Genomic DNA, 72,089 nt, shown 5'->3' with positions numbered 1-72,089 from the left:
ATTGGGGTTATATTCAGAAAGTCATTACCTATGCCAGGACTTCCAGCCAAGATGGTGACCGCCTAGCTGCCCTGCAAAATACCTGGGAAAGAAAGACAAGACATTAAGGGTTTTCTGGGTCTTCTTGACAGTGGGAGGACACAGAGGGCAGAAAAACAGGGAATCACAGATCCCCTCTGGGGCGGGTGCAACCCCCCCCCCCCAAACAGCCACCGCAGTGCTCTGTTCACGCGCCTCCGGGCCCACAATGTTGTGCTCTGATAACGCACCTGCTTGGCCCACCGTGGCTGTGCTTGGATAGTGCACCCGCCTCCGCAGGTGCCTCTGTGCTCCAATTGCACATTCAGTGGGCCCAGTCCCACAGCAAGGGCCACACAAGCCCAGACTGAGTCCCTCACTAGGGGGAGCTCAGGGGCCATCCCCTACCTGTCTGTCCCCAGCCATCCCCCACTCCTCTGTGGCGGGGGAGCAAAGACTATTTCTGGGTCCCAGTGTTCCCAGCCAGTTTGGGCAGCTTCAGGGCTTGGTACCTCAGTCCCCCTCCAAGCTCTAAGGCAGGTAGCTTTAGCAGCATTACCACTTGAGAATTCAGGCAACTTTGGCACCCCTGTCAGGCAGTAGAGAGGCGGCTTTGGCAAGTGAGAGCCAGAGCCCATGCTGCTTGGCAACTGCCCCAGGCTCCCTCAGATTCCCATTGCGCTAGAGCCCAGGCTGATCCACCCACCTACCTGCCCATACACTGTCATGGGTAGACCACAGTGCAAAAGAAATACCATGAAAAATCAAATGCAAGAAAATCCAGGTAGATCACCCAGTCCTACAAGGAATACATCTAACCAAAACATAGAAGAGTCATTAGGATCAGAACATAAAAGGGAAGCTATGAGCAATACAACCCTGACCAACCTACTGCTAGAACTTGCAGGAAAGCAACAAAGGTCTGATAATCATGTGGATGCTACCATCACTAAGCTAGAAAAAATTGATAAGACATTGGAAAGAGTACAAAGAGAATTAACAGATTTAAGGGAGAATGAAAAAAAAAAAGAGGACCTTAAAAATCAGCTGGCCACACTAAATGAAGATAATTCCAAGAATCATCAAGAAAATCAGAAAATGATGTGAAAAGGGAGCTTGACAGAGCGATGGAAATGATACATAGAAAAGTAGTAGAAAATGCAAACTTAATTGAACAAGTCCAAAACTCTCTAGAGGCTCTCAAGAATATAGTCAGCAAAGTGGAGGATAGAAACTCTGATCCGGAAGACAAGATGGAAGAAACAGTTTGAGAGTTCAAAATTTCAATAAGTTCAAAATTTCCTGTGAACAGAATATGAGGGAATTGTGGGATACACTTAAACATCCTAATATCAGAATCGTTGGAATACCAGAAGGAGAAGAATTTCAGACCAAAGGCTTGAGAACTTATTTAACAAAACAATTGAAGAAAACTTCCCCAGTCTCTTAAAAAAAAGGCCCATCAAGATACAAGAAGCAAACAGAACTCCAAACAGACTGGACCAGAAAGTCATTACCTATGCCAATATGTTGAAGTGTTCCCCCCACCTTTTCTTCTAGCAATTTCAGATTTTCAGGTCTGATATTGAGGTCCCTGGTCCACTTGGATTTGATTCTTGTGCATGGAGAAAGACAAGGATATATTTTCATTGTTCGACATATAGATATAGATATAGATATAGATATAGATATAGATATAGATATAGATATAGATATAGATGATATAGATATAGATATAGATATAGATATAGATATAGATATAGATATATAGTTTTCCCAGCACCACTTGTTGAACAGGATGTCTTTTCTCCAGTGAATGGTTTTGGCATTTCTATCAAAAATCAGATGGCTGTAGCTGCCTGGATTAACATCTGGGTCCTCTATTCTGTTTCATTGACCTACATGTCTGTCTTTGTGCCAATACCATGATATTTTTGTTACTATGGCTTTGTAATATAGCTTAAAATTATTTTTGTTGCTAAAATACATTTTGGCTATTTGAGGTTTTTTCTGCTTCCAAATGAAATTTAGAATTTATTTTTCTATTCCTGTGCAGAATGCCATTAGAAGTTTAAAGGGGATTGCCTTAAATGTGTAGATTGCTTTTGGTAAGATTGACATTTTCACAATATTGAGTTTTCCAATCCAAGAACATGGGATATCTTTCTATTTCCTTGTGTCTTCTGCAATTTCTTGCTTGAGTGTTTTAAAGTTCTCAATGTAGAGATCCTTTACTTCCTTAGTTAATTTTATTCCAAGGTACCATATTTATATATATATATATATATATATATATATATATATATATATGTATGTATGTATGTATATTTGAGGCAATTGTGAATGGGAGAGATTACCTGATTTCATTGTCTGCACATTTGCTGCATATATATAGGAAAGCTACTGATTTCTGTATATTTATTTTGTATCCTGCTACATGGCTAAAAGTGTTAATCAGCTCTAACAGTTTGCTGGTAGAGTTTTTAGGGTCTTTATGTATAGAATCATATCATCTGCAAATAGTGATGATTTGATCTCTTCCTTTCCAATTTCTATCCCTTTTATGAGTGTCTCTTGCCTTACTGCTATAGCTAAGACTTCCAGTACTATATTAAATAAAAGTGGGGACAGTGGACACCCTTGTCTTGTTCCTTAATTTAGTGGAAAAGCTTTGAGTTTTTCACCACTTAGTATTATGTTGGCTGTAGGTTTGTCATAAGTAGCTTTTATTGTGTTGATATATGTTCCTTCTAGTCCCAGGTTCTGTAATATTTTTACCATTAAAAGATGTTGGATCTTGTCAAATGCCTTTTCCTTATCTATTGAGATGATCATGTGATTTTTGTCCTTCAAACCATTTATATTTATTGATTTTCATATGCTGAACCATCCCTCCATCTCTGGGATAAAGCCAACTTGGTCAGGGTGAATAATCTTTTTGATATATTCTTGAATTCTGTTTGCCAATATTTTGTTCAGAATTTCTGCATCTATGTTCATGAGGGAGACTGATCTGTAATTTTTTTGTTCTGTCTTTGTCTGCTTTTGGTATGAGAGTGATGCTGGCTTCATAGAAGGAGTTGGGTAGAATTCCTTCCTTTTCTATTTTATGGAAAATTTTAAGAAGCATTGGTGTTAGTTCTTCCATGAAGGTCTGGTAAAATTCACCAGTGAACCCATCTGGGCCTGGGCTATTTTTAGTTGGGAGACTTTTTATAACTGCTTGGATCTCTGTACTTATTATAGGTCTATTTAAATAGTTTATCTTATCTTGATTTAATTTTGGTAGGTCATGTGAATCAAGGAAATTATCCATTTCTTTCAGGTTTTCAAACTTAGATGCATATATATTCTTAAAGTATGTCCTTATAATTGTCTGAATTTTTTGGTATGCATTGAAATGGTGTCTTTTTCATCTCTAATTTTATTAATTTTTATCTCTTCTTTCTTCTAGTCAAATTTGCTAAGGGTTTATCAATCTTGTTTATCCTTTCAAAGAACCAACTCTGTTTCATTGATTCTTTGGATTGATTTTTTGGTTTCTATTTCACTAATTTCTGCCCTAATCTTTATGATTTCTTCTCATCTACTGACTTTTGGTTTCCCTTTTTCTTTTTTTTTCCCAAGGCCTTAAGGTGGAACATTAAATTGTTTATTTGTATACTCTCTAATTTCTTAATATAGGCACTTAGAGCTATAAATTTCCCTCTCAGGACTGCCTTTATTGTGTCCCAAAGGTTTTGGTATGTTGTAATATCATCATTATTTCAATCTATAAATTTATTGATTTCCTTTTTGATTTCTTCAATGACCTATTCATCATTCAATAGTTTTGTTTCCATGAATTATTGCATGCTCTGTAGCTTTTCTTGTTGCTGATTTGCAGTTTAATCCCATTGTGGTCAGATAGAGTACAAGGGATTATTTTGATTTTCCTATATTTGTGGAGAATTGCTTTGTGTTAATATATGGTCTATTTTAGAGAATTTGCCATATGCTGCTGAGATAAATTTATATTCTGTAGCATTTGGATGCAATGTTCTATAGATATCTATTAGGTCCATTTGTTCTATGACATCATTTAATTCAGATATCTCTGTTTATTTTTTGCTGGAATGACCTGTCAATTGATGAGAGTGGGGTATTGAAGTCTCCAACTACAATTGCATTTGATGTTATCTGTGATCTTAAGTCTAATAGTGTTTGTTTGATGAAACTGGGAGCCCCCATATTAGGTGCATATACGTTTAGGATTTTAATGTCCTCCTGCTGGAGGGTTCCTTTAATTAGTATAAAATGACCTTCTTTATCTTTCCTCACTAATGTTGGTTTTAAGTTTATTCTGTCAAATATTCGGATAGCAACCCCTGCTTGTTTCCTAGGCCCATTCACTTAAAATGCCATTTTCTATCCTTTCACCTTAAACGGTATCGATCTTTTATTGGAGGCAACAAATGGCAGGATCCTGCCTTTTAATCCAGTCTGCAAGCCTGTGTCTTTTGGATGGTGCTTTGAGGCCATTGATATGAAGAGTTATTATTGAAAGGTATGTGTTTATTCTCTCCATTCTTCTTGTTTTGCAGTGTTTCCTGATCTCTCTTTACTCGTTTGTTTTAACTGTTATTTGAGTGTGGTTTATTTTTTTCCTATTTCCTCCTGTGTTTTGCTTTCTCTTTGGCATTAAGAATTCTTTCAAGTATTTTCTGTAGAGCTGCTTTAGTTGTAATAAATTCCTTTAGTCTGTTTTTGTTGTGGAATGTCCTTATTTCTCTCAGTTTGGATAGATAGCTTTGCCAGGTAAAGTAATTTTGGTTAACAGTTGTTATCTTTCAGAACTTAGAATACATCATTCCAAGCCCTTCTGGCTTTTAAAGTTTGTGTTGAGTAATCTGCAGTTATTCTGATGGGCTTGCCTTTGTAGGTGACTTGCTTCTTCACTCTAACTGCTTTCAATATATTTTCTTTGGTTTGTGTGTTTAGTAGTTTAATTATAACATGGTGAGGAGAGGTTCTTTCCAGATTTTGGCTATTTGGTGTTATGAAAGCATCCTGTATCTGCATTGACATTTCTTTCCCAATTTGATGAAAATTTTCTTCCATGATTTTGTTGAAAATGCCTACAAAGCCCATGGATTGAAATTCTCCTCCTTCTTTGATATCCTAAATTCTTATGATTGGTGTTTGCATAGTGTCCCAGACATCTTGAAATTCCCATTCATACCTTGCTATTAGCTTGTCTTTCTCTGTGTTGGACTGTATTAGATCTGCCACCTGATCTTCTAGTTTAGATATTCTGTTCTCTCCTTTATCCATTCTACTGGTGAGATTTTCCACAGAGTTTTTTATTTCATTGACTGTATTCTTCAAAGCTAGGATTTCAGCCTGATTTTTCTTCAGTATTTCTATTTCCTTACTAATGTCTTGTAATGACCTCTTTATTTCATTAAGCTGGTTTCCTGTGTTCTCTTTTAGAAGTTTGTTTTCTTCTTTAATTCCTTTGTTTTCTTCTTGATTCTCTTCTTTCCTTCTCTGATTTCTTGAGCATTGATACCATCATTTTCCTGAAATCTTTGTCAGGCATTTCATCTAAAACAGTCTCATTGGTGATCATTTCTGATGGAGTTATATTTTTTGGTGGGACTGTAGTCTTGATTCTTTCAGTTTGTTGTATTACATTGTAGCGACTTTTGCATCCTGAATTGATTTGATGCTTGGGTTTTCTCCTTATCTGCAGTGTCCCCAGACATGGCAATCCACATCTATATATCCTCAGGATATGATCATGTTCAAGGTGCCAGGTGTAGCTCTTGTACCCCAGTCAAGCCACAGAAGTAATCCTAGGTGTTGAGTTGGCTTGCTAACCAAGTATTCTAGTGGACTGGGTGGAATAATTTACTGGCAAATTCTAAACTTCAACCAACGAAGTAACATACACAATTACTAAAAGCCAGTACAAAGTATGCAATTGTGGGCATTAAAAGAAACGGATATTCATATAAAGCCAAAATCCCTAAGGGTGTGTGTTGTTCTACACCCTTAATCTTGTCAGCTGGGAGGTAGAGATTTCTGTTCTTAATTGGGTTCCAGGTCAACCTGGATCTGGATCAGAACCTGCCCCCAATAAAGACAGAAGCAAAAAACAAAGGATATATATATATATATACAGGTTATTTGAAAATGGCAAAGCCAACCAAGAATATATACCCCATATCCTGCCCCGACAAAGAAAGAGAAATTAGCTCTTGCAGGACCGTGGTGTTTTTTGTTTTTTTTTTTTTTTTCTTTTTTGGTCAGTCAGCCTCATTACCTTTTGGGTGGCTTCCAATCTCACCAATGCTGATTGCCCACTTCTATCCCTCCATGTTGTGCTGTGCAGCTGTACCTCTGATCTGCTCTGCTGGCTGTGCTGCCACTGGGGGCTGAATGCTGGAGGTTCACTGTTCTGATGGTGGGAGGTGGGAGAGTTCAGACTTCTGGAATTGCTGGCACTTTCAGTAGTTCTTTAGTTGATTTCAGCTGTCTTTCCTTCAGATTTCTTAACTTTGCAAGAAGGCTGATGGAGTTGAAAAAACTGTGACTTGATCTCTGCTGCTGCTGCCCCTGCCTGGCACACCTGGCAGGACTGTGCTAGGTGAGCATGCATGGATCGCAGGCTGAGATCACCTCAGTGGGACTCTGGCCATTTTCCTCCTTTCTGGTGGGTCTTGCTCTTTTCAGCTTCTCTGCTGTATCTAAGAATAACCTATAGCTCTTCACTTTTCAGAAGCATGTATTTTGCTGGGGTTTTGCTTAAACCCCTCCCTAGGTTGGTTTGGCATGGCTCCTAAGCTGCCATCTTACCCAGAAGTTTCCTCTTGCTTTTTTAATTACAGCTTACATGATATTAATAACAAACAATATTAATCCTTAGCTTTGGTCTAACTTATGATTGGAATACTTTCCAATATCCTCAGAGGATGGAGTTCACAACACTTAGATCATATCTCTGGCTCTGAAGGTGTCTAGGTTTTAGAACTTTCTGAAAACACACTGGAGAAATATAATAGCAAACTTCTTCTATTTGTCTATGTTATAAAAGTCTTGAACAATTGGTCAGTTTCATGCCATTATTTGATATTTCATAACACTTTCACTTGTCCTCTTATTACATGTGACATTTTTGTAGATGAAAGGTATAAAACATGAGTTTCTTAAGAAATAGGAAAATGTCATCTTATTGAATACAAAAATTAAAATGTTTCCAGAAATTTTTCTATATTGCATTTCACTTGTATTTTGTTTTATTTTATTTTATTTCTATGAGCAAAAGAGAGAGTGAGAGAAAGAAAGAAAGAAATAAAAGAGAATTGGCACACCAGAGCCTCTAGCTACTGTAATTGAATTCAAAATGCATGTGCAGCCTTGCGCACACATGTCACCTTATGCACACGTGTCACCTTGTGAATCTGGCTTACATGGGCTCTGGGGAGTTGAACCTGAGTCCTTAGGCTTCACAAACGAGCACCTTAACTGCTATGCCATCTCTCCAGCCCATATATATAACTTTTTAACTCACACATGTCATATTTTTATGGAAATAAGTTGGCAACTGTGGAAACCCTTCATTTTGCTTAATTTCTCTAATTATCCTGCAACCTTTTCCAGAGATTCTTCCTTCCTATGGAATCCCTCTGTATACTTGGAAGCCTGAAGATGCAGTTGTAGCAGAGAGGCAAATAAGGTTTAGCATCCACTCTTGTACTTAAGTCTTAAGGGATCGGACCAGCTACCTGGTGGCTCCCATCCCAGTAAGTGCCTTTCACAAGCTTGGAATAACCTCCAGATTTTTTTTTTTTAAAGCATTTTGCGGCCCTTCGACACAACAGATGACAAAACAGAGCAGAGATAATCACTGTGGACAGCTGAAAATGTGAAGGCTTCTAGCATGACTTTATCATAAATCCAGACTGTGTTCTGTAAAGCAGGCCCCAGTAATTTGCCTCCACACTCCCCTCTCTGCACTCTGTTCCTCTGCAACAAACATTCTCCAGTCACTGTGCTTGTTGCTGAACTCAGCTTGTGGGGAATCAATGTGAAAAGAGAGAAAGGGAACCCAGGAAGTGGCTGGGGCTTTTGTCCCCATTTCTTTCTTAAGATGCATCTACATTGGTGGTGGCTTTATGTCCTTTGCTCCAGCTTATGTCAAACAACCATTATGTTTAAAAATTATAGAAGATCCCACAAAATTATATATAAGTTAATTACGCATTTTCATATAGCACTTCAGAAATGGATCATAAGAATAAATGCTAAAACATTATTATTGGTGACAGAATGGGTTAGATAGTAATTGGGGCTTTATGTATAATTGGGACCTGTTGCTTATATGCAATGAATATACCCCTTTATTCTAAAGCCAAGTGTTAATAGCTGTTAATTTTAAATGACAGAAAATGAAGAAATAGAAGAATGCATAACATTCTAAAAGATTTCTGGGGAAAAGAAATGAACTTTGCCATAGTACATTTTTTATTTCTTATTACATAACTCTTTCTAGAAATAGTTAAATACCATAATATTTGTTACCTATTGTTGCTATAATAAATTATTACAAATTTGTTGCCCTTAAAATGATATAACTTTAGTACCTAATAGTTTTGGTGGTGGGAGTCTAATATAATGAAGGTATCAGTACTATAGTAGTCTTTACTGGGGGTGCTAGAGAAAATCCAGTTATTTGTCTTATTATAGCTTCCAGAAGTTATTTATATTCCTAGGCTTGTAGATACTTCCTGTATTTTCAAAAGCATCTAGATTATATGTCTCTGACTGTACCTCCATAGGGACATGTTCCACAGCAGAGAAATGTTCTTTAATTTCAAAACTGCTTGTGATCAGGTTAGTCCTGATTTCTCCAGATAATCACCATTATCTCAAGAGCCTGAATTTCATCACACCTGCAAAGACTCTAGCCATGTGTTGTAGACAGTGTCACATGCTGGGTTGAACATACAGTCAAACACAGTTTTATGGAAGGAAGGGATTGATTTCAAGGGGAAGGACCATAAATGGGCAGCAGAAGCTGGCTCCCATTCATAATCCAAGCAAAGAGAGAAACCACCATCTGCCAGCAAACACCAAAAAAGCAGCAAGCAAGAAAGGCAGCAGTAGGGACCTTGCCTGTTCCAAACCTCTCTGCATAATTTTGGGCTGGAATTCAGATCTGCTCCCACGGGCATGCCCCTGTAGCAGGAGTTTATCTACTGGGGGCTGAAGCTGCAAACTCAATTCTAACAAGACACCTGACTTTATGGGGCCATACATCCAAACCACACCACCATGTAAAGTATTACACGTCTAGTATCCAGGGATTAGCATTTGGATTTAGAGAGGGGCTATTCTGCTTACCACAGTAATTTGTAGTAGGAAGATATCCCTTGCCTACAAAGTGAGGACTCTTGAAACCTCTTCTGTATCTAGCATGCTATATGTCTGAAAAGATAAGGTTGTTCTTCAAGTTCATAGCCCTGAGGTTCAACTTCTGATTAGGCACTGCTGAGCAGAAACTTGCATTTGTACAACAGACAACAATGAGAAATTTACATATTCCCTAAAATGGTTTTCATCAGAATATCAGGCCAATCTCAAACTAAGTTAAGACAAAGCCTTTTTCTAGATTTTCCCCAGTGACTAGATGATTATCTTTTGTTCTAATTGTTGCTCTGCTACAGCAAATTATTTTGTCTAAAAGGACAAATTAGCACTGTTCTCTGACATGTCACATCTTGCACTGGTTCCAGTGTTTCTGCTGAAGTTAGGTCAATGTTTTGTGAGTTAGTATTTTGCTGAACTGGTTTGTTGTCTAGAAACCAGTGCTTGGAACCACTTATTAGAAAGTGCTAATGTTCTTTGGCTTATGATGAATAAGCCTTCCTTCTCAAGTAGATCAACTTGAGAAAGGACTAGTAAAGTCAGAAACTCTCAAAGATATCACAAGTAGATGTTAGATTAAGATTAAACAAGCAAGTTAAAGTAAGAACCAGGGCATAGCCATGGAGTCAGTCCTTGTCAAATCTTTTCATGTTTCATTGAGCAACTGCATTCCTCCAGCAATCAAGAGAATAACATATGAAATGTTCAAGGGCTAGAATTAGGCAACCAACTACCAGAAATGCCCAAGTGTCCTTTCAGGCTATCAGAGAGCAATAATTTGTTTTCATTACCCTCTAAATATATTAATGGATTTTTGGCAATTTCTTTTCTGAAAAATGAGTTTATCAGGTAGAACTTGTTCCAAAATTCAAGAATTAAAAAGGGATATTTCTCTGACTGCATAGTTCAAGTCAAAAATTGCTCATCAAATTTAAGCAAAATATATAGTGTTCCTTATTTTTCCTGGTTTCTTCTGCTTTTTCAGATTGATGGAAATCAAGATATTTGGGAGTAGGGTTCCTGGGCTGCCAAGATATGGCCCATCCATCCTGGACCAGTGAATTATGGGTAGCTGTGTTGTCTACACTGTTCTGTCTAGACTCATGTGGGTGCAGTGAACTTCATAGCTGCCCTCTGGAATGTGGGGATCTGTAGTTAAAAGCTTGTTCTCATGTGAACTCCCTTTGCTTCCTCTTTAGAGTTTGGAGGAACAACATGAGAGCACGGAGCCTTGAGAAATCCAACTGTTCTCGGCAGGCTTCTCTGTGAAAGGAAAGTATGGAAAAAAAACCCCACATAAGTATGATTTTCAGTATTATCTCATTTCAGGTTCCCTTCAAAGCAGACTCTGAAAAAAATTCAAGTATAAGCAATTAAATTTGGAAGTGATCCCAGGAAACACGGGTAGGGCAGAATGTAGGTGAGGTAGGAAGAGAGGCAGCCACAGGGTGTGCATTATCAAATAAGTCAACAAGGCATGTGGGGAGGGCTCAGTTCTGCTGGAAAACTGAGAGACTGTGGAGAACACAGAGCAGGCTGATGGAGGGATGGAGGAACTGGGTCATCATCACCAGTTCCTGAGTACCTCTGGTGGAGTGCTGTCAACAGTGAAGTTCTCAGATTCTACAGTCTACTGTGCTTGAGATCAGAGGGCTTTTGCTATCTGGGAGAAAGCCATCTGGCTAAGAGATGCTGCGAAGCAGCTGGAAACAGAGCATTCCTGCCCTGCTCTGGTAAAGCTGGAGGGCCAGCTATGTAAAAGATTTCCCATCCCGGCCTATGAGGAAGTCCCTAAAAACAGTGCTGTGGAAAAACTTAATGTGCTCCCATCAGAAGACAGAAGCAGCTACATTTTTCTGTGTGCTCAGAATTGTGTCACATGCTGTAAGGAAAGAGTAGAAGTGACAAGCATGGTTTCTCCTTGATTCTGAGTTGCTCACTGTCTAAGGAAAACAACCTGTTTTGCTACCTAAGGAAAACAATGTGTTGCTACCATTCAACAGTGGGCAAATGGACAAAAGAAAATGGTGATTTTGTGGATAGGAATTCTTGGGAAAGACTTAGTGGAGAGAGGAGGAGATGAACAAAGGAGAGAGTCACAGCCCATAGTGTGAGAAAGGCTGAGAAAAAAGCACGGACATGCTGGTTGTTGTAGACATGGTGCTGGGATCCACTTCCAAACAGACACTGTTTATGGGAGAATTTATTTCAAGATGTCATATCCAGGGGATGTTTTATCAAGGGAAGAGGAAGCTGGTTCCCTTTCATAGATCCAAGCAGAGAGAAACCACTACCTGCTAGCGAAACCAAAAGCAGCAGACAGAAAATCTGCCAAAGCTCACAGTGTCCTCCTTACCTTTGGGCTATAATGAAATCTGCCTCCAAACACACCTTTAGGCTGGATTCCACGATCTGCCACTAGCGACACCTCCTCCAGCCAGACAGCTAGAGACCCAAGTTGTGAGCTTAATAAAACAGCTGAGTCTGTGGGGGACTTACATTTACATTCAGACCACCATACTGCTAGACAGGGAAGATATTCAGGAAAACTGAATTTATGGGATACTCTCAAGCCATGGGAATCCTTTTACATGGCCAAGGAGGCAGAGTCAGCACTGAGAAGCTTAATGATAATAGACAACATTTTGTCTTGCTATTGTCCTACAGATGTCAGCCATTCCTGGAGTCTAGAATTCCTTTTGGAAAAGTCCAAAATAGTGCCGGTAAAGAAATGAGAAAGTTATGACAAATCTCCCTTCCTCCTGATCGCATCTCATTGGCATGACGCAATGCCAGACTGGAGATGGGCTCATCAGATCTCTTCCAGAAAGCAGAACCTCTTCCAAAATGGCTGTTGAAAGAAGTGGTAAGAACCTGGCAGGAGCCCAGTACTCCACGGCTTTGACCCAAGAAAGAGAAAAGTAAATATCACAATCAAGGATGGTGAGACTATTGTGCCTTTTTCTTTTCCTGCTAAAGACATGTTTGCTGTCTTAAGAATTGGGAAGTCATTGTTGAATGTGTCTTTGGTCCAAGAGTTAGGCTGTTAAGAAGCAATGCATATTTGCTTGTAGTAGTTGGGTTTTCTCTTAATATTTGTGAACTAGAGTGTGGGGGCTGGAGATTGCTCAGTGATTAAGATGCTTGCCTGCAAAGCCTAACAACCCATGTTCCATTCCCCAGTAAAGCCAGATGCACAAAGTGACACACACATCTGGAGTTCATTTGCAGTGGATGGAGGCCCTGGCACACCCATTCTGTCTCTCTCTGTTTTTCTCTCTCCATGCAAATAAACAAATAAAAAGAATTAAAATATGATTCAATGTCCATGAAGTTTTCAGGAGTCTTAAAGGCCCAAACTGGTAAAATTTTATTTTAAAACACATAACCAAGTGCTACCTAGTAAGTTGCTATATGAGAAATTTATAAATTTTAGTATTTATAAAATTGATAGAGCATAATATTGGAGTTCATTAAGAACAGTAGTTCAGGCATGTCATGAAAATTGGCTTCCACTATTTCCCAGCCCTGCAAAGCATGTAACTGACGCTGCACACAGCCCTGCTGTCTGCTTACCGGCCGCTGCCGGAATCACCACAGGCTTGAGAACACCCACCACCTCCCCTATCCCTATCTACAACTCTTATCTGCAGCCAGTCTTTCTGTATAATCATCAACCATAGTTAGGTCAGATTCATCCTAATCTGTTTTTTAAAAAAATGTTTGGTTAATTTCACTTCACGAAAAAATACTGCTGGCGTTTAGGTCTCCCTAGTTAAAGATGAGAGCACAAGTTTATTTTTGAGGTGATCCTAGTAGGCATGGGAAAGGGAATAGAGAAGTCAGACGGACAGGGAAGGGAGAAAGATCAATAAAGGGGCATGCTAATGAGAATGAATGGTGTGGGTAACTGTGTCTCAGAGCCTTAGGCACTCTGGGATGACTTGGAATAACGTGCCTCAAGATTGTCCACCTCAAGAAGTGAGGCATAGGGTACTTATCCAGCATTTTTCATCTGATGTTTATTGAAGGCTGTTTAAATTAGAGACTGCCAGGGAGGAGAATGAGGAGAAAATGCTAAGAGGAACTAGGCAGCACACAGATGGATGCTCGGACGACATCTGCTATACATGCATACTTCCCTAACAGTCCTCAGGGACCACAATGTTCATGTACTTGACTTTCAAACACACACGTGTTGCATTTCAATTCACTCTATCAGCCCAAACTGATCAGCAGTTGGAGAAAACTCTGCATAAAGATGTGATCTTAGAATTGAAACCTAGGGTAGGGAACAAGCAACATATGAAGAATGAGGGGGAGATGGCTTTAATGTCTTCTGCATCTGCTTTCCCACTTCAATTCTGAGTGTGAAACAAGGACGTCTGCACGACTGCTTGTCTGATTGCTTGTAGACTGATTCTTGGCAATCACACTCTCATTAAGAATAGAATTGCTTAGTCACCTCCTGCAGGCTAGTCTTTGGAATTTTCCATGAACATGACTTTCTTGTGCACTCTGTCTCAGTGTCTATTCATTAGTCATATTTTCCAATCCCATTTTCACCAAATTCTGACAGTGCATATCTTCACACTAGGTTTCTCTAACATCTCTGCAAGTTACTTGGAGGCTGCAGTCCCTTAGGGGGAAAAACTTCACTTGTGACCTAGAAAAATGTCCATGCTCTCTGCAGATGGTGATGAGGGTCATTTGAATTTCTGGGGCTGGACTTCAGTCCATCTAGTTACAAACTCGACCCATTTTGTGTAGCCTCTTGATATAAAAGGTAATTTCATCTTCACACCCTACTCCTGCAACTTCTTGGAGTCTTAACATTCTCTGAGTAATTACAGGGCATCAGAAGAAAGGTTAGATGAGCTTGTGACTACACACCTTCACCAAAGGCCTTGAGCCATAGAATTTTCTGACTGTGGAATCTCTCCCATTATTACTTGAGTCATTCATTGCTTTGCACATTCTTAGGGGACCCGCTAGTCTTGCTCTTATGCAAGCACAGGAATCACAGAGAATGCTAAATGAAACACTTTAAAGAATTATGAAGCTGGCTCAGATCTCACTTCTACAATTTTCTGAACTGGAACATGTAGAAATAGCATCTTTTTACCCTTTGCTTCCATACAATTCCCTGCTCCATAGCCTCCCATCCTGGGGGTTCATTAGATACTTCTATTTTTAAATTATTTTATTATTTATTTTGAGAGAGAGAGAGAAATAGGAAGAGACAGACAGAAAGAAAGAGAGAGAGAGAATGGGCGCATTAGGGCCTTTAGCTGCTGTGTACTTGCATCACTATGCGTTTGGCTATATGGGACCCAGAGTTTCAAGCATGAGTTCCTAGGCTTTGCAGGCAAGTGTCTTAATGGCTAAGCCATCTCTCCAGCCTACTTCTGACTTTTGACAGAATCATTTTCTCTGGCAAGTATTTTTAGGTGCTATCTTCTGTGCCTATGACTCCTTCCTATGTTCCAGATAGCTTCCCCATTTCTGTTCCTTTGATGGAAACTTGTTTTATGTACTCTTATAAGTTATTTTCTTTGACATTTTTTTTCCCTTGAAAAGACTTTACAATGGATCTAGAGGAATTAACTCCGTTTGCAATGTGATGCTTTAATAGCCCCAGCTAAACTTGGCTCTCAGTAAAAACAACAGGTGAATGATGGTGTCTCAAAACCAATTTATTTGAATTTGCTTATACATTTCTGAGTAATGGGAAAATGTGACATAAATGCACATATTCTTATGACTACAAAAGACAAAAAGGAAATAAAAATATTTTTTAAACTATAAACCAGTATTTTTATTTGGTATTTGGTAGATGGTGATTTCTCAACTTAAAAAATACACCCAATACCAGAAAACTCCTGAGGCTACTCAAGTAAGGTTTTTTGGTTGTTTGTTTTTGTTTTTTTGTATGTTTGTTTTTGGTTTTTCAAGGTAGGGTCTCACTCTAGCTCAGGCTGATCTGGAATTCATTCTATAGTCCCAGGGTAGCCTCGAACTCACAGTGACCCTCTTACCTTTGCCTCCCGAGTGCTGGGATTAAAGGCATGTGCCACCATGCCTGGCTCATGTAAGTTTTAAAGAGCTCTACTTGTTAAGAAAGTAGTATTCAGGGGCTTGATGCTGGACTACAGACAGCTTTAACTGCTATACTAAAAATGTGAATAGCTCCTTATGTTTTTCAGAGAGTAAAAGGGACTCTGTGAATAAACCTGTCAGCAACCCAAAGGGAAAAGATAAAACATTAACACAGAGCCTCAGTGTCCCCTGGCCTTTGTAATGTCCTAATAATATCTGATCCCACATTTACCGAGCAAATGAGGATCCATTTCAGTAACTAAGCTCATGGATGGACAGCCTATGAATGGACTACAATTTGCTAACTATATTGTTCAGAATACACTTATCATCCCTTCAATTTATAGCTCTGGTAAATCGTTATGTCCTAAAGTAATGTTTTCCTAGTTGTTTTACACTGTTCTGGTGTCCATGGAAGGGAATGCCCCTGAACCATCTTTCATGTAGCATAGGTCCCTGTCTCCTTACTCCAAATACAGTCTGATCACTTCTAGTGGTCCATTTGGGGAAAAGTCTACAATATGTTATTTGCTTTGTTTAACCTCATACTCAAGAGACTGAAAAGAGTTTATCAAGACAAATCTTGAACTATTAGCTGATAACTTGGCAAGTGTGACCATAATCTAAGATTAACCCCCAAGTGGCATGTGGTTGTTAGCAGTGTTCTAAATCTCTGACATCCTGTCCTTTGTTCTCATCATGTTACCATTGTTGCATTTGAATTTTCTACATTTCTAATTTGGATGATTCCATAGTGTCAGCTTTACCACAATTCTCATAAATTTCATCTACTTCCTCCTACAGCCAGAGAGCACATTATCACCCTCTCTTTACCTCAGTGATAGAGTCTCACTGTGTAGCCCAAGATAGCCATGATCTTAAATTCCTCCTGACTCAGACTCCTGAGTGGTGAGAGTAGGAGTGTGTGCCTCCATGACTAGCCATAGAGCTCTCTCTTAAATGCACACCTGCATATGTCTCTCTTCTGCTTAATTACCTCATTGATAGCCACATAACACTTTGGCTTCTATGTCATATAAAGATCTGCTCCAGCATGTCCACTTCATCTCTTTTTCTTCCCCAGTCATGCAGATGAATCTTTGAATCTGGGCTGCATTTGTTCGCTGGTGGATCTCTCCCTCTGTGTCTTGGCATCCATCCCTAATAGGCAACCCTACTTACTGCATACCCCCAGGATGCATTGCTCTCCCTGAATCTGTCCCTGTTGCAGGGATCAGTTTCTCACAGTTGTATTACATACTAAGCTTATCTCAAACACTAGGATTTAAATTGCAATTGTTTGCTGCAATTGATCCCTGTTCCTAGAGCTCTTGGAATGAGCAGGCTGTCTTTTCTGTCTATAATACTGTGGGGTTACCCCACATTGCAAATGCATGATAATGTAGGTAGCCTCTCAGATGTGAATAAATTTTAATGTTAATTGTGTTTCTAAGGATTCTTTATAGAATACACTCTTGAGTGAATTCTAAAGAAGTGAACAAATGGTTGTTTTTAGTGGAAGCACTAGAATATGATAATGATCATCTCTAGTGATTTTTTTCTTAGAATATGTTTGTGTCTTAATAACTTCTTGTGTCTTAATAACTTCTTATATTTTCCAAGTTCCCAGTAAGAAACCATATAGGTTACATATATGATCAGAAACAAATGATAAAACTCAGAATATATTATTTTGTATGTTCACTGTACCTTTGTGGCAAATGTTTGCAGAGCAAAAGGATTGAGGCTAATAGTATTTCGTCTCTTGGGTTAGACTAGTGGATGACTTTTCTTCTGCCTTCTTATTTGCAGAGTTTTCTCCTTACATGATATGTTCCTCTTATAAAAACATTATATTTAAGTATTAAAATTAAATAGCATGCTTTCCTTTTCATTATCAGATAATCACGCCACCCCATCAATAAATTAGTCAACTCAATCAAATCTCATTTATTGTTAAACGATTTAAGTTCTTATTTTGAGAAAACATCAAGAACAACATAAACATGAAAATCTAACTTTTGAAATAAAAGATACTGTGACTTGGGAAGTTATAAAATTGAACAGTATGTCTCAGATCTTTTGGAAGCTAAGTGGACCATGGGTTCTTGGGGAGAACCTAGGGTAGTTTCCAATTATGGAGTTGGCTTTTAATGGAATATAGCTCTGTCTTTTTGTTGCCAAATATATTATACTTTGGTACATAATGTACCAGAGAGTAAAATCCCACATATTCAGCAAAAAATTATAGTGGAGCAGTAAAAACTGATTTACTCATAATTTATACGGATACATATCTATAGGTAGTGCTTATTTGAAAAAAAAAAACTAAAAATGAAAGGAAGAAACATTATTTTAGAATATTATTCCTTTTGATTATGTTTTTTAAAGCACACCTTTTGGTTTGGATTTATTGTGAGTCAGGACTAAGCCCTTCTTCAATATTTATAAAGTTAAGATGCTCCTCAACCACATTTGACAAATTGCTCTAATGATTTGCATATTTACTTACTGAGATTAGGTACATGTTATGAGTTTGCTTTTGTGTGCGTAAAACCTGACAATTCTGTGTCCATGGGTGAGCAGCTCTGCACGCTGCCCTGCATCTCCCAAGCAGAAACAGCAGCAGAGCTGTGGGCACTCAAGAGTCTCATCCTGCATTTAAAACTCTAGCTTGGGAATGACAACTTCTAGTCAGTTCTTAACAGTCAGAGCTGGTTTGTCACCTGGTCCCTGGGGAGTGTTAAAGATATATAAGTGCCTAGGCTCCTCCTGTAAAAATTATCATTTAATTGGAAATGGACTGGCATCTAGTATTTGAATATTTTCCATAGTACTTTCATGTGCAAAGCTGAGAATCAATGGTCTAATTGACTTGGATGGTGTGCAAGTATGTGCATACGCTGGAAAGGTTCATTCTAGAGAAATAGTAGAGAGAAATGTCAAATTGGATAGATTAACTTATCAAAAAGCATCTAGGGGTGCTAGTGGATACCAAATGCTAACTACTGGATAGTTATTGGATACTATGTACAGGTGATGCCAACACATTACTGACTTGATGCTGAAGTATGAAGGGAAGTGGAGATTCTTCAGCACCTGTAAACAAGTGCTGACAGCCATAATGCTAAGTGCTGAAAAAGCATCTTAGAAGAGGAATCTCTAAACTCTCAATGAAACTGCAAAGCTTTCAGACTCATGACATTGTTGGTAACACTTTTTAACAGCTACACATAAGAAGCAAGATACCATTGAAGAGAAGGGCTATAACTGGCTAGTAGTTGCAAATGAGGAGAAAGTAATGTTTTTTTTTTTGGTAGTTGTTTTTGACCAATGTGTGTATACCTCCAGGAGACCCTGATATCATAGAAAAATAGCTGATAGGGACCCTTGGAAGTTTGTGATACAACAGCATGCCTATAATTCATTGAGAGACAATTGCACACCTCAGTAGCAGGAAGGAAGGGTAGTATGGCTTTGTCCTGAGGGCTATTTGGTGTCACATTGCTAACTACATTGCTTTCCTTCCAACTGCTCTAATCATGTTTCCCTTGTCCTTGTGTGCCAACATTTTGTTTTGATTTCTAGATTATGGAACTCTTTAGACTTTAGCTCTGGAGCCAGAATCATCATTTTGATTTCATTGGTATAATTTATTCTGATGATTCTAAATACCATCATCGAGCCAAAAGCTCTCAAATTTATTTCAATAGTCCAGATTTCTCTTTTGAGCATGTTTATCCACTTGGTTCTGTAAACATTTGGCATAAAGACCTCTCAGGTGTGCTTTGTAATGCATTCCTGCACTCACTGCATGCTGCCATGTTTGCAGTGGCACAGCCTGGAACCTGGGAAGTGTTCTTGGTGCTACCCTCCCAATATGTTAGTCCCCAAGCCCCAACCTGTCTCACAACTCATCTGCCCCTCTAAAGAAGTCTTCAAATCCATCATTTCTCTATGCCTCCACAAATACTTATTAGTCATCTCTTGCTGTACCACACCTTGCCCATAAACATTAGTACCTTAATACAACCTTTTAAATCTCCAATAGTTTCTATGGAAGCAGCTGATCTAAGAGTATGACCAGTGGTCTTGTGACACTGCAGCCAAAATGCTGGTCAGAGCTACAGTCATCTGAAGAGTTGCTTTTCAATGGTGCTCGCACACATGGCTGGAGGGTTTGCTCTGGTTGTTGATGGGAGGGCTATGCTCTTCCCACAGGGATTCCTCTAACAGGCTGCTTGAATGTCCTCACAACAGGACAATTGTCTTCTCCAAAGTAAGTCCTGGCAGTGTCTCTCATGGCTTACCTCTGCAATTCTCCAGTACTCACAGAAAGCCAGATGCAGAACCAGGACAAATCGGGCTCTCTCTGGGCCCTTGTGCTTGTATGGTAAACTCCCCAGCCCTATTCCAGTAATTCTTTTTAACAAAAACCTGAAAAGGAGTAGCATTTCTGAACTATTGATTTTTCAATGAAGTATAAAAGACTTAAGTACATTTTGACCCATCCTAAGTAAGATTCTTTTTTAACTTGAAAGGATGATGAAGAAAACCATCAAGTCAATTATGGCATCAAAATCAATAAATGTGTTTCTTCTCTTCTTGCCTCCCTCCCTGCTTCCTCCCTTCCATTTTTCCCTCCATCCCTCATTTTCTTCCTACATTCCTTCCTTCCTTTCCTCCCTCCCTCTCTTCCTTATTTTTTTCCAGTTTAAGACATTTCTTAAGAAATGGCTTGCATAATATCATATGTTCTCGTTTTTGTGTGCTGATGCATCTCAAATGAAGAAAAGGCATGCTTTATAAAACACTGGAAAGTATTTTTGTCAGCCACTTTGTTATTTCAATTCTATAGATCTATGATACCAAAGATCATGTAAGACAAGCAATGTGCTCTTGTTTGACTACAAAACACATACCAAAAACACATACCACATTTAGGAATGAACACACTACAAGGGTAATCTTAATGCTGCAAAACACATTTATCTGCTGTATGTGGCTTAAGAATACAGTGATTTAGGTTTTTGAGTTCTTTGTAGATTCTAGATTAGGCCTCTGTCAGTTGGATATTCAGCAAATATTTTCTCCCATTCTGTGGGTAATCTATTAGCTTTGCTATTGTATATTTGTCTGTGAAGAAACTCCTCAGCAAGGGAGGGGGTGGGAGACACAAATCTGGACCCAAAAGGCAATAGGAGAACAAAATTCTATATCCTAAAAGGCAGATCAAATGGTTGAATCTTTACCAGGCCCTTAGAGGGAACACCTAAGTCACAAAGCCCTAGAGAGGGTACAAAGAAGACTGACCTTAACCTTCTACAGCTTCTCTCTCTCTCTCTCCTCTCTAACTCTTCTATATAACTTATCTTTTTCTTCCTTTTCTTAGTGGGCACTGGCCTGTAACTCCCAGTACCAGCAGGTGGCTATCATCCACAATGAGCTTTTGATCAGAGAGACCTACAAGGTTTCCTAAAAGAAAGACAAATTTCAGTCAGAGTACTTGACGACCCATCAAAGGTTAGTGGTAAGACCCTACTGCTGAAGAGACCATATGCGGTTGACACATTAACATGGAGTGACATGGCTGGAAACTGGAAGAGAGTCAGTCCCCAGACAGTCAGCGCATCTAGTGCAAGAAGGTGCTACATGGGCAACTGGGGTAAAATGACCAATATTTGTCCAGGCAACTCATGGTCTAACCTACTTAGCAACAAATAACCTGTCATGTTGTTCACACAAGTGCAATAGTTGTGCACAGCCATGGTGGGAAACCAACTGCTCTTGATTTGGCTAACTAATCTGCTCAGTGGAATAGGACCCATAGCTGGAGCTGGAAAACAAGTCAGAACCATATCCAAAAAATGGATCTCCATTATTAAGCTACCATCAAACATGGGCTACAAGAGGGCCTACACCAATTAAATTCTCTCTTAAAAAGAGAATGGTTAATCTCGGGTGGCTGAACACCACTTGTCCCTCTAAGAAGTTGGGGGACGCCAACCGCTCGGGTGTCATGTAACTAGTTAGCATGCCAGAGTCTCGTTCGCTATCGGAATTAACCAGACAAATCGCTCCACCAACTAAGAACGGCCATGCACCACCACCCCAAGATATACAGAGACATTTATCGTACCAATAACTGTGAGCTAACTCCACAATGCATGACCCATATACCTCAACAAGGAGGGGCCAGTGGGGAGGGGGTAGGTCACTGATGAGCCTAATAATGGTACCAAACTGCCTGTATTTGCTGAATAGAAAACTAATAAAAAATACAAAACAAAATGGTTATCCCATTTATCTGGTGCTCCTTTACTCTCTCTTGGAGAATCTGCTTCTCCTTTTCAGGTAGATGCAGATCCTAATGAAAGAACCACCCCATCATACCTCAAAAGGGCCCCAGCTGCAACTAAGAGTAATTGGTGAAAAAAGCAAGGGTGCTGTTTTCTTGGTGAACCTGGTACCAGCACAAGGGTGAAGGATATTGACATAGAGAACAATCAACTCCTACCAGATGAGATATCCAGAGACACAGAGGCTCCCAAGACCTCATCACCAAAGCAGACCTAAAATGAACCCAATATGGCTCAGGGAAATTTGCGGAAGAGTGGGCAGAAAGAATGTCAGAGCCACAAGTTGGGTCATGATACACAGAGACATTTCCTCCTACCCATAACTGAGGGCTAACTCCACAGTGTATGACCCACATACCCCAACAAGGAAGGGCCAGGGGGAGGGGAGAGGACAGGGAGGAGGCTAACAATGGTACCAACTTGATCATATTAGCTGAATACATAAATAATTAGAAAAAAAAACAAACATAGAAGAGACATCAGTATCAGAACCCCAAAATGAAGTTATGAGCAATGCAACCCTGACCAAGCTAATAGCATAACTTGAAGAAAAGCAATAAAGGACCAATAATCACGTGGATGCTGTCAGTACTAGACTATACCTAATAGGTAAGAAACTCAAAGGAATCCACAGACAGTTAAAGGATATGAAGGAGAGTGAATAAAAAAAAAAGAGGACCTCAAAAGTCAGCTGGGTAAGCAAAATACATAAAGAAATGCAAGGATGAATTCCAAAAAGCATCAAGGAAATCAGAAAATGATGTTAAAAGGGAACTTGACAGAGGGAAACTATACATAGAAAAGTAGTAGAAAATGCAAACCTAATTGAACAAGCCCAAAACTCTATAGAAGCTCTCAAGAATAGGGTCAGCCATGTGGAGGACAGAAACTCAGACCTGGAAGGCAAAACAGAGGAAACTGTTCAAGAGTTCAAAAGTTTCAGTAAGTTCAAAGTTTTCTGTGAACAGAACATGAGGGAACTGTGGGATACCCTTAAATGTCCTAACATTGAGATCATGGGAATACTCACATACCTCAACAAAGAGGGGCCAGGGAGAGGAGGGAAGACAGGGAGGAGTCTAACAATGGTACCAACTTGACTATATTCACTGAGTATGAAACTAATTAAAAATTTTTTAAAAAAGAGCCACAGTACAGTTTTGCAACAAAGACAATTTGTCATTTCACAGAAGTAGTATAAGAAGTATAAGTACTATATTATCTTTAAGATAATCTAAGACAAAAATAGAAGGCAAAACAGTTAAAGAAAATCTGTTATTTCTAAGAAAATTGAGGATATTAAGACAAATTTTTTTGTTTTTGGTTTTTCATGGTAGGGTGTCACCCTAGCCCAGGCTGACCAGGAATTCACTATGAAGGTCTCAGGGTGGCCTTAAACTCACAGCAATCCTCCTACCTCTGCCTCCTGAGTGCTGGGATTACAGGCGTGTAATCACACCCAGCTTAAAACAAATTCATTTTTAAAATACCATAGAATTTATAAATCCTGGCTTTTATAATAGCTTAGAAATTTTGAGCAAATAAGCTAAGTATATGCATTAACAAATTATATTAAGCATTAAATTTCCTTAACTTTAATTATTACATTTATTTTTATTATATCCTCAATTTCAAGAATTTTGAAACACATTTGAGGCATTTGACATGTGTCCTAATTTACAGCTGTTGCTTATTTGTATAGAGAGCTTAGCCTTCTCTTTGAAGTCTTACCTCTTTCTTTCAATTTGTGTCTTGTCTAGTTTGTGGATGTAGTCAATAAATTTGTAAACAGTAAAAAAAAAAAAAAAAAAAAAAAAAAGATGGACTATGATTTGCATGGAGATCCAAAGATTCTTTGGATATACCAGGACAATACAAGGACTATCAAAGAGCACTGTTGGTTCAAGATAAAATTTTCCCTGGCTATTCAATCCAATTAAAGAGACAAAATTAAAAAATCCAAAGACTCATCCCTGGTCACTGGTTAAAGATATAAAACTTAAACTAAAAATGTTTAATGTTTGCTTAATAGTAGCTAAGTTTACATTATTTCAGTCTCTCTTTGTTATGCCTTTTAACAGTTAAAGATGTTTATTCTATGCCATTGTATATTAAAATATGCATGTTTGATTTTACAAAACTCACAGTTTAAAAAAAATCTTAAATCTCAGCTAAAACTTAAACTTTAAAACTATCTTAAATTAGTAAAAAGTATGAAGATCTTTAAATTTAAACTAAATGCAACTTACAATGTAAGATAGTTATAAATCTGGGTGTCAAGGACTAACTGTGGTAGTTTGAATAGATATTACCCAATAGATTAAGGAGTTTATTACAGCATTTAACTTAGATCTCTACCCACCTGGCTAGAGGTGTCACTGGGTGGATCATACAGTCCAGCCCTAAGGTATGTTTGGGGGTGGATCTAGAATTCCAGGCTAAAATATACAGAGAACAGCCTAGGTTCTGCCTGCATTCCTTAATGTTTGGCTGCCATGTTTTAAAAAATTATTTTACTTTATTTATTTGAGAGGGAGGGAAATAGGCAGGGCAAGAGAGACAGAAAGAAAGAGAGAGAGAATGGGCACACCAGGGCCTCCAGCTGCTGCAAACAAACTCTAGACCATGCATTTCCTTGTGCATCTGGCTCACTTGGGTCCTGGGGAATCAAACCTGGATCTTTGGGCTTTGCAGGCAAGTACCTTTACCACTAAGCCACCTCTCCAGCCCTAGTTTTTTTTTTTTTCTCTTAATTTTATTTATTTATTTATTTGAGAGCAACAGACACAGAGAGAAAGACAGATAGAGGGAGAGAGAGAGAATGGGCGTGCCAGGGCTTCCAGCCTCTGCAAACGAACTCCAGACGCGTGCGCCCCCTTGTGCATCTGGCTAACATGGGACCTGGGGAACCGAGCCTCGAACCGGGGTCCTTAGGCTTCACAGGCAAGCGCTTAACTGCTAAGCCATCTCTCCAGCCCCCTAGTTTTTTTTTTTTTTTAATTTTAAACATTTATTTATTTGAGAGAGAAGGAAGGAGAGAGAGAGGGGGGCAGAGAGAGAGAATGGACAAACCAGGGCTTCCAGCCACTGCAAATGAACTGCAGAAACATGTGCCACCTTGTGCATCTGCCTTACATGGGTCCCAGGGAATCAAACCTGGGTCAATTAAGGTAAGTGCCTTAACTGCTAAGCCATTTCTCCAGCCCATGGCTGTCAGTTTCTGTTCTTATTTTTTATGGTGGGTTTTCTCTTTATTGCCATTATAGAACTTCCCCTGGATCTATAAAGTTCAAATAAATCCCATTTTTCCCATAAACTATGTCTGGTTTGGAGGTTCATCCCAATAACATAAAGCTGACTATGACACTGTGCCAACTAATTAAGTTATAAAATAAATGCAGAAGGCAAGAGGAACTGTAGTAATTGCTACAAAAGGAAAATACATTGTAAACTAAGAATATGAAGGAGATTTAGCATAAGAGAGGCCAATTCAAACAGAAAAATGGTTCTAAAATAAATCCTTCCAACATTGTAGATGAAAAATGGCCCAGGATGTCATACTCCTTCAACGTGCAGGGTTCACTTTTTACAGCCATAGAGAAGGAAGTGACATCCAGAGACAAGCTGATTGGCTACAGTTGGTATTTGTCCCTGGTGGTCATGTTTTAGTAACTCTTAGCTTCTAAGTGGCTGGAAGCTCAGCTGGTATGAGTGGCTGAGATTCAAGTGCTTAGTTACAAGGGCATACTCAGGTTATTCCTTGTCCATGAAGGTTTATATGTCTCCACTATGATGCAGAAGCCACTTTGGGCCAAACTTCATCATTCAAGTACTGAGACAAGTTTAGGTCTCTAGTATTTTAGTTTACCAAATTTCATAAGGAAAGCTTCCTCAAAAAAGGTGACTCCTGTGAGATATGAGGGAGATAATGGACAGTGTAGATACAGAAAGAAGAGAAATCAGATTCCAGGCTGAGGATATAGTTTATGAAATCTCAGTACAAGACGGGGCACAGTGCACGAAATAAAATAGCCAAGTATGTACAGCAGGGTATTAAAGCAGAGGAAGCTGGCCGCCATAACTCTCAGGGCATTGGGGGGGCATGTTCATGTACATTATCTGATATTAGGAACACTGACGGTTGTCAGTGTTTGAATTAGCTCTTAGGTAGGGCATTAAAATACTGTAGGGTATTAAAATATTAAAACTTTGAAAAAGATTTCTCTGAAATCAGTACATATGTTGCAGGAAAGGAAGGAGTACAGAGGAAATTAGAGAATTTCTTACCTGTTTCATAAGTAAACTTGATAAAGGCAACTGAATGGCATGGTGGAGACAGTGGGATGACAAGTTCAAACAATGAAAGTCAAGAAATTTAACAGAATTGAGTTGGGCCAGATGAGTACAGAGGGAAGGAAATGACATGATTCTGTCTGGGCGTTTGGTTTTTACGAGAGACTTGTGAGTTGGTGGTTTCATTACTAGACTTGGAAATACTGGCAGAGAACTAGACTGGTGGACAGGCAGTGAAGGCCAAAGGTTTGTGTGTGAACTGTTTGAAGACCCCATTGTGAATTCAAACATTAATGGCATGAAAGCAGAAAGGAGACTATTAGGGTGGAAGGAGTAAGGGAGGTTGGGAACAAATATGAACAGGGTACAATTATATATGTGGGTGAAAATGTCAGAATGGGACTCATTTTGTATGCTAACTAAGTAAAAAAATGCTAGAAAGAAAACAGATATCAAGTGTAATGATTTAGTTTATAGGGCATAGATTATAAAACATGAGTTATTCCAAGGAAAGAGTGTGCTAAATAAGCTTGCCAAGGGAGCATGCTTGGAGTAAGGTGAAGGTTTGCAATGTAAGTTTTGAGAAATTCTGACATTTAATGGTTTGATGGAGTTGGCTTCATGGAGGAAAATTCTGTATCTTCCCTTGATTGGGAGGGGGCACACATCTGTAAGTAGCAACTGGAGTGATTTGGGTAGGATTGTCCCATTCTGTAGATATTACACTACAAAAATAATCAGACCAATAGGAGTGTTGTATCCTCAGGCCATAGAGGCCACAGAAGTCCAACCATGGTTTGGAAGAACGTGAGACTCCAGATACTGGTGAATATCTTTGCTACCTTGTGTGACTATTCTGAGATTGAAGCTAACATAAAATACAGCAGAGAAAGACAGCAAAGAAGAGTCCAGGCAGGGCGAGGTGAGAAAAACTTTCCCAAGAAAGATGATCAGGAGCCAGATGTGCTCGGCCCATCTTTTGAACTGGTTGGTTTTGAGTCCTAAGGCTCTTTAATTTTTTTAAAGTTTTTTTATTTATTTGAGAGCGACAGACAGAGAAAGAGGCGGGGGGGGGGGGGAGGGAGGAAGGAATGGGAGCACCAGGGCTTCCAACCACTGCAAACAAACTCCAGATGCGTGCGCCCCCTTGTGCATCTGGCTAATGTGGGTCCTGGGGAATCGAGCCTCGAACCGGGGTCCTGAGGCTTCACAGGCAAGCACTTAACCGCTAAGCCATCTCTCCAGCCCGAGTCCTAAGGTTCTTTTGGAGGATGAGCTACAAATGATATTGGGAGACACTAAGAAACTGGGATGCTACTAAAATCAAGGAAACTTCTAGGGAGCAGAAGGAAACAGCAAAATCAAGTGACCTCTTCCCTGGTACAATTTTTTATTTATGTTTTTGCCTGTTATTTTTCTCCCTGGAATGGATCTCTTTTCAGAATGCTACTCTACCATCAAATATTCCCTTCCAGGAAAGCCAACTTAAGTGCTCACTCATTCAAGCTATTTCATTAGTGTTAGTTCCCTGACAATGTGGTATATATGCTATAAGCTTACAGGTTGCAAGAGGAAACCTTAACCTGATGCTGATCTGGAGAAACAAGCTTGTCTCCTGGGATGCCAAAAGTGTGATCAAGCTGAAAAATTCTACCGTCTAAGGACTTTGCAATGTTCTGCTTAAAGCTTAAAACTGCCCTGGAAGCACCTTGCATCAACTTGTCTAAATTGTTTAGGAATGTATAGATTGATAGATTTCTATTTGATATGGGTTGAATATAACCCCCAAAGTTTCTGGTGGTTTGTCCCCTGGATAGTGCTCGTAAAGAGTAACTCTGAAGACACAGAGTCTAATAAGAAGTCCTTAAGCCATTGAAAGATGCTCTTGAAGGAGATAAGATATTCTTTATAGGAATCCTGGTTAGTTTTCCTGAAATCATTGCACAAACCTAAGCCTGGCATTACTCAGACTCTCTCTGGCTGCCTGCTTGGACATGCACTCTCTTTCTCTTATATAAGCTCCTACTATTGCAATCTGCCACAAGGCAAGACAGACAAAGAAGTCTTTACCAGAGCCTGTTGTTTGGACTTTGTACCTGCAAACCTATGAACCAAACATGTGTCTTTTCTTTATAAAGCTATTTCAGTAAAATAATGAAAAAATAGACTAATGCATGATATATTCTTAGGTCTAGGCTATACAACCAGTGAGTATAAAATGCACAATGTGTATTTGTGGAAGATTCAAAATAGGGGAAAGATTTGAAATAGCAGGGCAGAGTACAGGCCACCATAGGGTGGTCTGAGATTCCTAGATCCTGCCCACTATCATCTATCCTCTGACACTTAGAATGGTACACATCATATTATATTCAAATTATACACTATCGAGACAGCTGTGCATGCAGGCACAGATTTATCAAGTTTTCTTTTATACTTCCCTCAGCTAGTTCACAACCCAATCCTACTTGTGCACTGCAATAATATAACTGATAAAACATGCAAACAATGAAATAACCCCAGATGCACAATCTTAATATGGTAATATAAGAAACATGAAAAGTCAAGGCAATACAGCTCTGCAAAAACAACTAATTTCACAGTAATGGCATCCAGTAAGAATGAATTAGATGACATCTCAGGCAGAGAAATCAAAGAAAATAAATGTCTGAATGAATTTCAAGAGAATACCCACAAGTACACTCACACACAGAGACACACACCACTTTAAATGAAATATGAATGTTGATACAAAATATAAAAGAAGGGCTCAGTAAAGAGATAAAATACTGATGAGAACCCAAACAGAAATACTATAAAAACCACAGTAAGTCAAATAAAAATAACTGGAAAGCTTCACCAATAGACTGGATCGAGGAAAGGACAGAAGATCTGAGCCTCAAGACAAGATGAAGGCAGTAGAACATTCAAGCAGAACAAAGATAAACTAACAAGGTAGGAACCAGACTTTCAAGACATTCAGGGTACTATGAAAAGACAAAAACTAAAAATCATTGGCATAGAAAGAGAAGAATTTCAGCCTAAATTCATAGTAAATATTTTCAACAAAATCATAGAAAAAAATTCCTCAAATTATGGGAAGAGATGCCAATTCAGATAAGAAGAGATTTATAATACCTGCCAGATAAGACTAGAGAAGAGACTCCCCTCTTCATAGTATAATTAATCCACTAGATAGACAGAACAAAGTATATTGAAAGTAGCAGGTGAAAAGAACCAAGTCACTTATATAAAGGCAGGCATGTCAGATAGCAGTATATTTCTCAACAGGAGCTATAAAAGCCAGCAGAGCTGGGATGATATATTTCAAGTTCTGAAAGACAACTGTCATCCCAGATCATTATCCCCTGAAAAGCTGTCATAGAATAGGAGAAAGAAAAAAAAATTCATGATATAAAACGCTAAAATGATTCATGACCGTTAAACCATTTCTGTAAAAGATACTTGAAGAAATCCTCAGACTAAAGGAAAAGACAAACACATTATGTAGTCACAGAGGGGTGTGTGTGAAATAATCCACACTGAAATAACAGTTAAGTGAAGGGGTAATAAGAAAATAGCAAACATTATAAAATAAAAAAGTAATTAATATGTACATTTTGATAATAACTCTGGAGCTAGGGCTGGCCCAGCAGATCAGAGTGCTTGCTGGGATAGCATGAGGACCTGCGGGCGAGTCCTAGCACTCACCACAACAAGCCACGGATGCTCAAGCATGTCGGTGGCTACAGCACTGAGAAGGGCAAAGATAGGGAAATCAAAGGGGATCACTGGTCAGCTAGTCTAACCAAAACATAGTGAGCTCAAGGTTTACTAAGAGACTCTGTGTGTCAGGGAAATGAGGCAGAAGAATGACAGAGAGAACCCAGAGTCCTCCCCTGTCCTCTACAAGCATTTACACAGGGTATACATATCACCACACACATGTGCATACCACACACACACACACACACACACACACACACACACACACACAGAGAGAGAGAGAGAGAGAGAGAGAGAGAGAGAGAGAGAGAGAGAGAGAATATGTAATTTTGAATCTAGATGACCTCAACTCCCTAGCAAAAGACACAGACCAGTTGTGGTTTGAATGTAAAAATGTTCCCCATAGTCTCATAGACTCACATGGTTCAATTCTTAATTCCCAGTATGTGGCGCTATTTGGAAAAGTTGTGGAGCCTTTGGGAGGAGTCCTGATAGAGGAAGTCTGTCACTGGGGGCAGACCATGAGGTTTTATAGCCTAGCCTCAATTCCTGTTCTCATTCTCTCTACTTCCAGCTGGTGTGAAAATGTGCTCTGACTTTCCCACCATAATGGAAACTTCCTCTCAAAGCTATAAGCCAAAAATAAACCTTTTCTGTACATAACCTGATTCTGGCCAAGTATTTGTTCCTGAAAAGCAAATGGCAGTTAATGGTTGCTAGGGAAGAAGAAGTCATTTTCTTCAGTGGTGTAGCCACTTTTAAGTTACGCATGTTCCAGTAAATAAACTCTCACTCATGTTCATGTAAGAAACTCTAATAAAACTCTCTGGGTCAGCAAAAAGCTCATGAAAGTAAAGGGAGTAGTTGGGTGGGAAAAGAGTTCCATGGGATTATGAAGGGGACAAGAGAGGGTAACTGGGACTGAATATAATAAAAGATACATCATATATATGCATGAAATTACAAAACAGAAAAAAAATTAGGCAGGTACAGTGGCATATACTTTTAATCCCAGCATTTAGGTGGCCAAGGTAGGAGGAGTGCCATGAGTTTGAAGCCAGCCTGATTACACAATGAATTCCAGGACAGCCTGGGCTAGAGCAAGAACCTATCTTGAGCCTTCCCCCACAAAAATAAGAAAAATTTAAATTAAAATATTAGTAAGCAATGAGAGCACCACAAAGTATTCCAGATACTCAGAGTAAGGAAGCTGATGTTATGCCTATGATGATAATGATGAAAGGACAATGCCAGCAGGTCGGGATAATAGAGTGTAGGGGCTAGGCCATCAGGTAGAAGTTGCTAGGATGGCATGACTTTTAGGTGAGAGCTGAGAGATCTCCCAGGTTTAGAGAAATATGAATATTTTGAATCATCTGGCAAAAAGAGAAAAAGAGTAACAGGTTTCCCACTTCTTCCTCTGTTCTCCTGCTTCCCACAGAATCTCCATTGACTGAGTCCAGCTGTAAGTCAGACGATACAGACATCTCAAAGGCACCACCTGAATCAGTTACTTCCCCTTTGATGGTCACAAGAAAGAGTAAGAAACAAGCCTCAGACTTCCATCACCAGTGCTCAATGAGCACATGCTGAATGAGTAAATAAGTAAAAATAAATGTGTGCAGGACAAGGGCTGTTGATGGATTTGACACCCTGTAGATGCCATCCTTTGGCACCTGGTAGGTCTAGGTTTATAACATGGGTTACATAGACTTAGGGCCTTCCTGGGGCATAATCTAGAGGTACATGATCTGCCTGGATTCTCCTCCTTTGTGATGCTCTACTTCTGGTCAGTCCTGCTTTTGACTGGCTCTTACTGTCCTTAGTTACACACAGTGTTGCTTTTGCTTAGGCCCTGTTCAGATCCAGAGTTCCCTGTCTATTGCTCATGGTATACTTTAGGTGCTGATTTTACCACTGAGTTTTACAAGACAATAGGTATTTATCTCGTGTAGCAGCTACACTTTCACTGCTGGGACAAAACACAGGCAAGCACCTGAACTGCTAAGCCATCTCTTCAACCCCCAACTTACATTTTTTAAAAATATACATTTTTATTTATTTATTTGCAAGGAAAGACAGAGCAAAAGAAGGAAGGAAGAGAGGAAGAAAGAAAGAAAGGAAAGAATGAATGAATATGGGCAAGCCAGGGCCTTTAGCTATTGCAAAAAAACTCCAGATGTATGTACTACTCTGGGTTGTTTGGCATTGCTGGAAAGTGCCTTAACCACAGAACCATCTCTTCAGCCCTCAGCTTACAATCTTGAGGAGAAGGCTCATCATGGTGGACAAACATGGAAAATGCATCACATCTTGTCACATCAGCTAAGATGAAGTAGCAAGAGTGAGCTTCTGAACACCCCATGGCGCTAGACTAATAAACTTCAAGACCTGCCTCCAATGTCGCACCTCCTCTAGCATGGCTCTACCGCCCAAAGACTTCATCCACTGGGGACTAAGTATGAGCACTCAATCATAAACGTATCATCAGCCACTCTACATCAAATTACCACATCTCATTTTCCTTTTTGTTAGCTGGAGAGCCTGATACTATAAGTCTTAATAACAGAGAACATAATGATCTCCCAGAGTCAGAGAAATATGAATATTTCAAATCATCTGATAAAACTTCAGAGCACCCTTGGGGGAAAATTATCTGTTGTGTACTAGTTACCTTCAAAGTCCTGCCTACTGGAGAAAAAGGGAAATGCCATCATTAACAATCTTGAGACAATACTCATACACACACAACACTCAATGGTTTATCTAGGATAAAAGAAGTCTCCAGAGAGTTCCAGAATGTTAACAGAATATCCAACCCCTCCTCATTACCTAGATACATCTTGATGTAATAATAACTACCTAAGGAGCTAGGAATGTTAGCATGAGCGTATTTGATCTGCATACATGTCCTATTTTCCTTCACTTGTAAATATCCCCTATGAGACATTATTAAAGAAATACAAATCCATAAAATTACAAAATCTGTGGAAATAGTTATAACATAATACAGTTAGATGGCTCTTTACTTCAGATTTATACCTCTGGGTAGAAGGTCTCTGAATTTCCCTGTTCTCTTTTACACCTTCTCCTGGAACACAAGGAACAGGCTATGTGATCCTTTTGTGGCAGGTTGTTATATATTGTAAATTCAATATACATTGCTAAGCTAAATTCACTTGGGATAATTCATTTTTCCCTATTAGACATGGGCTTAGCCTGAACATGAGAAAGAAGGTTTCCTTCTGTCTCTCATGCTTATAATTACAAGTGACTAACTATGCTCAAGTCACGTTTGAAGAAAGAGAACTGTTGGTGGGATTTGTGAATTGCTTTATTTTTCCTTCCTTCTAAGTAGCTGCTAAATATGTGTGCATCATGTTTCTTACCCATTCTTCACTTTTATTCGTAAAAATGAATGTGTGAAGTTTGCAAAGTGATCTCAGGGAATCACTTCTAGATTTTGACCCCAAGCTTTTCACCTAACAGGTACTACCAGTGTTGTAGCCAGATTCCCTCAGCCAGATGGCCCATCCTGTGCTTTACCACTGGGTACAGGCTTCTTTCCTGGGAGATCTGCCCTTGTATATTGCACCTCACTTGGCTCCGCGTTTCTAGGCCCATTGTGAGACAGACATCCTGGAAGTGGAGACATGAGTCTTCATCTCACTCAGAGGAGACAGGTAGCAGGGAGGAATGCAACAGGAGGGGGAGAGATCAGAAGTAGCCCCAAGAACACATCCACAGCAACACACCTTCTGTAGCCATCTCCCAATAGTCTATTCAAATTTTGAATCCATCAGTGGACTAAACTAGATAATTCCTAATTGTCCCAGGAAAATTCTTCACAGACACATCCAGAGGTATGCTTTACTAATCTTGGTGTTTCTTAATTCAATCAAGTTGACACCTCACCTTGTAGGAGCCACCTTGCCACTCACACAGATGGTACTTGTGAAGTTTTCCTCCTGGCCTACAGCTATCTGGTATATGATGCAAGCCGTGGCAGTCCAGCCTCCTTTCTTCTGACCAAGCCAACCTTTATGGGATGATCCATTCTGGATAGCAGCCCACGCAGTCACACTGAAGCTAACTCTCTTGGGATCTTATTCCTCCTTAATTCATTCCACTGCTCAATGCTACTTCATCACTCCCTGGCAAATTTCCCTGGGAACCTTTCCTTCACAAATCATATGCATTCAAGACTCTATCTCAGCTTCTGTTTCTAGGGAGTGATTTTAGTTGTTCAACTATTTAGACTCTAGAGCAAACTATGTTCTTTTTATTTGTGTGTGTGTGTCTGTACATGTATGTATGCATGTTCACATGTCTGGGAACACGTGTTATATAGGCATCTCTGTGTGGCATATGTACATGTGGGCATGCATGTGCATGAATGTGTGGAGGCCAGTGGACAACTTCAGGTACCATCTTCAGAAATGTCATCCAACTCTTTATGACACAGGGTCTCTCACTGACCTTGAGCTCATTAACACTAGACTGGCTGACCCTCCTGTCTCTGCATTCCTACTACTGGGATTATAGGCATGCACCACCACACTTGGCATTGACCAACCTCTCCATTACCAGCAGCCTGCCAGTACTCACTGGCTGATTCAGGAGTTGTAAATCTCAGCTCCTTTGCAGACTTCCTATCTCCTCCCCTATGAATGATGTTGAAGCTGAGGCTTCATTGAAAGCTCACACTACTCACCTTTTCACTTCCCTATGTAGCATCCTCCTGTGAAATCTATATAGCTATGTAGTTTTTTTTCCATGTAACATTGTTCTTATGCTAGTAAAATTTCCTCAACAGAATTTTTTTTATGTTTACATATACTTCATGTCTTTAATGCTCTGGAAGGTAGGATAAGCTCTCAGGTGCTGCTGGTGGTATTGGCCAATAGACAAGTTTGAACAGCACTGATGTTCCTATAGGACATTGTCACAACCCTGGCTTTGCTCTGTTTGGTTTTAGCATTAAACTCCAAAAACTTAATCACTTGGATCTCTCTCTCTTTCTCTCTCTCCTCTCCTCTTCCCCCCCCCCCAACCCCACTAGCACAGTGAGTAATTAAAATAGAAACATTTCATATACAGGGAAGGAGATAGCAACCAGCATTAATACTTTCTCTGTTCATGTTTGCAAATACCTAAAGGGCACAGGATGCCACCAGTTAACAAACTGATATGTAGAAAATGTACTCACCATGTTGAAGACAGGAAGTTACAGCCTGTGAAGATCTGAACTATAGTTTCATCTTTCTTGTTATTGAATGAAGCTATGGGAAGGCATTTTCCCTCACATGCAAGAAAGAAATAAATCTATAAATATTTCACAAAACTATGTCTTATCAGCAGTTGACTTGAAGGGGTTTCCACTAGATAAATGAGGGACAATTTGATCATCAAAATAAATAATGTTAATTATGGGTTATATAGAGAAGGAAAACAAGAATTTACTCTACCTTAGGCTCAGTACCTAGGGCCTCTGAGTGAAAGTGACAGAAGGCAGAAAGAGAAAATAGAGTTTATTTATATGTGCATATACTTGTTCTATAGTGATGTGTAGAAACTACCCTTGAGTTTGGGATTTATAGATCAGCATTACATTATATCTCATATACATGTATAACAAATATCATAATACAAAACTGAAAATATTGGAAAGCAAATTTAAAAATAAAGGGGAAGTAAAAGGGTACTTTGGGAAAATAACTTGTTTGATGGATAAATGAGTTTTCTTTTTTCTGTTTTTTTTTCTTTTGTTTGTTTGTTTTGTTTTTCGAGGTAGGATCTCACTCTAGCCTGGCTGACCTGGAATTCACTATGTAGTCTCAGGGTAGCCTTGAACTCATGGCGGTCCTCCTACCTCTGCCTCCAGAGTGCTGGGATTAAAGGCGTGCACCACCACACCTGGCTTACCTTTATTCTTTCCTTCTTTCTTTCTTTCTTTCTTTCTTTCTTTCTTTCTTTCTTTCTTTCTCTTTTTTTCTTTCTTTCTTTCTTTCTTTCTTTCTTTTTTGATAAATAAGTTTTCAAGAAAGATAAATAAGAGATGAGAAAGTCTGTGATAATGTTTATACATACTGTTATAAGTGAATTGTCTTTTCATTACCTTCAGGCCATAAGACTCCCCTAGGAATTTCTGCTTCCCTCCTGTAATAGCTCAGGGGGAAGAGGAATTCATGGCGTGTAAGTTATCAACTTTGGAGTCTGGAGTGATCTCTACAGTTATAACCTAACAAGTAGGAAAGGAATGCATGAGTCTCCATTGATTAAAATATGTAGATTAATGAAGTAGACAAAGTTCTGCCCAACAGTGGGACTGCAACTAAGAAATGTAAACAACAATGGAAAATTATCTTATGGCTATTGTCACTGTAATTGTTATACTAGAGAGGAAGCACCCACGTAAGTTAAAATTAGTGGGTAAAATGTATGGGAGTTAGAACATTTAAACAGTTTCAAAGACCTTCCTACAAGAGACCTACCAAGTGTGAAGACAGAAAATATTAACTTCCATAGATAAACTAGGTGAGCACCCCAAACTGTAAGGATTAGGGTATAAAATGTTTCTATCACACATCATCATGTACCTTCTAAATGTACTGAGAAGGTTGCAAAATCACATCTTTGGTATTGCTGCCTAGCACAGCACTTGAATCTATTCTTTAGGAAATATCAGACAGGCAAAAATTGAGGGATATTTTGCAAAATAACTGGCTTAAAGTCTCATATACAAATATCAGTAAAACAACAATAATAACAAAGACTGTCCTAAACTGCAAAGGATTAAGGAGATACAGCAACTGAATGCATCCCATGACCCTGGGTTTCATTTTACTATGAAGTGTATTATTTTTACTAAATAGCAAGATCTCAATAAAGGCCTAAATGTAGTTCCTGTGTGGGTTAGTTTCCTGAGTCAATAATCACATCAACTGCTTTGACAGCAGTACAAATTTTAACAGTTGAAATCTGGGGTGATATAATAAATTCCCCTGTATTTTAGGAAGTGGGTATGGAACTGTTTAGGGGTAAGAATAAAAGTACAGTGTCTCTGAAGGAGAAAATCCTGCTCTCCTGGGGATCTTAGGGGGTGTTCCTGTCTAAAGTCTTTAGACTTTATCTCTGGCAGCCCACATGATATACATTTAGAAGTCCTATGCCCATGCAAACCAATTCCATGCATCTGTCTTGCTATATTGATCTATCCTCTGTCTTGTTTGAATGTCAAATGTCCCCCTACCCCAGGTTCATGTGTTTAAACATGTAGTCCTTAGCTAGTGGTACTGTTTTTGGAGGTTGTAGACTCTGGGACTGTGACTTAGCTAGCAGAAGTGGATCGCTGGGGATGGGCTTTGGGACTAATACCCATGTATAACTCTAATCCAGGTTCTGTCTTCCACTGACCTGCCAACAAGTGAATAAACTGACTACAAGTTCTCACCTTCACAAACAGAGTTCTCCAACCTTCACAATGTACTGCCCCCTTGGAATCATAAGCACACATAAATCTTTCCTTCCTCCTTTTGTCTGTCAAGTATTTTCATTACAGTGATATAAAAGTAGCTAACAAATGATCTGTATCTGTTTATCTATGTATCTACCTATCTATTATCCATCATCTTCCTACCTTCTATTTACTTCAATCTATTATTTGTCTGTCTACTTCTAACACCTCTCAATTAATATCTACCAACCTATGTATCCATTTATGCATTCCACTGGCCCCTTTTCTCTTACAGAACCCTGACATATCTTCTTTTCAAATGTGAGTCAGGTCCTATGTCTAGATTCTGGTGTGTATTTCACACTGTGTCTCTTAAATTCTTCTTCTCCCTTACCTACTCCTCTCTCCAAGCTTCTCTTAATGTACATACATATAGTACCCTAGTCCTCATAATTTTTTCTGCCATCTGGAAATTTTGTCCAAATGATTTACATTGATGTCCTTAGCTCTTGTTCTTTATTATTTTTATTTATTTATTTCATAGTGACAGACAGAGGGAGAAAGAGGCAGAGAAATAGAAAGAGAATGGGCATGCCAGGGCTTCCAGCCACTGCCAACTAACTCCAGACACGTGCGCCCCCTTGTGCATCTGGCTAACATGGGTCCTGGGGAATCAAGCCTTGAATGAGGGTTCTTAGGCTTCACAGGCAAGTGTTTAACCATTAAGCCATCTCTCTAGCCCCTTAGCTCTTGTTCTTATGAGATGGTATGTTGTCCATCTGACCTCAACTTGAAATCGTCCTGTGTCTGCCTCCTGAGTTCTGGAATTACGAGTATGTGTCACCATATCCAGTGGGTTTTGTGTGTGTGTGTGTGTGTAATTGTGTGCACACATGTGCATACTTCAAATAATTGTTTTCTTCCTAAAATATGGATCTAAAAAGGTGATTCTGGGATTGATCCTAGGGCCTTTAACATGTATTAGAATTATTTTTAATAAATATAACAGTACATAACTGGTAAATTTTTTTACAATAATATTTATAGCCAAATGCTTAGCAGTTCATTACATTCCAGATGAAGTTTGGGGGCTTTATATGAAAGACCTGCCTTCGTTGCTAGATGAAATACACATTCATTGTACAACTAGGTTGTGCATAGTTAAAACAAAAACAGACATTTCATAACAAATTCTCAATAGATGGTTTACTTTTGCTTTGTTGGAAGTATTTACTTTCTCCAAAGTTTGAACTTTGGGCCTCACAGCAGTTACCCCAAGAAGCACCTGCTGAGATCTAGTTCTTGAGGGCTGCCTCCAATGCTTGAGCTTTCTCCGTGATATTCTTTTGAAAGGGCATCATGAAATCCTCAAAGTCCACCTCATAGGTAAACCTCTCCCGCCGCAGTTCTCTTTTCCTTATTAGCTCTGCTGTTGTGGCTTCAGGACTCCAAATCTTAAATAAATAGCCAAAGCCAGAGTGGTTATAAATATGACTGTCAGTGAATTATCAACAGATAATTTCAATTGAGCAATGCTATGCAAGCATCCTGTCACTGAATTACAGCTCCAGAATAGGAAGATTTTTCAGTAGTCTTAACTGAAAATTATCTGATAGCCTTCTAAATGCATTTTACTCTTTTCCTGATTCCCATGACAGTACATGAACATCACTACTTCTGATAAGGACTGCCTTGGCATCGAGCTCAGAAATGCTGTTCTGTAATTTCTCTGGACAGTGACTCTTGGAGCAGCTGCTATTCACTTTCAGGATACCAAACCAGACAGAGAAGTAAAGGAATTGAAGGATCATCTGGGCTGACTACTGTGTTTACTTAGAAGCCATGATTATTTTCATGACAGAAGACAGAAGGAGGTGCTTATTCAGTATAATTAGATGGGCACTGGCAATACAACTCTTTTCTCCACAGATGCCACTTCTCTATGATGTTTTAAGACACTATTCACTATACCCATCCTGGGAAATATTAAGTGAGGTGGAGATAAGAAGCATGAAGGACAAGACTAGGGTCTATGTATTAACAACATAGTGTCTTCAGAACATGGTGACCAAGCAGCTGTGGGGAATGACAAGCACCGAACACTTCAGCCTTTCAAGGACAACAGTAACAGAAGAATCCAGATGTCAGAAATTAACAGTTGATCTTGTAGAGGCAGAACCTGCCAAGGGACAGACTGTGAAAGACATAAATTGACTTTTTTTTTTTTTTTCGGATGACCTACATATCAGCATGTAAAAACAACATTATGAGCTCCATCATGCTAAGAGTTTTCCTAAGAACTTACCTTTCGTGGAACAAATGTGATGTCTATTTTCTTGGTGTAACCACTGGTAATGAGTGAATTGAGATAAACTACATTATCCCTGTGGGCTTTATTTTCATCTGATATGGTAGGTACAGCATAAAATGATGATAGTGGTTCCTAGAAACAACAGTTTACAAAGGTATAAGTTGTAAAAACATGAATTTACTGGTATGATATTTTTTCTATAGTTTTCTTAGAAGCCAGGAGAAAAAGTACTTATAACTTGAGATAAAATGGAATCTAATTATGATTGTTGATATATAATTAGCTTGCCTTGCTTAACTCTACTTCACTTGTCATGCCAAGGACAGATCACACGAGTCTTCATATCTGTCCTTTGACCTGTGGCCATTTCTTAGCAGTAGGATGGAATCCACTAAAATGATAATGGAGTAGCTACAGCAGGAGCTGACTCATGGAGCCTCCTTCATGTACTGCCATTCTCACCACCACCCTTCCATGGTTCTAGCTTTGGTACTAACTTCCTGCAACCCATGTGTCCAATACACTTCTTACTGTCTATATTTCCTTTCCACTTTGATGGCTTTTTCTTGTTGGTCTTGATTGCTTGCTCTCTGTCATGCAAAGAACTCCAGGGAACCATTTCTAGAAGCAGCTTCCAAGCCCAGAATACTCTTAGGACCTCCCTATTAATGACAAGGTCTTAATAATGCAGTGATTACCTACAGCAACCTCAACCTCTGGCTGATTGTGCAGAAGTATCTCAGGTACTTGAGATTGCCAGGAACAGTCAATTAGGCACATTTCAAGCATTCTCCACAGTTAAAGGCTCTGCCAGGTTATTCCCCAGCACCCATGTAAAGCTGGACACAAAAGCAGCACATTTATCTGTGCCCTTGGTATTTATGTGCAGTGGAAAGAGACTCTGGCATGCTCATAAATATACACATATGTAAATTAAATTTAAAAAAAAATCCTTCTGGAATCAATTTTCAGGATTTTCAAGTTGCCATTAGATCCAGAACCCAGACTCAACATAATTATTAATATTCCTTGATGGGGGCAAACAAAGTAGGCACTGAAAGGCTCTCAGACCATATAGATGAAAAGTCAAGTTCATTCCTATGGGTGTGCCCTTTCCTTTCCTGATTGGGCTATCTCGTTTCAGCAGATATGTATCATTGAGGCGCACACACACACAAAGCCACTGACAATTCTTTTTCAACATTCCAGTGGTATCTTGCTGACCTAGTTTGGGTTCTTCTTGGGCTATTTGCAATGAGCATTCCTTCGAGGCTTGAGTAATATGAATTCTCTCATGAAATGTATTTTATAAGAATAGTATAACACAATGGATGCTAGATTCCAATGCTATATAACAATGTGAAACAGTGCTGCTGCCATCCCAGTAAGTTTTTAAGGAGCTACAATTGCTAAGGGTAGTCAAACTCATTTTCTTTACCTCTTCTTTCTTAATTTCAGGGCCTTCTGTCTTCTGTTTAGGAGGTTTGCTTTTCAGTTTTTGATTATCTGTTGGTTTAGGCAAGTTATCTAGTTTTTCTTTAATCATATCAGTGATCCGAAAATCAGCATATGCCTTTGCAACATCCATGGCACTCTGCCCTGTTTCAAATATAAACAAATTTAGAGTTACAATAAACAGATTTAATGATAAACCACAGAGAAAAGAAATGCAGCATCTAAGAATGTGGCACTCAGGGGAATGACCAAAGCCAATGGTACATGTGAGTTCCCAGAGCTAGATCATGCATTCTATTTTTAAAATTTTATTTATTTGCAAGCAGAGAGACAGACAGAGAATGGGCATGCCAGGGCCTCTAGCTGCAAATAAATTCCAGATGCATGTGCTACTTTGTGTATCTGGCTTTACATGGTTGCTAGGTAATCAAACCTGGGTCATTAGGCTTTGCAGGTAAGTACCTTAACTGCTGAGCCACCCCTTCAGTCTCATAGATCAAACACTCTTTATGAGGCACTCAACTTCAAAATCCAGGATATAATGTGCCATTTACTGGCATAAAATGCTTTTTCCTAAATTTTTAACTATATTTCTTAAAATGTGGGTGGAAAATATTTTTTTGAATATCCAATTGATGCTTCTGTCCCCTCACTATACACATTTTCTGTGAGTATAGTTTTTTTTTTCTTATCTTTTCCTTTTTTTTTTTTTTTTTTTTTTCGAGGTAGGTCTCACTCTGGCTCAGGCTGACCTGGAATTCACTATGTAGTCTCAGGGTGGCCTCGAACTCACGGCGATCCTCCTACCTCTGCCTCCCGAGTGCTGGGATTAAAGGCGTGAGCCACCACGCCCAGCTTATCTTTTCCTTTTGATGTTTCAAGAGGTAAATTCCAAGAGGTCCTGGGCACATGATGTCCTCAGGAATGGCTGGTGTAATACTACATATGACTCACAGGCAGCCTGAAGCAGCTAGAGGTATGAATGCCACCTCAGAGCCAAAAGAAACAATAGATTCCAACTAAGGAAAATGGTACCTTCAAACAAGGAACCACAAATCTTTATTTTAGGGATTCTTTTATACTTTTGGTATGCTACCTATGACAAAGTGTTGAACCATATACTTGCTTCCTAGAGCTAGTGAAGTCTCTCGACCCAGCTTAAAAATAATCCTAAAGTCTACAGAACTTCTAGATGATTAATTAGTTGGAAATAAGAGCTTTCACAGTGATAGTCTAACGTGTGATCTGAAAACTGCTCTAGTTCCAAAAGCCAACATTATTTGTCACAGATCCATAATGAAATATCTACAGAAATTAAGTGTTTAGAAATAATTATAGCAATTTAATAGAATGTTCTGTCACTTGAATAAAATTACACCTGGTCTTGCAGTTAATGGTTCTTTCTATGACAGAATATAAAGACTATAAAGTTTCAACTCTTTAGCCAAGGATTTGGGAAGCACTGGGTGAAAGACAAAACTTTGTCACATTTAATAAAAGGTTGTGTTTTCACCAATAATCCAGGGGAAAACATGGTTATGTAAGAACAGAATCAAAAGCATTTAGAATCTAAAATAAATTCTCCCTTTCTACCCCTAATATCAGTAATGTGAGCACATACCATTTCTGTTTTCCAATTGGAATTTAGCACCAATATCAAGCAGGTATTTTACAGTATCCAGTCTGCAACTTTCGATGGCTCTACTCAAAGGAGTTGAGTTGTTGATTGAGACAGCATCTACAGTAGCTCCCGACTTAACTAGAAGCTCAACAATGTCCTGTTGACCTGCATGGCATGCAAAATGAAGTGGAGTCCACAGAAAATTATCTGTTGCATTAATGTTTGCCCTGTGGAAAGAGACAGATGCATCAATTAAAAATTCCAATTGTTCCAAACACTGGAATCTAAAAAAAGCAAAGGGATTTTATATAATTTTAAAATTATTTAATTCTAGGTAAACCATAAGATCTGTAAATAAAGTTAAATTCTTTCATAGTTTTTCTTATAACCTCTTTGTTCTGTATTGACAGTCTTAACTTTCTGTATGCATGTGAGTGCACATGTGTACATATGTGTGTGCAGGCTGGTGCATGCACACACACACACATATACACACACACACACACAGGTCCTAGAGGTTCTAGGTTTTTTTCCTTTTTTACATTTTAAATGTTATTTATTAGAGACAGAGAGAGATAATGGGAATGCCAGAGTCTCTAGACACTGCAAACAAGCTCCAGATGCATAAGCTACCATGTGCATCTGATTTATATAGGTACTGGGGAATCAGACCTGGGTCTACAGGCTTTGCAGGCAAATGCCTTAACTGATAAGCCATCTCTCCAGTCTTATAATTCTTTCATAATGATCAAAATCAAGGAAAATTATAAAACTTGTCCAATGAAGATAAAAGCTGAAATTTTAAATTAAACTTCATTATTAAAAATTGTAAGCATTTTAATATATTATTTAAAACTTTAGTCCTCACTAGAATTTCTCTGTCCCAAAATTCAAATTATTTCTAGTTGCTCAGTATTTCTTTGCATAATATATAAATTTGAGCCTTTGACATTAAATGCTACAGTAATAACACTCATATCTTTGCTCAAGTATGCAATTACTGTATCAATTAGTGCCTCACGTATTTTAACTCATGTAATGTTTGTAAATTCTGAGCTGAATCCCATCAGAGGGCACTATACACATTAAGAAAACCAAGGCACGGGGAATGTTAAACTTGCTCCAGGATACACGATTATGGCAGAAACAAGACGAAGTTGAGCAACTTTTAGTTTTAAAGGTTACATGATAGGCCCACATTTAAGTAACTTTGCAAGTAGACCAATGCAGATTGTCTTCTGGAGGAAGGTATGTGTGTGGTGGTGGAGAGGGGCAGGGCGGGGGATAGAGAGCGGCCCGACGTCCTTCATCACTGAGGTCATTATCCCACTATTTGTACTTACTGGGATCCCCAGACTTTCCAGGTGAAAGGAGTTGTGGGGTCTCTGACAGGAGGCCAGTAATAACCAAGCCAAAATGACTTAACTACCTGTCTTCACTTTGGGCACCATCCCTGGGGGGCGGCTATGTTTGTGCCCCCCACAATCCTAGCTCCTTGGGTCAGAAGATCAGTTGTTGACGTCAGTGATGAAGCTCTTTCCCGCTGGCGTTCTGCAGCTGAGCGTGTCTTCTGGCCTCTTCCCACCTCCTCCAAATGCAGACAAAGGTCACTCACGCAAACAAACCCCCCAAACTATGGAGAACCCAACATGCACACACAGACACACCGGACACACCAAACAAACAGCAGCGTACCCCTTCTCGAGCAGGAACTTGACCACGTCCATGTTGCCCGTGGCGCAGGCGGTCATGAGCGGCGTTTTGTACGTGGGGTCCTTCATGTCCACGGGAATTCCAGACTCGAAGGCCTTTTTCAGAGACGCCAGGTCTCCGGCCTTGGCGATGAAGTTGATGTTGGAGAAGGTCTTCCCCGGCTCGTCCATGTACCACTCGGAGTCGTCCTGGATGGGGTGGGCGGGCGGGTGGTCGCGGTTGAAGCGGTTGCAGTCAGTCATGTTCTGGTAGGCCTCGATCATGTAGTAGGGGGGTCCCCCGTCCGGGCGCCGCGGGAAGGCGTTCTCGGGGATCACGCACACGGGCAGCGGCAGTACGAACTTGCCCTTCTTGCCCTTCTTGCCTGCGCCCCGCTTCTTCTTCTTGGGCCCGAACGAGCTCAGGACGAACGCCTTCTGGAGGTACCTGGTGCCCTTGAAGAACTCCTCGATGTTGACGCCGCCGCCCCGCGACTTCTCGTGCATCTGCGCCACCATGGCGAGCTGCTCCGGGCTGGCGAAGTCTTGCCGGTCCTCGAGCACGTTCACGAAGTCCGCCTTGGCCACCGTGCCGTCGCCGCGGTCCACCAGCGCCAGCGCCTCGCGCACCTGCGCCTCGCGCTCCACCGACCAGTCGTGCAGCCGCAGCGCCCACAGCGGGTTCGGGTTCTTGGCTCCGGGCTTGGACAGCTTGGTGGCCAGGCGCTCGGCCCGGCGGATCTCCTTGCTGGCGACCTTGAAGCCGCCCTCTTTCGCCAGAATTCTGGGTGTTTTGTGCTCCAGATTCTTCCATTTCAAGTCACACCCTACAATGAAAAGTGGGACCACTGGGAATGGAGCCAACGTATGGGCATGACCCTACATGTGAAATGACACCCCCAAATTGTCTCCTCAACTTCTAGTCATTGGGGCAAACATTTGCCCTTACACAGGGAATACCACATTTAGGTATAATTACAAAATTAAAATAATTTATTTTCCCCTGTGAGCTTCAGTTTGGGGAATTAAAAAAAAATTAAAAACCAAGTTTACAACTGGTAGCTGCTCATATTCATCCATGCACATATAGAGAAAATGTAAGTACTTGAAAAAAAGTAGGTAAAGGGGTAATTTTCTGAAGAGAATAGAGTACACAGGGCTTTCCCAAAAAGATTCTGCATTCAAAGGGCCTGTATATTAGGGTCTCAGAACACATGGTGCTTTATTTGTTTGTTTTTGTTGTTGCATTTTAGAGAGACAAGGACAGAAAGAGGGAGAATTGGCATGTCAGGACCTTGAGGCCAATGCAGTCAAACTCCAGACGCTTACATCAACTAGTGGGCTTGGGCGACCTTGCGTTTGCTTCACCTCTGTGTGTCTGTCTTGCATAGGACCACAGAATCTAACACGGATCCTTAATCTTCTCAGGCAGGCGCTTTAACCACTAAGCCATCTCTCTAGTCCCATGGTGCTTTTGGGTTCCAAAATCTTAAGTAGTATTCCATGTTTCCCCATTCAATTAAGATAGTCTATACTAATGTCGGGAGCCATAGAGCAAAAGCCTCTCCATTTTGCCTGGGCCTGTTCTTAAGTTGACTCATTTATTAGAAAGCTGGTCCATCCAGCTTGCAATTAGGAATGTTGGTCAGCAGACTGTTTGGAGAATCATATCTTTTGCAAAAGGCCAGTTTATGGCCAGGCTGTCAAGACTGACACGGTCAGGCTGTTAAACCATTGAGGCAAAGTTAGACAAACACTCAGTTATATTTCCTCTAGGTTCCCTAACAATCCCTTGGTCCTAAATCACGTTAGCCAGCTTAACTCCCCGCTTTCTTCCCCTATATAACCATTATGTAAAAAATAAAAATCTGAAGACCTTGATCAGAACATAGACTTGGTCTCCTTCTTTGTGTCTCTTGTCTCTCATCCAGATTAATTTCCCCTCGGGTCCTTGTTTGACTGCCCCTGACCGGGGCGTACTAACCTGATGTTCTGTGATAAGATCATCAGGAAAACTTTAGCAGGTGAATACCAATTTATTAATCAAACCTGATTCCAGTTTTACATTTGTATGAACGTTAGACGTTAAAACTAATTTTCCTTTTTTAGTGTCTGATACTGATGAAAACATGTGCAAATATTCTTCACGTATCTGAACATTTTTAATGCATCAGGGAATCTATCTAGTGCTCCCAAGAACACTATTATCTATCATGTGTCTTGAGATATTAAGATCCATTATGTAAATAAATATGTCAAATTATATTTTTTTTCTGGGGTTTTCAATATAGAGAAAGGCTTAACTATTGTTTTGCCAACATTGCATAATCAAAATACAGATGGTATGAGCAAAAATAACACATGCCCCTCAAATGCTTTATTCCTGTTAAAAAGATTCTCGTCTGGATGGGACTTATGTTCTTGCAATTACTCTACTTTTATGTGTTTGAGAGAAGAAAAAAATATACCTAGTAATACACACACACAACAACAACAACAATAACAACAACAATAACAACAACAACTACTACTACCCTGAAAAGAAAGGTCAGGAAAGAAAGATAGCTATGACCAGTGTTTTCAGGAAGGCTTTCTGGGAAAGGAAGCCTGGGACTGTCCTCAACAGAAGAATTCCACAGCATGGCAATTCAAGGTGCAAGTCCACAGTGATGGAGTCTGCTAGTTGCACTTGGTTATCTTTTCTTGGGGGAGGTATTTGGGTGTTTTATTTCCACCATATCTTTCAAGACAGCTCTTTCATGGTCACTCCAACACTAATAATAAAGGATTTTAGACCTACTTTCACTTGCCTCTTCTACAATATTCCTCTTAGTTAGAAAAGCTTTTGTGGATGAAGACCCAACATCCCAGCTAGTCTACAAGTTCTGGAGACATTTTGTCTCTTCCCATATGATTACAATCAGTCTTCCTTATCTATAGGTTTCACATCCAGTGATATATAACCATAGAAAATAATTGGGGAAAACTGTGTCCTTATTGAACTGTGTAGATTTTGTTTTATACTTGTTGGAATTACCTAAACAATGCATATTACATTAGAGATCAGCAACCCAGAGATGATTTAAGATATATGAAAAAAATGTGTGTGGGCAATGTGCAAATTCTGATGGAACTTGAACATCCTCAGGTTTTGGTGTGGAGTCTTGAAACCCATCATCTCCCAAAGGATGATGGGAGTTGATAAAAGCCCCTTTATTCCCTTTTTAGTATGTTTTCCTCCATAGTAAAGGTACTCAGTTTTCTGCTGATATGCTGTGCAACACAGTGACCCTCCCTACATCCTCGGAGGAGAATGCTCAGGAGGCACCTCAGGACACTGGCCCCTCTACCTTGGATGTGGCTCTCCTACCACTAACAGGGTCCAAAGGAGGAAAACACTGAGGAAGATATTTTAATTTACTCAACAAGGAGAATTTTATTGCAAATTGTTTCCAGCCTCTCTGATCACATTAAATCTGAGATTCTGAAGATGGCAGTGTGGCCCATGACACTTCGGCATGGAATTGTGTTACCCATGTAGAATCTGATGATATTTGTGCTTCCAAACATGTGTAGAGCTCAACATTTTCAGATATTTACTTAAAGAACAGCCTTGGGGTTCTTATATGAAGACAGCTCTTTTCTGTATCCCAGGCCTTTGTGCCTAATTCAAAGTACCAAATCCTCTGGTACTTTGTTTCTCAGGATATTATCCTAGGGCATCATCCTAGGTTATTATTCTAGGACTTTGTCCTAGAAATACATAAAGAATAAAGTACATATGGTGATATTTGTCTCAATAGGAAACAACATATTAAAGAAGGTCAAGCTGATTCAACTTGGGAAGATTATTTTTAGAAATATGCAGTGTCAGAGTAAAATGCTGATAGTGACAGATTTGAAAATAAGATCAATTAATCAGTTTGAGAGTGCAAAACTCACTTTATATTTTTTTTGCTTTTTTTGTTAAAATACCTTATAATTGGAGAGAAATATAAACTTATAAAAGTAAAAGTGGATCAATTATATTATGCTATCAGTTTTTCAAAATATTTATTTATTTATTTTAGAGAATGACACAAAGTGGCACAGAGAGAAAGAGAGATAATGGGCACACTAGAGCCTCTACCCACTGCAAACAAACTCCAGACACATGCACCACCATGTGCATCTGGCTTACGTGTGTTCTGGGGAGTCAAATGTAGGTCCTTAGGTATTGCAGGCAAGTGCCTTAACCACTAAGCCATCTCTCCAGACCTGTGCTATTAGTTATGTTGGCCTGCTAATCCTATGTATATTAACAATTACTTGTAAAGTTCTGCTTGTGTGAGAACAGAAAAACACAGCATTATTTATGTTCTATTACATAACTGTATCTGAGTAAGTTTTTCCCTATTTTTCCTAAACTCAAAAGAATCTAAAAGTTAGCAAATTTCATTCTATCTCTAATAGTGCTAAACTCTCAATGTAGTAGGTAATTAAAAGAAAATGGATATGAGTTAAATATAACTAGCTAATATTTTACTTCAAGGAATTCAGTAAGCTATATTCTATATTATATGATTTATATTTCTTAATTAATAGTCATTCAAGAGTAGTAGGAAATTCTAAATGGTAAATGAACTTTATACTTTAAATTTTCCATAAAATTTTTCATTTAATATCATGTCTTCCTCCAAATATTTCTCCTATAATTACCAATTAACTAGAAATGTGACCTTGTCATTTGACTAAGAGAATAAAATTTAAAATAAAGTAAAACCTTAAATTTCAGACAAAAGTCAGTGATTTCAATGTTTGTCCTTCTTTAGACTGATGCTTTGTATTTTGAAAACAAGGAATTTAATCAACTGTAAATTTAAAAAAAATTTTTTGTTTATTTTTATTTATTTATTTGAGAGTGACAGAGAGAGAAAGAGGCAGCTAGAGAGAGAGAATGGGCGCACCAGGGCCTCCAGCCACTGCAAACAAACTCCAGATGTGTGCACCCTCTTGTGCATCTGGCTAACGTGGGTCCTGGGGAACCGAGCCTCAAACCGGGGTTCTTAGGCTTCACAGGCAAGCGCTTAAGCACTAAGCCATCTCTCCAGCCCAACTGTAAAATGTTTAATATTTAATTTATGAACAATCAGTCTCCTTTGGATTCAGGCTCTCATCACTTTTGTGACTAGATTCATGATTTTTTAGAAGGTTGTATAAAATTTTTCAAATTTCAAAAAAATTCTCAATTTTTACTCTACACATAAACAAGTATTGGTGATTGAAAAGATAAACAATTGAAAAGTGACAGGCCCACATTTTCTGTTCATGGAAGACAGGGGTAAACCACAAACACTTTAGACACAAAACTGCCAAGCAATTTTACCTCTCTGAGCTATATATTTACAGCAATCTGCAAAACCACCCATGGCAGCATAATGAAGTGGTGTGTTCCCATTCATTGCAATCAATCCTAAGTCTCCATTGTATGCAAAAAGCAGCTTCAGTATCTGTAAAAGAAACCATGGAAACTGTAGAATACACATGTTCCTTTACTGAAGGAAGACTGGCAGCTAGACCTATTTCTTGTCTATTATCCACATGTGGTTGTTGAAAATTCAAACCAAAATGAGTTAAGATTAAAAAAAAAAGAAAGAAAGAAATGTTTATCTCATTAGTTTTACTTGCCACATTGAAAACACTCAGAAGCCACATGGTCACTGTACTGTCCAGCTCACAGATGAGATATTTCCAGCATTGCACAGTCTCCATCAAACAGTAATGGCATAGAAACAGAAACACCCAACTGGACATGGTCATTTTGGTGACTTTAGGTAATTAAAGAAAGCATCAGAGTATAATAATAATAATAATTAATAATAATAATATAACAATAAACAAAAGAGCAAATTATTTGCCCAATGCAGCTTTGAGTGTTAGCTATACTTCCATTATAACGAACAGATTCCATGACAAAGATAACTATGTTAAAACTCAAAGAAAATTGTGTAAAGAAATTTTAGGTGAAATTCAGGATTTTCCAAAATAGGATAGCACTGATGTTTATTTGTTATGTCATTGTAACTATGAGCTATCCTTTCCTAGAGTGTCAGGATATTTAAAGTTCAGGTGGTCATTAGATGCTCACTGATACTAAGAAGAGAGGCATGCAGTAGCATTGTTCTCTCTGAAAACAGATCATGCCACATTTTGAAGGTTTCAATATGTAACAAGGCATAAAACAGGGTAGTCTTAGGTGGAAAAAATTTTAATTATCATGGTCAACTATTCAGAAATGATTAGTCATCTACAGTAAATAAATTAGAAACTAGGTAAAACTAAATAAAGGATTGGCATAGGTTGTTAGAGTTAAAATATTTGAATTGATAAAGTTAAAATAAAACTTAGGGAACTCTTCCTTGATGTAAAAAAGAAGAAAAGAAGTTTTAGCAGTAAATTTTAAAGCAAAGAGTAGAGTATTACATCAAAATATCCTCCTTTGGCAGCAAAATGAGCAGCATGCATTCTGTCATTGTCAAATGCATTCACTTCGCCTCCTCTTTCCAGTATTGCTCGGACAACTTCCAGCACACCTTCTCTGCACGTCTCCATTAAAGCTGTGCGGCCTGTGGACTGGAGAAGCAGGAGGTAAGCACCACATAAACCTTTGTACACTAACTAACATGTTCGGTAGGAGCATGGATCCAACTAACTCGACCTTAGCTTTACATGGGCAAGTTTAACTCTCTGCATTTTCATTAGTTTTACTTAACATAGAGGAAACATAAAGCAAGTATCTTGGGCCAATGTCTAAAACACAGAATTTTAAAGCCACAGTCAAGATCACTGTGCCTGCCCTTGTGAGAAAGAACATCATGCTAAGAAGTCTATTTATTACACTAAAGAAGAACAAACAGGGGAAAGCAGAGGGTACATGTAATATATGCTAAGAATCAGCTATTTGTTTTCTAATTAGAAGAAAATCTGTGTGTATTTAGAGATGATAACTGTAAATAAAATTCTAAATTTTATATGAATTATTAAATTATAAATACAAACAAGAGCTCAACAAAACTAGGTAGATAATTAGTTATAGGGAACAAAATGTCTATGAGAGGCAGCAAAACTACTTATTTTATTTTCAAAACTACTTATTTTATCTTCTTATTCAGCATCAGTGATGCCTTTTATACTATTTGCTGTGAAATTCTGACAATATGCATAAGTACCAATTTCCAAAACACAATTAGGAAGCAAACTGTAGAATCATAGCAATATAACTATAATTAAAGTATATCATCTTCAAGCATTTTGAATAGAAATGAACAAACCAAACCATAAGTTAATGAGATTCTTTGACCATGTTTAAGTACAAAATTATATAAATATGACACTGTAACAGAATAGAGAAATTTTTATGATCACAGGACTAGTCATACTGAGTTGATAGCATTTGGGTTGGCTCCTTTCTCCAAAAATGTCAGGCACATATCTTTGACATCATGGGCTTCCTCACAAGCTCTCAGGAATACTGGCTTTCCTTCATAGGAAGAATTGTTGACATCTGCACCATGCTCCAAGGCAATCAGGGCACAGCGATAATGCCGCTTAGTGGGCAAAATGCAGTAAAACAAAACACCTGCAGAGAAAAAGATTCCCAATGAGTATTTCATTTACCATCAGTACATATCTGAATCTAAAAGAAAAAGGGTTAATTTAAAAATCTGTGTCGTGACATGTCTTTGACAGAGTTAAAGAATAGTTACAACTAAATGTGATGTGACTTGGTTTAGGGAATAATTGGAGTGCTGACATGTGAAGTCTAGGATTTGCCATCTTATTATAGTCCATACCCAATATAGTCATTGGGCTCCACAGGGCTGTGTGTGTCAGAAAGTTTCTGGGTGTCTCTGAATTCCATTAGAACTTATGCTTGTAAGGAGAAAAAAAAAAACAAAAAAAACAGAAAACAAAAATACTGAGACATAATAAAACTATCGTGAAGTAGAAGATCTGAATCCAAAGATTGCATGGGAACTCTGGTCTGATGAAAAACTGATTAAAATCAGTCAACAAGACACACTGAGGTAAAGTCAGGTGAAGGGAGGATCCTTCAAGTAACCAGGCAAAAATTCAACTGACATCTCACGGGGAAAAAGTCAGGCTGGTCTCAAGAATTTTCCATTGCTAAATTACATGTGAGAAGATAATGAAAGCATCTCTATCATGCCACAGGGGAAGAAAATAGAAAATGTTTATATCCAGTCAAGGTATTGGTCAGTCATATAAAAAGTCAACACATGCACGCACACACACACAACAACATGGTTAAGGATATAAGAAAGCACTGATAAAAGACTTGCTTGATAGCAAAAGTGAGTCTACCAAGAGATGGACAGAGTTTGAGTGAAAGAATCTTTTTAACCACAGAACCAAAGCTAAGTGCTTAGGAGGTGCAAGATGAGGCTCCCTGATGAGGTAAGACCCACGACAAACCATGAATACTACATTAACAAGGCTCTATGTGAAAAAAGATATTATACTTATTTCATGTTATATTTTCAGTTTCTTCTCCTTATGGATTTTTGATGGTTTTCACACACATTCATATTTCTCAGGCACTTATAGGGTTTAATATAATTGGAATACACAGATATGTTATCCATATGGCTGTTGTACTTGCTGCAGGTATTCTCCTGACCTTGCTTCTAATTTCACTTTGATATATTTTTATTTGTAAAATTTTAGCTCTTCATGCTACAAAATTTCCCAACCTAATATTAGTTTGTGTAACATATATTTTCGCCTCAAATTCAAGAAAATAAACTTTTCTCTATTACAGTGTTTCCCTCAAAAGTTTATTCTATAAAACTACAAGTATACTAATGCCATTGGAAAAACTGCTTTGTGACCAAATAAACATGGAAAATTTTTACTTTCTCTTGAACAAAAATGTGGAAGAAATACATCTGAATTTGTTTTGTTTGACGGCTCTCTAATGAATTACATCCCAGTGATTCCATAGGTCATAACATACACTTTAGGAAATAGCATTCTGCGAAGCTTTTTTTTTCTTTTCCTTTTTTTTTTTTATTAGTTATGTACACAGTGTGTATACAACATGTTGGTGCCATTGTTAACCTCCTCTCTGTCCTCCCCCCTCTGAAGGGACCCTCCTTGTTGGGGAATATGGGTCGTGCATTGTGGGCTAGCCATCAGTTATGGGGAAGAGGCAATGTCTCTGTGCATAATGTCCCAACATGTGACTCTAACAATCTTTCCGCACTCTTTTCCGCAAAGTTCCCTGGGCCATGTTGGGTTCATTTTAGGTCTACTTCAGTGCTGAGGTCTTGGGAGCCTCTGTGTCTCTGGATATCTGGTTTGGTAGGAGTTGAATTTTCTCTGTGTCTATCTCCTTCACCCTTGTGATGGTATCAAGGTTCACCAAGAAAGCAGCTCTCTTGCTCATTTCCCCAATTACTCTATGGTTTTGTTTTTTTTTTAATTTTCTTTCTTTCTTTTTCTTTTTCTGGTTTGAACTGGGTCTTGCTATATAGCCCTGGCTGGCCTGAAATGCACTTTGTAGCTTAGACTACAGAGTGACTTGTATTCTGCTGGATGGAACATTTTACCTTTTCCTTCATTATCAACTATCGTCATATTAGCCTTTGCCTTGGCTAATATTTCCATCGACAGCTCATGGCCCAGTTCTGCTGCTCTCATGGTCGGAGTGCAGCCCATTCGGTCTTGTACATCAGGATGAGCACCAAGTTGAAGGAGAAAGCTGACCATGTCAATGTCATTGGAAACTGCAGCTAAGTGCAGAGCACTAAGTCCATCGATAGGGTCTGTGAAGTTGATGAGTTCAGGGTATCCAAGTTTGGTCAGCTTCTCTATCTGCTTCTTGTCTTTGTTGCGAACACACTGAAGAACTTTGTAGATCTGTAAGTTCTCAAGTCTCTTATCTGCTAAAGCCATGTTTGACCTGCTTCTTTCAAATGTTTTCTGGACTAAGACAAAAACTACAAGAGCAAAAAAGGAAAATGAATAAGTAAAGGTTAATTTTATCCTCTTACTTTCATCACATAACAATATGTTAAACCTTGAAGAAGAAAGGCTTCTTATGCAACATTATGGTTTATTGTAACTGTTTCAAGGAAATATAAATAATATATATACAAAAAGATTCAGTTGGAATAAAGTCAAATATTTCAAACAATAATTTTCCATTGTAATTAATATTAGTTTATGAGGTGGTTTTCTTGTGCTTACATGTGACCTACCTTCTTTGCCATAGCATTAACATTTCACCAATGAAGAAAGTGAGAATAACTGAATTACCACTGTAAGGCTCCATGGCTTCCTTCCCTGTGGTCTCATTAGATCCCGGCAATGGCACAACCATATAGGTTTGTACTTCAAAGGGAATTTGCATTTTGAGGTGCTTATTATCAACAGTTGTCTACTGGAGTCTGTGAGGTGCTAAAGGTGATGCTTAAATCATCTTAAGCAGGATATGGTAGGTACATGCTCAAGAGACAAGTAACATTTTCATAAACAACACTGATGTTAAGGTGTGATGGGCATTCTAACATGTAGTTTCATCTGTATTTTATGGGAAATAACAATTTGAGTATAAGGGCAGGCTTATTGGCTTGCCCAGCTTGCTCTGCCCTCCAAAAAAGAACCTACTTATCATATGGGAAATCCATTCCAGTTTCAATAGGTTGTCCCCCTGCCTCTTGATACAAGACTTAGTTTGTAACAAATGTAGTGCTCATTTGAGTGACCCATCTGTCTCCAGGTGTACTAAGTTGCTTAAGCATATACTCCTAACAGACATCAGCCAATTGACATCTTGAGGGCTCTTTCTGCCAGAAGCATGTGGAAAGACAATTTATGCAGAGGTTGTCAAACAGTGGGATTTGGAGCTAATCTTGGAGAGAGAGAGAGGGGAGGGGGAGAGAGAGGGAGAGAGAGGGAGGGAGAGAGGGAGAGAAAGAGAGAGAATATATGCTTGACAGATGAAGACAGACTAATGGCATCAATTCTGCCCTGGGTCTTGTTGCATCAGAAGTCACTGACCACATTTCATTCAGGGTTACATGAACAAATCTGTCCCCCTCTCCTATATGTCTTATTTTAACATCAGGTAGTGTGGTGGTTTGAATCAGATGCCCCTGTCCTCCATACTCTGTGTTCTGAATGCTTGGTCCCCAGCTAATAGATATCTGGGAGGTGGAGTCTTACTGGAGGAGGTGTGTTGCTTGGGGTGTGCTTTGGGGTGTTATATCTTAGTTTACCCTTTCCAGATCTCAGCTTATTCTCTTTGCCACCTGATGCAGCAATATTGTGATGCCCAGCCTCTGCTTGTACCAGCTTTCCCCTGCCACCATGAATCTACCCCTTGAAACTCTAAGCCAAAATAAAACTTTTCCTCCCATCAGCTGCATTTGATCAAGTGTTTTGTCCCAGCAACAAGAAGGTAACTACAATATACCGTCTGTGTTTCACTGCTTCAACAGCAGACCCTTATATGCCATTCTCTAGTCAATATTGCAATAGAAATATTCTATTTTACTACATAATCTGTAAGTTTGCACCATATTTTCCTACTACAACCCTTTTCCTTTTACTTCATAGTCATTCTGCATACCATGGCAGGGAGGTGCACTGCTTACCACTTGTTATTCCTTCAAACATCTCTCTCTATGCAACCAGAACATCCCCACAGCCTGTATGCAGCCAATGCCACTGCCTATACCTCCACAGTCTCTTTCATTGGCTCCTCCTCTTCTGTCAAATGCCTCATTGTTGGAATGACCCAAAAGGTCATGCAACCCTTGTTGATCCACAGGAGTTCTTGTCCCATTTTTTGACATTCACCCCAATTTTTTGAGTGTTCATTTCTAATGGCAATCACAGTGTCTTTGAGAACTCGCAGTGTATCATATGCCTGTCTGCTCTCACTTGGATGTCTGCTAGGTATCTAAAACAGTACCATGCCCATTGCAGACTCTTGATATTATCCTGTCTCCATTTCTTCCCATTTCTTATCATGGCACCACCAGCCATCTACCTGCTCAGACTAAATGACTAGACTTAAGGTAAACCACTACCTTTCATAGTTTCATATCTACCCATCCCTCTATTATTAATCCAGCTTAAATTTTATCTAATTAGAAACAAATTGTTGACATACTCCAGTATATGTATCCTGAACTGATGTTCAATATACTTGCATTTATTCTTTATATTTTTAATATATTATGTAATGCACAAATATTAATATGGAATGCTATTTATTTTGACAAATGCATACACCTGTGTAATTTAACCTATCAACATATGCAAAATTACCTGTATGGGATGCAGGAGGGACAAAAGGACACACAGGACACATTTGACATGTAAACAGAAGGGGGGTAGAAGAAAAGGTAGGGAGATTGGGGGAGAGAGGGAATGCAGGGAATTAATAAAAACAGATTTTATTTGAAAATGCCAAGACACATGATACCTAAATCTCTGTAGTTCAACTAAAAGAAAAAAGAAAGAAAAAACACTTTTATTGGAAAAAAAAATTGCCTTCATGACAAAACGTTCTCTAAAATGTAGCATCAGTTTATTATCACAGTGAAAATAACTCTAAGCTACTCCATATAGTTTCCTAAGACCCTTTTTCTACTCCTCTGATCTCAACTTACCCAGTTCTCCCCTGACTTGGTGATCTGCAGCCATGTGGTCTTTCTCTTTATGCACAGAAGTTCATTTCTGCCCACAAAAGTTTTTACACTCTTTATATCCTCTGTCTGGAAGTGGTCTTGACTCATAATCCTGCTATTTTTTACTTCCCACAAACCACAATCACCATGTTGCTTCCTTCTCTATTTTATGTTTTCCAAAGCACATATTACATAGGCATTTATTTACCTTGTGCATTGTGTGCCTCTCCAAGTAGAACACAGTATTCCTAGAACACAAGTCTTCTAATTACCAATATTTCCCTACACCCAAGAACTTATGTCACATGAAACATTTAATAAATGTTTCTCAATGCAGAAGAGTTGAAAGTTAAAAGAACTGAAAATGGGGAATCAGAACTCCTAGATTACTGGTTAGATTCATTGTATACCTATGTCTGACATGGGCTGCTCATTGTGGGCTCTGCATTGGTCAGGTTGAGTAGAGTTACTTAACCTTTCTACTGAGATGTATAAATCAGGCGAGGGCTGGAAAGATGGCTCAGCCATTAAAAGGTGTTTACATGCAAAGCCTGATGGCCTGGATTTGCTTTCCCAGTACTCACATGAAGCCAGATGTACAATGTAGTTCATTTGCAGTGGCAGGAGGCCCTGGTGGACCCATACTTTCTCTCTCTTAAATATATATATAATTTTAAGAATAAGTCAGGATAGATATCCAAGCCTGGTCTTGAAAGGATTATGAGGACTTCAGCAGTTGCAGTATTGCTGAGATGGTGTCAGAATAATCAAATTCATCATGTTGTCTTCTTACTTGCCTACCTTTTTCTTTGTGATTCTCCCCTTTGCTACTGGGATATCTGCCATCTATGGTTGTGTGTTCAATGACCATCTTCCTATATCCCTTCTAATCTGTCTATAAGGTGCACTGGAACAGGGAAACAGAGAAGCAGTGATGAGTTCAATGACCCTCTTCCTTTATCCCTTCTAATCTAATGGACCAAGAGCTCATTTCCTGGAAGAAATAACAGAAGTCCTGTCCTCTAGCCTTGGGCTCCTGTCCATGATGTACAGTCTATGAACTTCCAGCGGCTTTCCTCATATACACACCTCTACTTTTCCTCAGTGAGAATCAGGGCCATGTTGGCATATAAACACTATGTACTGATAGTCTCAAAAGACAGGAATAGAATAGAATGCTAGACTCGACGATTGTATTTACTGTCTAAATATTCTGTTTGTCTGTATGAACTGTTTCTATCTGTCTCTATTTTTTCCTCCACAGGGAGGGACTCACAGAGCTCTTGAAATTCTTCCTGGGGTCCTCAAGACAGCACCATCAACAGGAAGTAAAATTCAGGGAGCCGAGCTTGGTACAGTGGAGAGACAGCAGATTAGAGAGGGTGGCATTGTGACCCCGCCCCCATCTTCTGCATCATTTCTGCCCCTTGGTCGGATATACCTGGGCGCGTTAACTCATCTGTATGTCAGCGTCTATCTGTGAACTGGGAAATCGATAGTACCTGTTTCGTGAGATAAGATGGAAAGGAAATGAGATAGTCCTTGCAAAATATTGAGCCATGTCCGTTAGAACAGGCTGGTTCGGAGTAAGACACACTTTTCTGGGCTTCAGGCACCTTAGGCAACAGTTTCCATGTGGAGGATTTTCTTAAGAAGCCTCAGTAAAATCTGGAGGGAGACAAGCACGGTGGCCGAGGTAATCTGAAAGGAATAGGTGGGGACTAATCTCACCTTCTAGTCCAAGAGGCGATCAGCCACCCAGGATCCCAGGCAGGTGAGTGCGGCCGGCTTCCCAGGCTCTCCTCGGTCGCCTGCGATTGGCCCCAGCCTGGGCCTTGGGCGCCCAGTATTAAACCGGTGTCCCCTTGGGCAGAGCAGGCCAGCGGGCGCCGGGCAGCAGGGAAGGCCGTGTGTGTCCATGGGCCCGGGACCCAAGCTGGGCGAGCGCGGGCAGGGTAAGATCAGGGGGCGGGGCACCACAGCAGACACTCAGCTGATTGTGAGCTTGACCCACGCAAGGCCGGGCGCCAAGGCAACCGCTCAGGTGCGCGGCGGGGCGGGGCTCGCTTCGACCACGCCCACCGCCAGGCTGTGCGGAGGCCAGACCCTGGACCCGATGTTCAGGGAGAAGGGACGCAAGGAGCAGCTCAGCAGAAAGAAGTCTTCAGGATTCCGCTGTTGCATTCTGTGCTCCCTCCTCCTGCCCTCAGTCAGCTCATAATTCGAAAACTAATAGTAATAATAATAATCAAAACAGCAGCAGCAACTGCGCAATTAAATAGCTTATTAAGTAAAATCACATGAATACATATATATTGCATTGGAATGAAAATTCAATGTACTGTCAGTGTTGAAGTTTCTCGTAAATCTTTCCAGAAATGTTCCTTCTGTGCTCTCAATCTATACATGCCTTAAGAATCTTTACACATAAAAGCAAAAATGGAGATAATTTTATTTCAGAGCCTATAAATGAACCATTACACCCCAGCTTTATCCCTTTCCACTACCTTTTTGTAGGTAAGACCTAACTGGAATTTTTGTTGATGTGAATGAAAAACTTTAAAAATATATATATTGTGTAAAAACTTCTAGTTTAAAGCATCAGTTTCTCACCCACTAGTTGATCTACTTACAATGTTTAAAGATATTTTGTTCTAGGGGCTGAAGAAAGTCAAAGGACCCAGGTTATGATTCTCCAGGACCCACATAAGCCAAATGCACGAGGTGGCCCATGTATATAGAGTTTGTTTGCAGAAGCTGGAGGCCCTGGGTCCATTATCTCTCTGTCTCTTTCCCTCTCTCTCAAATAAATCAATAAAAATAAAATATTTTTTAAAAGATATTTTATTCTAAAAATGGTGTCTTGAGTATTATTTTATCCAAAATATTACATGCTATATTGAAAATGCAAAGAACATAAAATATACCATGACTAAAGGGGGGAAAAGGCCAGTAAAGGATAAAAAAGGTAGTAAGAGAGAAATGGAAAAAGTGAGAGGTGTAAGAAGATAAATGTCCACTTTTACCGTGACTGTTATGTGTTTCTTCCAATATTGTATCCCCTCCTTCTGTGCCAGATGGAAATTTTCTGTATTTAACAGCTAGCATTTTGAAACTGTGTTGTTTCATGTGACTGTTCTCCTAAATAATGTATTATTTATGTATATGTATAATGTAAGTATTACATATTTACAACATTTATAAAAATGGAGTAGACAGCCAAGCACGGTGGCTCATATCTGCAGTGCAAGCAACTCTGAAAATTTAAGGCAGAAAGATTGCCATGAGTTCAATGCCAGCCTAGGATACATAGTGAGACATTGAGTCCAAAAATTGTAAAACAAAACAGAACAACAACAAAAACACTGAGTGGTGTTGAATGAATGATTTGCTTGTTTTAAAAGACTTCTTTCAACATTCCATTTTTAAAATATGTCTGTTGATATGTTTAATTGTGGCTCATTTGTCTTAACAGTTATACACTTTCTATGGTAATGGTATTCCATACCACTTTTCAATCACTTCTACAATTGATGAGCATTCAGGAATTTTTTTTTTCAGCATTTTCTACTAAAAGCATGGCTTCTGAAACTGTATTTGTCAGACATACAAGTTCAAGGATTTCTCTAGAGTACAGGCTACAAGTAAAACTTCAGGGTCATAGGTTATTGTTACATTAACTTAATGATAACTTGTTTTCTCTGCATTTGCAGCAATTGAGACTCCCATTTGCACTTTGAATCTCAGTTCATCTGTTTTTAAATGCCCTAAGAATTTGTCCAGTTGAGAGGGTGTAAAAGGTCTTTCATGATTTTATCTTGCATGTGTTTACTAATTATTCTTCTAAAAGCTTGACCCATTAGAGATCTTTGAGTGCAAATTTATCATTAAGCTAGTAGGCTTGCCACTCTTCAGGACTTATCATGTAACTGTTGAATTATTTTAGCCAAATGAGAGCACTATTTCTTGAATCACTGTTCCTCAGTGTCACATACCTCACACTGGATTTTGATTTGTGGAAAGTGGGATCCAGCAATATGAACAAATCCCTCAGTTACTTAGGTCTCAGTTTGCACAGGGGAATAAATATGAACTGCATTTATGCCCACAAAGTAGGACTGACGTGAACTGCTCTCATCATCCTAATGGCAGTGCACATACCAGTGGCATTGTGGCATGAGCACCAGGTTAGCCCTGCTGGACAAACAGGCTGGTTAAAGGCGAGTGCTTCTATGGGCAAACAAGTTCAACTCCACATTGTAGCTTGTCAGAAAACAGTGACACTTTCCTTGTTTGTGAGACAAAGTTGATGTTAGTAGCAGCCTTGTGTAATTTTGAAGAAAGTTCCCAAGGTTATTTGAGAATCTGGTAGATTTGGGCTGAAGCACATTTGGAAGGCTGATGTGATTATATCAGATCTGCTGGTACAAATATGTTGAATAGAAGTTGGGTGAACTTGTAGATTGAGGCCTTTGAGATAAGATGAAGAAATATACTTTCTTATTCCTAGAATTCATTCCCCCACCCAGAGATGGAAAGTTCTTAATTTGAACTTTACCATTTTGCTCTTCTATAATGCCGCAATTATGAGGCATCCCTTGAAAGAATGTCAAAAAATAGTTTTTTGAGAATGTGGACATTAGTGGATGATGATACTCAGATAAGCACCTGCACTAAGATTCAGAGCTCCTCTTAGGATTGCAGGAGGGAAACAGCTCCCTCCGAAGCCACTGCAAGACTACAAGGGATGCTGGTGAGAAGAAGCAGCCCCCCCCCACCCCCAGAAGTTCTAGGAGCTGTGCACATCTTCACAGTCTGAGTCTTGTTTATTCTAAATATCTTCTAGGACTTCCCTCTTCTTTTGGCCTGTGTACTGGAATACTTAAAATGGGTGTAATTATTTACACTTTAATGATGGAAAGAATGTCTGTGAAATTTTCTGATATATATATATATATATATATATATATATATATATATATATTCTTGGCCCCAATGTCCAGTTCTTGCATAGACATATTGATCTATTCATGATTTTTACTTCTGAAAAGATCAATGGTGATAATTTGTATTGTATTATACAATCCAATTCTTGTAGTCTGTCAAATTTATTGTCATTGTAACTTTGAATAGTTCGTTTATAATTCTTTGTAACTTCCCAGGTGGTAAGGTCATATGTCCTTTTTAATTTTTTTTTATTGACAACAACTATATTTACAGACAATATACCATGATAATTCCCTCCCCTCTCCCACTTTCCCTTTCATAACTCCACGCTCCATTATATCCCCTCCCTCTCTCTGTTAGTCTCTCTTTTATTTTGATGTCATCATCATTTTCTCCTATTATGAGGGTTTGTGAAGGTATGGCTAGGCAATGTGAGGTCATGGATATCAAGGAAAATTTCTTTTTGGACATTTGCATTGTAAGGAGGGGTACCCTTCCTTTATCTCTTACATTCTTTCCACCACCTCTTCTGCAGTGGACCTTGAGACTTGGAGGGTGTGATGGAAATGTTTTGGTGGTGGATATTTCTCTGTCACTTCTTCTCAGCACTATGTTACATTTTGGGTTATCCCAGTGGTTACCACCATCTGAAAAGAGAAGCTTCTCCAACCAAAAGTGAGAGTAGCATTGATATATGAATATGAACATTAACTGTAGTGCTTACAGGGCAGTTTGTTGAGAATAATATATGCATTTAGCCAAACAAGAGCAAGCTTTATACCCCTAAGGCTCATGACCTCCCCTGCCATAGCCTTTTGATTAGGTTTGCAGTACTAGGCATGTATTGTCTCCCATAGAGCAGGCCTCTAGTCCAATTACAGAGCAGTAGGTTTACCTCAGAGTAGACATGCCACTATTGCCCCCATTCGGTCATTTGGCCTGTCTAGCTAAACTTGAGGCTTCTAATATCCACTGTTTTTACTGCTGATGACTTCTTTCTCCTACAGGACTGCATGCAGTGCAGCTTTATCCAGCTTTCAGTTGGCTGGTCTACAGGGAGAAGGTTTTAACTTAGCACCAGCTTAATTTCTCAGTGACATTATCCCCCCACCCTCCAGGCATATGAAATCTCAGCAATAGGGTCTTACCATCTCTTTCTGACAGGAAACCAAGGGCCTTGGCAATAGTCTGTAATGTTTTAGAAGGAAAAGGGAACTCCCTGGCCAATAGTTCACTGGAAAGTATCCCATCCCTGACACTGAAAATTTTCTAGTAGCAATCTATGGCTTCTGAATGTGAATGTGACATTATCCAAAAAGTAGACTTTCATATGTCTTATTCAGAATATCTTGAATTTTGATTGACCCTTCCCATCTTCTTCTCTTAATCTCTTACCCTGGCCTCACTTAGGCTGTTCTGCTCCCTGTAATCTGTTCTTCTGCTTACATATATACAATATCATCCCCTAAATTTGTTTCCTCTCCTCCCTCCCTCATAGCCTTTTTCTACCTTACTGGCCTCTGCTACCAATTTTTGGTTCTAGCTTAAACACAAGTCTATATATTTGTAGTTAGGATCTACATATGAGAGAGAACATGTGATATTTGGCTTTCTGGGCCTAAGTTACCTCACTTAGTATAATCCTTTCCAGATCCATCCATTTCCTTACAAATTTCATAATTTCATTTTTCTTTACTGATGAATAGAAAACTCCATTGTGTAAATGTACCACATCTTTATTATCCATTCACCTGGTGAGGGACATCTAGGCTGGTTCCATTTCCTAGCTATTGTGAATAGAGCAGCAATAAATATGATTGTGCAAGTATCTCTAAAGTAGTGAGAAGAGTCATTAGGATATATGCTATAAAAGTAATATACCTGGATCATATGGTAGATCTATTTTTAGCTGTCTCAGGAACCTCCACACTGATTTCCACAATGGCTGTACCATATTACATTCACACCAACAGTGTAGAAGGGTTCCCCTTTATTGGCATCCTCACCAACTCCTGTTTTCTTGATGGTAGCCATTTTTACAGGAGTGAGATGGAATCTCAAAGTACTTTTAATTTGCACTGCCCTGATGGCTAAGGATGTAGACCACTTTTGCATGTTTATATGCCATCTGCATTTCTTCCTTTGAGAACTCTCTAAGTAGTTCCATAGCCCATTTAAAAAAAAAATATTTATTTTTCTTTATTTGTTTGAAAGAGAGAAAGAGGGGGGGAGACAGAGAGAGGAGAGAATGGGTATGTCAGGGCCTCCAGCCACTGAAAACAAATTCCAGATACATTTGCCAACTGGTCAATCGGGCTAACATGGGTTCTGGGGAATCAAACCTGAGTTCTTGGCTTTGCAGGCAAACGCCTTAACTGTTAAGCTATTCCTCCAGCCCCGATAGCTCATTTTTTTTTTTTTTAATTTGGGTTGTTTGGTTTCCTATTGTGTTGGTTTTGTTTTGTTTTTTTTTTTTTTGAGTTCTTTGTATATTCTGGATATTAATCCTCTGTCAGATGTACAGCTGACAAAGATTTTCCCCTATTCTGTAGGTTACTTCTTTGCTCTATTCACAGTATCCTTTGCTGTACAAAAGCTTTGTAATTTCATGAGATCCCAGTGGTTGATTAATGGTTTTATTTCTTGAGCAATTGCCATTATATTTAGAAAGTCATTGCCAATACCAATATGTTGAAGGGTTTCCCTACCTCTTGAGACTTTCAGGTCTGATATTAAGGTCCCTGATCCAGTTGTACTTGATTCTTGTGCATGGAAGAAGATAAGGATATATTTTTTTCTTCTACATATAGATATCCAATATTTCCTAGCACCACTTGCTGAAGAGGCTATTGTTTCTCCCGTGAATGTTTTTGGCATTACTGTCAAAATCAGGTGGCTGTAGCTGCCTGGATTAAAAACTATGTCCTTTATTCTGTTCCATTTATCTACATGTCTGTCTTTTGCCAGTACCATGTTGTTTTTGTCACTGTGGCTTTGTAATATTGCTTAAAATTGGGCAAGGTGATGCCGCCAGCCTTATTTTTGTTACTCAAAACTGCTTTGGCTATTTGAAGATTTTTTTGTGCTTACAAATGAATTTTAGGATTTTTTTTTTATATTTCTGTGAAGAATGCCATTGTAATGTTAATGGAGATTGCATTTAATGTGTAGATTGCTTTTGGTAAGATGGACATTTTAACAAGAATTATTCTTCCAATACAAAAGCATGGGGTGTCCTTCCATTTCCTAGTGTCTTCTGCAAATTCTCACTTGAGTGTTTTAAAGTTCTCATTGTAGTGATCCTTCACTTTTATGGTTAGGTTCCAAAGTACTTACTTATATATTTTTTGAAGCATTTGTGAATGGGAAGGATTCCCTGATTTCAGCCGCCTCATGTTTGTGTTAGCCTATAGGAAAAAAAACTGATTTCTGTGTGCTTATTTTGTATTCTGCTACATTGCTAAAAGTGTTTATCAGCTCTAACAGTTTGCTGGTAGAGTCTTTAGGGTCCTTTATGTGTATAATCTTATTATCTGCAAATAATGATAATTTTATCTCTTCCTTTCCAATTTGTATCCCTTTTATGAGTGTCTCTTGCCTTATTTCTATAGCTAGGACTTCCTGTACTATGTTAAAAGAGAAAGGAAGGGAGGGGGTAATTACTAGGCTGGTATAGTATATATGTAAGTAGAAAAATAGATTAACGGAGGTGAAAAGACCCAAAGTGAGGTCAGGGGAAGAGATTGAGTAAGGAAAGGTGGAGGGAGGGCTCATCAAAATCAAAGAGGATATAAATAAATCATATGGAAATCTACTGTTTTGGCCAAGGGAACACTCAGGATCTATAGATTGTTGCTAGAAAACTTTCAGTGCCAGGGATGGGATACCTTCCAGTGAATTGTTGGTCCCTAATGCCCCCAAAACATTATAGGCCAAGGCCGAGGCCGAGGCCCTTGGTTTCCCACCAGGAATAGATGGTAAGACCCTATTGCTGAAGACTCCATATACTTGGGTTACAAGGCCACTGAGAAGTCCTGCTTGAACTGAGCTGAGAACCTCCTCCATGTAGACCAGCTAACAGACAGCTGAAAGAAGCCATTCTGCATGCAGTTCAATGGGAAAAAGAGAAATCACCAGTGAAGATACTCAACAGTGGACACTGTAAGCCTTATATTTGGCCAGCCAGGCCCAATAAACCAATGGGTGCAATAGTAGCACATCTGTCACAGTGAAAACCAACTGCTTTCAAATTGGACTGGAGGCCCACTCCATGGGAGGGAATACATCTCTGATACTGAAAACTTAAAACCGGGGTAGTCATGAGCCCTAGGGGTGTAATGTCTGCTGCTGTCTGGCTAAATGTATATACTATGCTTATCAAACTGCCCAATAAGTGCTTCTCTTAATGTTCATACCATTATATAATGCTCCTCTCACTTTTGGTAGAGAATCTTCTCTTTCAGATAGCAGTGACCTTGTGATGACTCAGAAGGCATCATGGCTCTGGGAAGAAGTGACAAGAGTGCTCAACACTGCAATATCTCTATCACACCTTCCAAGGCTCAGGGTCTATTGCAGAAGAGGTGATGGAAAGAATTTAAGAGCCAAAGGAAGGGTTGGACTCCTTAAAACATGTTCCCTCCCCCACTACACAAAATGGCCTGGATATCCATGATGTCATAGTGCCTGACACTACGTACAAAAGACCATCATAATAGGAGTAAAAGATCATGACATCAAAATAAAATAGAGACTGATTGAGATGGGGAGGGGATATTATAGAGAATGCAATTTCAAAAGGGAAAGTAGGGGTAGGGAGGGTATTACCATATATATATTGTTTATAATCATGGAAGTTCTTAATAAAAATTTGAAAAAAAAATTGAAAAGAAAAAAATATTGGGGACAGTAAACACAATTTTCTTGTTTCTGGATTTAGTGGAAAATTTCAAGTTTTCCCCATTTAGTATTATGTTGGCTGTAGGTTGTTATAGCTTTTATTATGTTGAGATATGTTCCTTCTATTCCCAGTTTCTGTACGACTTTTACCATGAAGGATGTTGGATTTTGTTAAATGCCTTTTCTGCATCTATTGAGATGATCATGTGATTTTTGTTCTTCAGTCCCTTTATATAGTGTATTACATTTATTGATTTGTGGATGTTGAACCATCCCTGTATCCCAGGGATAAAGCCAACTTGGTCAGGGTGAATAATATTTTTGATATATTCTTGTGTTCTGTTTGCTAATATTTTGTTCAGAATTTTTGCATCTATGTTCATGAGGGAGATTTGTATATAATTGTCTTTTTTGTTCTGTCTTTGCTGGTTGTTATATCAGGGTGATGCTGGCTTCATAGAAGGAGTTTAGTAGAATTCTTTTCTATTTTATGGAAAAGTTTGAGAAGCAATGATGTTAGTTCTTAAATGAAGGTCTGGAAAAATTCACCAGTCAATCCATCTAGGCCTGGACTATTTTTAGTTGGAAGACTTTTTATAACTAATTGGATCTCTATACTTGGTATAGGTCTATATAAATGGTTTATCTCATTTTGATTTAATTTTGTAGGTCATATGAATCAAGAAAATTATTCATTTCTTTCAAATTTTATTCTTAAAGTATGTCCTTATGATTTTCTGAATTTCTTGGTATCTATTGTAATGGTGCCTTTTTCATCTCTAATTTTATTAATTTTTGTCTCTTTTCTCTTTCTTCTGGTCACATTTGCTATGGGTTTATCAATCTTGCTTATTCTTTCAAAGAACCAACTCTTTGCTTCATTTTGCACTTTTTTATTCTACTTCATTAATTTCTGCCCTAATCTTTATTATTTCTTCCCATCTACTGATTTTTGGTTTACCTTGTTCTTTTTATTCCAAGGCCTTAAGGTGAAGAAGTAAATTGATTACTTATGAACTGTCTAATTTCCCAACACAGACATTTTGGGCTATCAGTTTCCATCTTAGAACTCTCTTCATTGTGTCCCAAAATTTTTGTTATGCTTTATTCTCATCATTATTTGACTCTCTGAATTTATTGACTTTCTTTTTTATTTCTGCAATGACACATTCATCATTCGATAGTGTACTGTTTGGTCTCCATGAATTTCTATATGCTCTGTATTTTTTCTTGTTTCTGATTTGCAGTTTAATCTCATTGTGGTCAGATAGAACACAAGGGATTATTTCAATTTTCCTGTATTTGTTCAGATTTGCTTTGTGCTGTAATATATGGTCTATCTTGGATATTGTTCCATGTGCTGCTGAGAAAAATGTAGATCTGCAGCATTTGGATGGAATGTTCTATATATATATATATATGTTAGGTCCAGTGTTCCATGACATCATTTAATCCAGATGTCTCTCTGTATATATATATATATATATATATATATATATATATATATATATATATATATATATATATATTTTTGCCAGGGTGACCTGCCAATTGATGAGAGTGGGGTATTGAAGTTACTCACTACAATTTTATTTGATGTTATCTGTGACCTTAAGTCTAATAGTGTTAATTTGATGAAATTGGGAGTCCCCATGTTAGGTGCATATATGTTCAGGACTGCAATGTACTCCTGCTGGAGTATGCCTTTAATCAGTATAAAGTGACCTTTTTTTAAACTTTCCTCACTAATGTTGGTTTTAAGTCTATCCTGTCAGATATTAGGATAGCAACCCCTGCTTGTTTCCTAGGCCCGTTTGCTTGAAATGCCATTTTCCATCCTTTCACCTTAAGACAGTATCTATCTTTTATCGGAGGCAACAAATGGCTGGATTCCTGCCTTTTAATCCTGTGTTTGCAAGCTTGTGTCTTTTGGTTGGGGCATTGATGTAACTGATATTAAGGGTTATTATTGAAAGGTATGTGTTTATTCTTGTCATTTTTCTTGTTTTGTAGTGCTTCCTATTTCTCTTTACTGTCTTATTTAAGTGTTATTTGAGTATGGTTTGTTTTTTCCTGTTTCCTCATTCTGTACTTTGCTTTCTCTTCAATGTGAAGGATTCCTTCAAGTATTTTCTGTAGAACTGGCTTAGTTGTCATAAATTCCTTTAGCCTGCTTTTGTTGTGGAATGTCCTTATTTCACCTTCAATTTGGATAGATAGCTTTGTAGGATAAAGTATTCTTGGTTGACAGTTGATATCGTTCAGAACTTGGAATGTATCATGCCAAGCCCTTCTTGCTTTCAAAGTTTGTGTTGATTAATCTGCTGTTATTCTGATGGGTTTGCCTTTATAAGTGACTTGCTTTTTCTCTCTGACTATTTTCAATATATTTTCTTTGGTTTTCATGTTTAGTAGTTTAATTATAACATGGCAAGGAGAGGTTCTTTCCAGGATTTTTCTGTTTGGTGTTACAAAAGATTCTTGTATCTACATTGGTATTTCTTTCCCAATTTTGAGAAATTTTTCTACAATTTTGTTGAAAATGCATACTAAGCTTCTGGATTTAAATTATTCTCCTTTTACTATACCCTAAATTCTCATGTTTGATTTTTTGAATTTTTTAAAATTTTTATTTATTTATTTATTATTGTTTTTTTCAAGACATGTTCTCACTCTAGCTCAGGCTGACCTGGAATTTACTATGTAGTCTCAGAGTGGCCTTGCACTCATGGCAATCCTTCTATTTCTGCCTCCTGAGTGCTGGGATTAAAGGTGTGCACCACCATGCCTGGCCTTATGTTTGATCTTTTCATAGTATTCTGGATATCTTGAAATTCTTATTCATACCTTCCTATTAGCTTGTCTTGCTCTTTATTGGACTATATTAGATCTGCCATCTGGTTTTCTACTTTAGATATTCTGTTCTCTCCTTCATCCATTCTACTGGTGAGACTTTCCACAATTTTTTATTTGTCTGACTGTGCTTTTTAGTGCTAGAATTTCTACCTGGTTTTTCTTCAATGTTTCTATTTCCTTACTCATGTCTTATAGCTACCTCATTCATTCATTAAGGCAATTTCCTGTATTCTCTAGGAATTACTTTAGGAGTTTGTTTTCATCTTTAATTCCTTTGTTTTATTTTTTGATTTCTTTGAGTATAGGTAAAATAATTTTTTGAAATCTTTGTCAGGCATTTATTCTAAAACAATCTCACTGGGGACCATTTCTTATAGATTTATAATTTTTGGTGGGATTGTATTGTCTTGATTCTTTGTGTTTCTCATGTTATAATATTATGACATTTACATCCTGAGTTGATTTGATGCTTGGGTTTTCTATTAATCTATGTGCTTTTAGATTTGGAAACCCAACTTTATATAGTTTCAGAGTAGGAGTTTAATGTGCCAAGTATAGCTCTGTACTCCAATTCAACTGCAGAAGTGATCCCAGGTGTTGAGTTTGCCTGCTGTTCAAGTATTCTAATAGGCTGGGTGGAGCAGTTTACTGGCAAATTCTAAAATTCAACTGAGCAGTGTACACATTCAATAAAAACCAGCACAGAGCATGCAAGTGTGGGGATTGAAACAAACAGGTAACTGTTTAAAGCCAAAATCCCTAAGGGTTTGTGTTGCTCTATACCCTTAATTCTGTCAGCTGGGAGGTTGAGATTTCTGTTCTGAAATGGGTTCCAGGTCAGCCTGGGTATGAATCAGATCCTGCCCCCAATAATGACAGAAGAAAAAGACAAAGGCCTTACAAATCTTAAAGCATCAAAGGCAACAATAGTCATCCCCCAAATATAGTTTAATTGAGAATGGTAAAGCCAACCAAGAATATGTAACCCATAAGCTGCCCTGACATGGAAAGAGAGGTTAGCATGTCCACTGCAAGCCTATGTATCTACTTTTTTGTCAGTCAGCTCCCATGCTTGTCTGGCCATGATTAGCTGTATACCCTAGAACAGTAAGTCAAAATAAATGTTATTTTTTTGCCACAAAATACTTTATTTGTCCCTATCCCACGCAGTCATGCCATACAGGACAGTATAGACAGGATATGGGGTAGTGGAGGAGAGAATCTTATTCTGGAGAAGGCAGGATTGAGGAAGTTGGAGTTTGACTTTCGAATGCTCTTAAATGCAAGTAGGTTGCATAAGGTGAACACACATGACATAAAACCCTTGAAGTTTATATGTTCTGCAGACCATGTCTACAGTGCTTACTTTTCATCTGGAGACTTCTGAAGACAGACTGTATGTAAGATCTGAGGTAGCAGACAAGATGAGTTAGTAGAGTCAGCCACAGCCTCCTCATTCTGCTAGTCTACTAGGGGGAGGCTGAAAGGATCCCAAGTGACTGGATTCCCTGAGGAAACCTATGAGACAAGGTAAGGGGTAGAAGCTAGAAGTGAAGTGATAAAAAAGCTACAAAAAAGGGAGAAGTGTAACCTTTTTCAGAAAAGAAACCCACATAAAAAGGATTTGTGCACTTTGGAAGGGAATGCTGCTGAGTTAAGGTGACATAGAGTCTAGAAAGTCATGTCCATGAGCTCTGTTGAAGCTTGCACATCAGTAATTATTGAAATATCTGGCTCTCCTTACCAGCCCATCACCTGCATAGTACAAGCTGTTAGCTTTACCAAGAAAGGCCAGCATGATGAGCTGTGTTTTCAAGGAGACATCACTAACAACACCAAGTAGAATCTCTTGTTCTCCTCTTCTCTCTTCTCCTCTCTCCTCCTATTCTCTACTTTTCCTTCTCTTTTCTTCCCTTCCTCTCAAAGGAGCTATGTACCAGATGATAGATAACTGGCTAATACTGATAATACATAAAATTCTTTGACTAATTTTGTGTGGCTTCTATTTTAATATAATTAGAAAATCTTAGATTGGACTAGATTACTAGTCAGGAAAGCATTCAATTTTCTTTCTACTAAGGTAAATAGGGTACCAAGAATTAGGGTGAGTTAAGTCAAAGATGACCATGTTTCCATGGCTTGACAAGGGTAACCTGGTTTTTACCTATGTTCAAGCTACATCATTAGGAAACAAGCAAGCATCTCCATGCTGTGAGAAGACTAGCCTCCCAAAAGCCAAGGCCCGG

At 38.9% G+C, this 72,089-nt stretch overlaps 1 protein-coding gene across 1 annotated transcript; it reads right to left on the bottom strand.

Annotated features, from left to right (window-relative positions):
• Positions 1-38,657: 38,657 nt before the first annotated feature.
• Positions 38,658-59,053, bottom strand: Ankef1 (ankyrin repeat and EF-hand domain containing 1). The gene is made up of 10 exons (XM_004661520.2): positions 58,873-59,053; positions 54,052-54,441; positions 51,859-52,058; positions 50,903-51,052; positions 49,806-49,929; positions 44,445-45,267; positions 42,750-42,976; positions 41,112-41,272; positions 39,668-39,805; positions 38,658-38,816 (listed from the first exon to the last, which is right to left on the bottom strand). Exons 2-10 carry the CDS (start codon positions 54,395-54,397, stop codon positions 38,658-38,660), a joined length of 2,328 nt encoding a protein of 775 aa, XP_004661577.1. The 5' UTR covers positions 54,398-54,441; positions 58,873-59,053.
• Positions 59,054-72,089: the final 13,036 nt, after the last annotated feature.

Source organism: Jaculus jaculus, chromosome 8 (genome assembly GCF_020740685.1).
Source record: "Jaculus jaculus isolate mJacJac1 chromosome 8, mJacJac1.mat.Y.cur, whole genome shotgun sequence".
NCBI classification, from domain to species: Eukaryota; Metazoa; Chordata; class Mammalia; order Rodentia; family Dipodidae; genus Jaculus; species Jaculus jaculus.
This window is presented reverse-complemented; position numbering and strand designations above follow the sequence as displayed.

Excerpts from the sequence above, each read along its gene's own strand:
- Ankef1 (XM_004661520.2), bottom strand. The coding sequence starts at position 54,397 with ATGGCTTTAGCAGATAAGAGACTTGAGAACTTACAGATCTACAAAGTT. Across the intron at positions 51,053-51,858 it reads ACCCAAATGCTATCAACTCA|TCCACAGGCCGCACAGCTTT; the intron begins GTATGACTAGTC and ends CTGCTTCTCCAG. Across the intron at positions 49,930-50,902 it reads CCAAAGGAGGATATTTTGAT|ATACTGAAGCTGCTTTTTGC; the intron begins GTAATACTCTAC and ends TTTCTTTTACAG.